The sequence below is a fragment of the Cheilinus undulatus genome, linkage group 12 (assembly GCF_018320785.1).
Source record: "Cheilinus undulatus linkage group 12, ASM1832078v1, whole genome shotgun sequence".
Taxonomy (NCBI): domain Eukaryota; kingdom Metazoa; phylum Chordata; class Actinopteri; order Labriformes; family Labridae; genus Cheilinus; species Cheilinus undulatus.
Genome location: NC_054876.1, coordinates 29,722,778 through 29,774,999, shown reverse-complemented (window position 1 = coordinate 29,774,999; position 52,222 = coordinate 29,722,778). Strand labels below are relative to the sequence as shown.

The following is a 52,222-nucleotide window of genomic DNA, read 5'->3' as shown; positions in this document are numbered from 1 at the left end:
TAAGCATAAAGAGAAAACGGGCCAGCAAAATTAACAGTGGATTCTAAGTAATACAGTTTTAACTTGAAACACAGTGTCTAGAAGTTTAAATACAAAAAAATGCAAGAGAGGGTAGAATTTGGATGTTTAGAGTGTGTTAAAGGGCAATGAAGAAAAATGCTATTTACATGAAGTTCAGAATAAGCTTTAAGGACTTTAAAGCAGAGCTGTCCTCAGGGAGGATAAAAGGGAGAGCTTTTGGGGGAAGTCAGGAAACTCATGGTTCATTGCAAAGCTATGTTGTAATAAACATATTTTATATTTGCCTTATTTAATAGCCACTCTTAATACAAAAACATTTGGAAAGTAATGTCAGACTATACGACTAAGCCATGGAATGCACAAACGTCAGGGTGCAAGGAACTGAAATAACTTTAATCAATGGGGAAATGATAAAATAATTGCAGAAAGGAAAAAAATGGCAAAATGGGTTAAATTGGCTGAAAAAACTGGTATGAAGTGGTCACAGAGAGGCAAAAATGAGCTAATAGCTGCAGAAATAATGGCAAAAATGTGTAGGAAAAATTGTGAACAGCATTAATGAAATGACAAAAATGTATTGAAAGAGGCAAAAACGGGTTAAAAGTGAACAAAAATTGTATAAATTGGCTGAAGATGTGACCAAAAGGAGTTAAAAAGGGCCACAAATAAGTAATTTGAACATCAGAACCCAATAACAGCTTCATACATTTTTCATCTTCAAAATGAAGTAACTGTTAGCATGGCCGTTAGCACCAGAGCTAATATTCCAACACACATGCACTGATATCATCAAAAAATAACAACTGGGGAGGACCCATTCACTGAGTTTGTCAGAAGCCCAGCCAATTCTGTGGGCAGGCCTGTTGACAAGTGCCATATCTGTTACCAGTTATAAGTCAAAGGGCAGAGTTAGAGACAGTCCAAGGGTTTGATGGTTGAAGCTGCAGCATGCCTAAATTACATCACCTAATCTGTAATTTCAACATCAATCTTCAACAGTAATCTAAAGGAAACCATCTTTTTGTACAGAAAAATAACTTTCTGTTATAACTTAGAGGCAAGAGTGTTTATGTTGTGTTTCAACAACAAGTCTTCTGTGTTGCAGTTATTTATATTCAGTGACTCTCAGTTCTGGAGCTATTCACTGCAGGCAGCTGCAAAGTTTTGAAACTATAATGTTCCTTCATTAGAATAACATAAACTTGGTAATACCACATACAGTAACAGTGACAGTTTGGGGTCACTAAGCTGTTTGGAGAGAATTAGGAAGCTGCACTTTCTTAATATACAGGTTGTACAGAATCAGCAATACAGTACATGTAAATGACCCCTGCATGAAGTTGGGCATGACAATGACTCAAAGAGGACACTACAATATTAGTATGAATAGTGAAAAGCACGTGACCCAGAATAGAACGCTATGGTCCACCTCTATAAATAAATACAGATTTGGTGTGACCTGACTTAAACCTTCAGGGTCAAAGGTCGGGGTGGCGAGATGTTATTATGTGCTATTTTTGTTGCCTAATAGCATGAAAGCAAAGCCACATTTTGCAATGCCTTCACTTTGTGTGATAAGTGTGATTTTTATGCTCTCTCTCCCAGCTTTTGTTTGATGTCACTTGGTCAATTAGAACAGGAAATATGATCATTTTAATCTGATATAAAACGTAATTTTACACATGGGGTACAGTGACATACTGTGCTATACAGGACTGGTGGAACTTTGGCATTATATGTCAATTTATAAAAAGGAAAAAATAATCTTGAATCTGCTGCTTCATCCTTACATGCTGTGCAGAGACTAAGCTTATTATTTACACTGTAAAAATGTAATTATATCTCCTCGTAACTGTGAACATTACATATTATACAGTGTGGGACAGTTAAAACAAGGACAAAACATCAAAGTGTATAATTGTATTGCTCTGCATTTAGCTTGTTTTTGCTCACTTATACATCTTTGTAAGTTTAATTTGCCCAGTGTCTGCCATATTATTATTTTAATCCTTATTTACTACATTTATTTTACACTTGGGCACTTACAGAGGAGAGGAGACATCTATTGAAAGATATGTCTTTTTTAAAATAGATTTATTTTTTATTTGATTTATATAATTTGAACAATTATGTGTAATCTTACAAGATTTTCTAAATTTATAATCCTTGAAATGACACCTGAATTATTTTTTGATATATTTTTAAAAATAAAACAGCAATTTTAAGAATTTGTTTTTTAGTCTTTTTGTGTTTTTTGGAGGTGCTATATCTTGTACAGTAAGTCAGAGTGAAAAAATAATTTCCGTTTCATGTAGTTGAGGTTGGACTGAATTTTTATTTTTACCAAACATGAGCAAGGTAAACCTTTTCTGAGCGGTTTATATGCAAGTTTTTACTAATAGTAGGCTATTCCTATTCATCTTTCATTATTATGCTTTATGACAGGCCTGCAGTGATACTAACAGATTTATTTTTTATTTTCAGCTCAAGTAAATTAATGCACTTACTATTGAAACGAAGAAAAGTAGCTTTTAAGAAAATGTTCTGACTTCAAGTTGATCCTCTTGCTTTAAGAGTGCATGTGAATATTGTTTTAATATGACTTCATCTTTGTTCAAGTCTTTTCAAATATAAACAGACCTACTATTTATCAGCTAGTGCTTTTATGAAACTAGGTTTATTGTCTGATGTGTTTGATTAAATCTGAATACTTGTTGTCCTGACATTTTCAGGTTAAATCAACACCGTTCTCAAGAAGCTGTCTCATGAGCACTGACAAACATGAGTCATCTGTACTTATTTTTCCCTTGATAACAAGTTGAACAACATGTTTCCTGAGACTACAATGATAGTTTTCTCAAGACAAAAGCATAACTACTTAGTTCTCGTAAGATAACAGTAAGACCTCATGAAAAAAAAAAAAAAGGAAACGGTCTGTTCCCTTGTGCCACTGACTTAAATTCTTCCTCATATCTGAGAGACTTGGTTGCTTTGTGTCAAAGATTAACCACTAAACAAAAAAATCATAAACAGGCTCAGATAAACTGATTCAGCCTGCAAAGGCTGTTTTTGAAGGGTGTTTTTCTGCTGCAGACTGGGTCACGAGTTTATACAATGATCTGTCAACCCAGAATGTGCCCATTTACATTGCCAAGGAAGAAAGAGCTGACATGTTTAGCTGTCCTCTGCATGGTGGGTTTTGTTTAAGGTCTTTGATGAAGAAGAGATATCCAGAGTAAGCAGGAAAGTGTTTTTGTGTGTGCCTAAATTCCTGCAGGCTGGTGGAGACTTACAAAAACAAGTGAGTCAGCAGTTTCCTGACCACAGAGTCTAAACATGGACATTTTGGTGGCAAAAATTAAAACCAGCAGCGTTTTTATGGTGAACCATGACTGTGAGTGTTCACATTTTGTGAGAAAAGTGAACTTTAAAGAAAGAAATGGTGTTGAACCGGCTTTAGTTTAGCTCTAAGGATGCAGAAAAGTGAAGCTGTTACCCATTTGAGTCACAGAGAGTGTTCAGGGTCATTTTGTATAAATTGTCCCATTTAAACTAGCTATAGGAAGTACACACATTCATCTAAAGAAAAGCAAATGCAGATTGTATCCCAAGAATTACTAAAAGTTTTCTAACATGGCTGATACAGCACATTAATCTCTGTCGTAACTCTCAGGCGACTTCTTACTCATAAATGGTTCCAGTGACTGTAGGTGTGGTTTGTTTTTCACCATCTGACTGTTTCTTAATAGCAGGAAAATGCTGCCTCATGAGGTGCCAAGAAAACCATCAATTGTGTATTAACTGTTTACCTTTGATAAGGCTATGTTGAAATATTTTGTTGACTTTTAGGCTTATGTGTTCCCTGAAGCTTAAGAGAACACATAAGCTGATTAGCTTTGAAGGAAATCACGCAGACAAAAAGTCCTCATAAGTATGTTTTGACAGTCCTAGAGATAAAGACACCTGCGTTTACCAGAGCATGACGTTACGTATTCCTTCAAAATAAAAGCACAGTCGTTCTTGGAGTAGTAGTAGATTTTATATGAGACAATAACACGTAGCAGCTACATTGTACACAGACACCTGAATGCAGGGCTATTCCATTAGTTTGGAGTGGGGGGCATTTCCTGTAGAAGTATCCAAAATGAAGGGCCTAAGAAACCACAACATTCGGTGTGTGTAATATTTTCCAAAGCTTTAATCAGTCAAGCTGTTTTGGATTTTCTGATATGTAACAACCCCCTAATTGACACAAGTGTACATACCTTGACAGTCTTTGCAGTTGTACACATCCTTTAATTTTTTTGACTGAAAATCCACACCACTAGTAGTGGTAAATAAAAATAGATCATTATAATAAAAATAAAATAAATAATAATAAAATAATAACCAATAATAATAAAAGGAAAGGTACATCTAAATTTTCTAAAGAAAATTTAAATTTTATTTATATCAATTTATTGATATATTTAATACAAATATACTTAAGTACAAGAAAAAAGTATTTCAAAAAACAATCTTCACATTTCAATGACCTGGAGGAAATGGTCTTAAAAGCGCCCCCTAAGTTAAGTAGTTTAATTTTATTTTGTTTTTATTTTATTTTACTTTATTCTATTTTATTTTTTATTGTCAAGCAACCCGGATGTTGTCATATATGACGTATGCTATCTTGACGTGTTGCACCACACTTAAACCGGCTGACTTGAGGTGGTGGACACACAGATGCAGTCACAGCTGCAGAGTACAAACGAAGTGATGGGGCGAGACGAAAGTCGTGAGACAGTGGCGAAAAACTCGCTTCTCCACGGCAGGTTTACTGTGACAGAGCTAGAAGAGTTCCTGAAAACCCCTCCGGCCGGTTTTTCCGTGGAGGCTTTCGGCTTGGACGGTGTCCGAGTCCTCAGTGATCCGGAGCAGAGCCTGGTGCTCATCGACGACTTCGACTCCTGCAGAGGGAGAATATGTTTTCACAAGTCGCTGGGGAGGTGAGTGAAACGTCTTATCCTCTCTTTTAATGAGATTAGGACACATTATTTTACATGCAAGCAAATCATAAACAAAGTCACATGAAACTGAATTTTATGTTTGTTTTCAATGACAGGGAAGTAAAAATGCAGAATCTATGGGAGTACACCAGCATGAGAAAAAGCCTGCTGTCCAAGAGGATCTATTTGCTCATGTCTGTCTGCGAAGGCAGCTTAACAGAGACCAACGAAAAAGCAGCAAATGATGCCAGAGGTAATTCAAAAATGTACATTATTTCTGCACCAGACTCCACATCCTAGTCACACACAGTTTAACCCACTTCTAGGAAGGAAACTAGAGAGGATTTTGAGATTGTAAATGACCCTACCTAGTAGTTAAAGTATTAAGTAAACTAAAAGCATTATAAAGCATTGCTTGCTTATAAAGATGATATCTATTGCAGTAAATCTAAACTTTTTGATGTGTTTAGTGCAAATTGTGTGATGCAATCATGATGAAGTTGTGATTTATTATGCTGCCGTCATTTGGACCCAAAGTGTCTAAGTAGGTCATACTTTTTGTCATTATGTTTGACTCATGTTGGCTGCTGAACTTTAGTAATTTGCCATGGGTGGAGTAGAGGGGTTTTAATGGCAGCACAGTGTTATGTCTTTTGCCTTTCTCCTCATGATTTGTCTCCTTGTATTAGTGCTGCAGCAGTACGTGGTGTCCATCAACGGCAGTGATCCTTACATCAAGTGGCAGATGGAGCGAGGCCTGGACTGGACCATATCATCCATAGCTGGGGAAAGTTACAGGGTGGATGTAAGCAGGATTTTACTCTTTATTCTACATTTCTGTTTATTCATTTATAATTTGGTGCTTATGTTTTATTATTTTTTTCTATTTCCAGATCGACTTGATGGAAGTTGTAGAAAGCTGGGGAGCTAAAAACATCCAAATAATATCTGATGAGGCAATAAAAGTCAAGCCTGTGTGGAGAGACGCCTGCTTCACCCTCAAGTACTATTCTGATGCTCTCTTTGACTTCCCACACTGGTTCGGCTTTAGCAAAAGAAAATTTAACGTAAGTGTTTTCTCTAAGTACACACCAACCCTCACACTATCAAGACAGCTGCATGTCTAACTTCCCTTTCTGACATTTTGTTTAAAGTTGAGACTGACATGAGCCAGCTGTGGATGAAGAGGAGAGAGGAAAAGTAGAGTTTATCTGCTTGGTTTTCGATCTGAGCCTGGGTCTGCTTCCTCCTGGAAGTTGAGGAAAGCTTGTGAGAGCAGCTTGCCTGGTGACGACCTGCTTGGATTTAAGGAACCGCTTCATTCAGGATTCCTTTTCTTCAGTGGATGGAGATCACTGATGAGAAATGAGTAGGGCTTCTGAATGCCCAGGTCCTGGTTGTTCAAAAGGTTTAATCCAGATATGATATATTTGTATTTGGTAGGCAACCTTTCCTAATGTAATCCAGCCCATTACCAAATTCAATCACCAATGCTTTAAAGGTGTAATATGCAACTTTGAGAGCAGATGTGCAGTAGATGCAACACTACTGTAAGAGTCTCTCAGAAATATCCTCATCCCTCCCCCATCAAGGATGCAACATCATTTTGAAGGTTTGGCATCAGCCTAAAAGTTGTACCTTCTGATAAAAAAGGGTTACCTATACCAATTATTAGTAAATGAAACTGATATTTGGAACCGATACATGTCAGTGGTACTTAGACTTCTGTGCTGATTGGCTTTTACACGTTTGATGTCTAGCCATTCAGCTAGTTTTGAGTGAAGGAAATGAGTTGTGACTGCAGAGTGAAAACAGTCAGAGGGGAAGAAATACCTCAAACTGAGAGCACTTTAAGCAGTCAGGGAAACAAAACCATAACAGATAATCAGCCTTATTCTGAATATTTGCCCCACTAATCAGCCAAGCTGATAATTGGTTAAACTCAAGTGTATTGCTTCATATACTGTTTAATCTCACAGCACTGATCAGGGTAACATACAGGCCTAGACACACTTAATCAATACTTAATGCAGGGCAATCTAATCTCAAAGAAATGTGGCACAGAAGGCAGCAGTTTATTGTTTTAATTCAACTGTTTCAATGTAAATTCATGGAGCTCCACGGTGAATTACTGTGCTGATCACAAGAACACAAATGGAATAAAAAGCCCCACTCAGTATAAATATTGCAGATCTGTATTTAGATGAAGAAATTTCAAATTAAGATAAAATCAACGAATTTATCAATCAGTAAAACCACTGACAAACACCAATGTAAAAAAACATGCAAGTGATTTTTTTTTCTGGTATGAGGCATTTTCAGACTGTTTCATACCATTTCCATGAGAGATAATTGAAAAGTTTTTAAAATTAAATGCATTAAAAATGAAGCATTTTCTGATCTTTCATACAGCAGGGATCAAGTTAAATTGGCTGAACAGCTCGTCAGGACTTTGAAATGCTCCCAAATTAAGGATTTCTGGTTTGTAAACTATCCTCTCCTGCCCATGTGCCTTTTCCTCACATCTCTCCCCTAACTCCTTACTAGGAGGGGCTAAGGTGAGTGAGGATGCAAGGAAACACAACAACCAGTTGAGAAAGACCTTATGAATTATAATCTTTTAACAAACTCCACAATTGCACCTGGATGATTACATTGCTGACTTTGATACAGGAGGTTGGTGGTTTGAATCCTGGTTAGGGAGCTGGCAGAATCCAGTTTGGGTGCATGGGTGAACATTAGTCCATCTCTTATGTATGTCTCTTTGGATAAAGGTGTCTGCTAAGTGACATTGTAACATTGTGCTTCTACATACATGGATATGCGAAGCTCTCAGTTTTCCTCCACATGTTGGCATGGCTGACTGTTGCAAAGGAAGTTCTCATTAAATACATGAATAAAACTTATTTAAACCTCTAAGCAAAGCATAAATTAACTGCAGGAAACAAGCGTTCAGTGTGAACACAAAGCTGAGAACAATAAACTTGGTGGAAGTTAACTTCACTCTTGAGAATTTATGTAGGGTATAGATTTCTTCTATGTTGATGTTGCATATTACACCTTTAAAGGTGACTTCATCCGACATACCTTGTCTACTTGGAGCGCCAAAATTCCTACAAACTAACTTTTCAAGTTATTCCAAACTGAGCTTAAATTACATTATCCCTTTTTCCTTTTGAACTGCCAAAGTGTAAAGTAGATCCAGTGTGGTAGTTTTAACCCTGGTAGGTGACTGAAACAACTGGGTCATTAAGATCTTGAGGCATTTATAGATATTGCATATACTTTAAAAGCTGTTGTATGAACATATACCCCATTTCATTTTGTACTGGTGTTGAAATGATCATTTTTGTTCCACAAAGTTTGACATTCTTGTATAATAATGCCCTAGAATCAGGTGAGAAGTGATTTTTATTTTGTACCAAACTCAATTGCAATAAAAGCTGTTTTACAAACAGGTATGTGTTTCTATTTTATTAAATACAGTTTTCACCAGTTAAAGAAGATCATTTTTCATGTGACACCTTCTGGGTTAAGGGATGAGGAGCAGAGCAGATGCAGCGCTGGTGATGGTCTCTACGTACTCCTTGTAGTCGCTGCCGTAATAACGCACCAGAAGGTAGTTAAAAATGCCCACAACACACATCAGGAGCAGGAAGAAGAGGACACGTTTGCCAAACAGGTAGCCTGGAGTGCTATGAAGACAAAACACTAGTTAGAAAAGGCTAGAATTGCACACTCATATTGTAAATAATAGTGATTAGTTACCTTTGAGAGGTTTGTCCCATGTATCCCACAAAGTACTTCTGTCTCACTACCAGATAGATGATCCCAGCAAAGGCGGCAGGAGCTTAAAAATGCAAGAAACAAACTTAATCCTGATATGGTGGCCAAAGTACTGAAGCCCAAGGCTGATGTGTAACAAGATCTGAGACCTGGGCGCGTGTTTTACAACATTTATAACATTAACATTTTTAATGTGACTTTTTCCTTATTTCCTCTTTGCTACAGCAGCACTTAAGTTTAAATTAAGACACATTTCGAAGGATGAAACTCCATAGGACAAAGAACAATAGTCATATGACTTCGCCACCACAGTGCATTTCTCTAAAACTCTTACATGGATTTCTAAATGCATCAGAAATAAAGGAAATATAAGTAAAATAATAATATTAAAAAATGAGTTTATGAAACTATCCCAATGTCTGAGTTTAGCTCATAAAAGTAAGCATTAGCATTTGTATTTGACAGTGATAAGAAATGCTGTCTAAAACCAAATTTCTGTGGACCAAGCAATAGGTAAAGAGGTGGAACTAAGGCGGGCCTTTAGTCTCCTGGCCAACAGCTACAAGTCCATGTGTCAGATAACTAAGTCATGCTTGAAATCATACATAGCTTTCAGTTTTAATTTGGTAAAGAGGTTGAATTATCTTCTGAAAATTTACCCCATACAGTCACCTTGCGAAGCAGATGAACAGGCCAGATTCCATGTCTATCATCAGGCAGATCCATCTTACAAAGCTCCAAACTGAAACGGTTGTGCCTGGTCTGTAGCTACAAGCGGGGTCTAGTATTACTACAAGGTCATAGTAATGGCTGTGGCTGGTGTAGCAATTAGCTCAGATTTATTTATAGGTTCTTTGTAGATGATGTCAGGCAGCAGGGAAGGGGAAAAGCCGTGTTTTAAGCTGTTTATGACTATGCCAAGCATTTAGTGTGGGAAAATAATTCTTTATTCTCCAGCTATGTTCGTGTCCTGAAAGTAGAGAAACATTCGGGCATTCAGGCTCACCGACCTCCAGCCTCTCTCGTTGTGACGGGAAATTTGTCTCTTGTAAGAGATCAAGATCATCTGGCTAAACTCAGTAGGGCTGGTTGTGTTGCTCCCAAATGGCTCTTCATGTGGTTCCAGTTTGGCTCTTTAAATGTGAATCAAATAACAACAAAGGATGAAGGAAAGGAAACTGGCACTGAAACGGGAGCTAGCTGCTGCAGCTCAAATTAAAGGCCTCTTCGTGGACGGCTTATCTTTACTCTGTCTCTGCCCAACGAGGTTTATTTAGTAGTGTATCATATATATGTTAAAGGGGCTCAGCTCGCCTCTCAGCTCAGTACAAGACTCCTCAAGACTCAGGCCTCCATTAATCTGGCTAGACAATGCTAGGAGGTCTGGAGGACTGAGAATTTGTGATATTGATGGCCTCCACGCCAGGTAAATCAGTTAAACTGGAAAAAAATCAATTTCTATCAAGTGAATGGATTGTACTCTATGTAGAAATTTTCTGATGATACTAGCTTTCCTCTATTCCCATTCATTCTTAAAGACTTTCCCCCACTTCCTGATCCCCAGCAGACATTTGGGATCATGTGATTGAAAACAACCTGCTGTATAGCAACAGTTTTTATCAAGTGTGGACATCATTTTTTATTACAAGAAGTGCAAAGAACCACACTGAAAGCTCTTTTTTGACAGAAAAGATGGTATTGCTCTTCTCTCAACTGCCTTCAGCATGATTTATATCCAACAACAAGTTCCCCCCTTCGTAAACTGTGGCAGCTCCCGCCTGTGGAGCTCGTGTTACTTACTGGAGCTGTGCATGCCTACTTTGTCCTGCCACTCCAACTGACTCAAAATGAGTAAATGTGACAGAAAGAATGTCTGTCCAATCACCTTACATGAACCTTTTGAAAAGTCCTGCCCTTCCCAAATGCTATATATGGGAGGTTTCCTGGGTAATTGTGAAAAATATCCATGCAATGGCTATAAAACAGTCTATCTGGCATGTCAGGTTACATGTGAGAAAGAAATGGGCTATTCAGACCAAATTTAATTTTTGCACCAGGCAGTAAGCACGTTCATTTGTTGTCAAAATGATTACTTCAATATGGCAATATGGGTGTTAAGGGATTGCTAAGCTTTAGCAACCAGCTTCATGGGGACACTAGAGGAACTTCTGCATTGGCTTTAGATTTTTTTAACACTGGATGTTTCTGTTTGAGACACCCTTGTTCTTTGGAGCGGTTGTCTCATGGTAAAGAAGTGGCCCCTTTTCCAGTCCAGGAATATTGCAGACAAACTGCTTCTCTATTACATTTGTTGTTTTTTGTCATCTAAAAGTAAAAGTGAAGTTAACCACAGTTTTGCCCACTTTGGCAGAGGACTAGCTTGCACATGGTGACTGACTTCCTGCATTCTTCACAGTGGAAATTCCCACTTTTCCTTAAAACAAACCAGGATCTGGTAGAGGTTTCCTGTAAGAATTTTACATGTAAAATATGCTACTTTACTTTGTTGATAAATGGGTCAATGAGGCTTACTGTACAAAGGTCAGTTTGCTTACACTTGTGAGGAGGAAAATATTTGAAAGGCAACATAAGTGAATCAAACAAGTGTCTACAAATGCTTTAAGAGCTCATGATGGGAAATGGAACTCTGTTCCTTGTCTAAATTGTATGGGAATGAATAAAACCCACAAAGAAACGCTTGTGAAGAATGCCTATAAAATTCCTTCTAATGGATGAAACAGTGCTACTTCAGCCAGGCATAATTTCTTTTTCCAGCTGTCTGAATCCGTTAATACAGCTGGAGTGAGTTTTGTGCAAAGTCATCATAAGAACGGCATGATTAATAATAAAACACCACATAGTTTTGTTAAGGTTAATATGTAAATATGTAATATGACAAAGCAGCTGTAGGTCTAAATTTACTGCTTCATAAACACAGAACTTAAGAGGTCACCCATAAGTAAAGTATGAAAACAATCAGCCTTAAATGTCTGCACGTGTGTCCTCAATTCAATGACCTTTATGCGGGTGTGCCTTGTTTACTTACGGCACACTCACATGAGTCTGTCTTTGTCCTGCCACCCATTAATGATTACCTTGATTGAGACACACTCCGGCACACCACATCACAGCCAGGAAAGTGGGATAAGCATCCATGCAGTTACGGCTGGAAGAAGCATCAAGAAGTGCCATTAAAATATTTCAATTAAAACATATCTGACACAACAAACATTTAGAGTTAAGGTAAGGTGTGTTGTGTACTGCTGCTGGGAAATGTTATGAAATCACAGAGAGGAAGAGGTTGTTTAAAAAGAGCATGAGCTGTAAAAGTTCACTATGGCCTACTGAGTGTTGGTGTCCAGGAAAAAGTGAGCCCTGTCCGAGAGTCAGACTGAGACGGCTGTTGCAATAGGATGCAATAATCAGAGCAATGTGTTGGACAAAGAAAATAGATATTGTAAGCCTTTTTGAGCTGTGTTAATATGATGCTGGACCTCACTGTCTTTTGAACTGTGTTACACTTATTATCAAGTCTATATTGATGTTTTTTGTGGTGAATACTCTCACAAGCCTTTTTAAGCTATATATTAGGATGAACAATTTGTTGTACTTTAAGAATCCTTTTTTTGTACTTTGTGACGTCTGCTGTTGTGATTTATGTGTAATGCTATTTCAAAATTGTGGTGACCTTTGTCAGGGCATTTTGTCACATGACACTTGTTGGCTTTCCAGTTTTGACCTCTATTTCTACAAGGGACTTTATTTGCAAGTAATGCCTGTCTTTTGTTATTTTTTTGCATTGTAAGCCCTTTTTTCCTTACAGGGGACATATTATGCAAAAATAACTTTTTCAGGCTTTTCTAACAAAAATATGTGCCCCTGGTCTGTCCACAATCCCTTCAAATTCCAGAAAAATCCATTCCCTTCAACCCTCTCTTTCTCCACCATTCAGAAAATGTGTGCTTAAACAAGCTGCTCTCCGATTTTCCCCTCATGACCTAATTTGGGGAGTAAGCACCGCCCCCAGGTTTGGTTGGCCCTCCCTGCTTGGAAGAAAGTTCCCTCCTCTCCTGATCTTCCTCTCAGCTGCCACCTGAGATGCTGGATAGCTCAGTGAGTTACACTGCTGACTTTGGTCTGAGAGATTAATGATTTGAATCCTAGTCAAGTCCTTAACTTTGGATAAAAGTGTCTGTAACATTGTAACATCAGGAGTACCACATCCATTTCCTAAGAGGGGTGTGGTCAGGGGTGGAGTCAGACAGCTCATTAGTATTTAAAGCCACAGAGACAGAAACGGCTCGTTCAGAGAAAGGTTGAAACAGAGGGCTTTTTAGACCTGCAAAAATCCTGTACTTAGAGTGTTTTTTCAACAACAAACTTCACAGGCATGTTTTTGACCACTGAGACCAATATAAACTTGTCTTTAAAGGGTAAAATATGTCCCCTTTAAGCTTGTAAAGCAGATGGATTTACCTGACTTTTGGGATTAGTTATACTAGCCAGTGTTGCCAACTTAGCAACTTTGTTGCTATATTTAGCAAGTTTTCAGACCCCCGCTCGTGACTCTTTTTCAAAAAAGCAACTAGCGACAAATCTGGCGACTTTTTCTGGAGTTACTGGAGACTTTCATAACTGTTATGGTTAAAAATGTTAATGTTTCACTTGGATTTGTTGTAGGCTTATAAGTGGACCATAAGGTTTAAAACTAAACCAAATGTAAGAAAAATAGAATAAAGAATAGAATAATAAACTAAAAATAAAAATTAAAGTAACTCTGCCAGAGGATCTCTCTTGAGTCATTTTAGCCAGTCCTAAGCCCAGGAAAAAGAGGAGGGTTGGAATTGTGACGTTATAAAAACAACAATCGACAGAAGCAAGTTCATATGTGGTTGTAGGGTCTTTTTACTCACTTTTTGTCCCTCTCATGATGTTTTTCCTTTCTCCTACAGCAGCCATTACAATTAAATACATACAGACAATTATGCAAATTCGGTGATGATGTAATTTAGTGACTTCTGGCAACTTTTAGTACAGCCAATAGCTACTTTCCATACTGAGGAGTTGGCAACACTGATACTAGCTGTTTGTAATGGCTGCCTCCAGTGAAGTGATTAGCTCTGATGTAGCTACAACCTAGCGGCAGTTTTATCAGAACTGGACCACGTTTCTGTATGAAATAAAGAGTGAAAAAAACACCAAGAGCTTTTGATGATGAAAAAGATGTTTTCGCTCTTCTCCTGACCTGCTTCAGCATGAGTTTCTGAAAGTTGCAGGGAAGGTTAGTTGTACTGTGAGTGGTTGTATACAATGGCTGCTAGTGGAATGACTAGCTTGGACTTAGCCTTGGTGGTGTTTTTTTTAGAACTGGAGAACATTCTTTATTTTAAACAACAGCAAAGAGCCACACTGAAAGCTTTTCACTACAGAACCTATGTTTAACTCCTCTCCTGGCCTGCCTTGGCATGAGTTTGTGATAGGTACAGGTGGGGTCTGCCAGTATAACCAATGGCTGCTGTGGTAGCTATTAGCTCAGATGCAGCTGTAGGAAAGTGGAACTTTAATTGGAATTGGACCACATTTTCTTTTATAAAAAGTACTAAGAGGGGTGCCCTGTCATTCACAACTATGGCAGCAGAAACCTGTCTGCTCAGGAGAAGTGCATGCGTTCAACCTTATTTTGTCTTGTCACTCTGATTGGCCTGCCATGAATGTAGCAGACAGAAGCTTTCCCAGATAAGCGTTATATCCATGCAGTAGATATTTGAAACAGTCTGACTGGCATGTCAGGTTGTCTTTTGCCCAGTGGAACGATAAGTCATTCTAAGTGGCACAAATGGCCCATAGTTGGGGGTCCAAATTCCAGATAGCCAGTCCATCACTGGTTTCATATCAATCCCTGCCTGACATTGCTCTGAGTTATTACCCTTAAAAGTATCCAGAACAAAGTAGATTAAGGATAGATGAGAGATGGGTCATTTTAGACTGTTTGTGTCCCATTTTAGAGGCTAATGTTACTACATTTAGAAATGTTCATGTGCTGTACAAGAGAGGATGTAGCTTAGAAATTTCCTTTTAAAAAGGGAAGTGAAGCATTGCTTTTGTTGTAACGGACAAACTAGACAGAAGATTTAACGGCAATGTTTGTTGCAAAATTTAAGATTCAAGGTTCCAGGTGTCAAAAACCCCTCAGTGAAGACTAATAATTCCCCATTAAAGATTAAATCAATGTTTAGTTTTGTGTTTGACTGATTCATTTCACATCTTCAAGAGATAACTATGAAAGCAGACAAATTGAAGTGAAAAATCACAGTAATTTACAGAAAACAAAGCAGAGAAAATCAGCAAATTTTAACATTGGAGAGAGCCAAAAGAAGGAAATAGTTTATAAAAAATAATGTTGCCAATCTACCAAACTGTTGAGCTATGATTGGTTGAATGTGGGATCAGGTAAATGTGTTCATGAGTGAAGTTTAGTTTGAGGCTTGGTTTATATGACCATGGTTAATGTGCAAATATGCAACTTCTGTTTTACTAAAGGACCTGCGTACTTTCATAAGTGAGATTCAGGATCAGGAAATATGTTTTCTAAAGCTTTATTGTTTTCCCATCACATTCAAATGATTCAGCTTTCCCCAGTCAAATGACGTCTGCTCTTCAATGGCGGTAATAAATGGAAAGCCAAATGGAAACTCTGTGGGTGTTTTGGTCGGAAACAGAAAAAAAAAAAAAAAAAAAATCCAATCCATTGGTTGTTTTACCAGAAACTGTTAGTTACAGAAGAAATGAGAATCAAAAAAGGTGGGCACTTACTTGGCACACGAAACTCGTTCAAAAGCAGACATTTTGACATTTTGACTGCTGCATTCCTTCTCCACCTTCAGAGCAAAGAAAGCTACAAATACACATTTTTCTCATTATTCAAAACATACATTTAAAAAAGCTGTTAATAATATGTCAGTTACTTTTCCTCACCGTTTTGAAGTACACTGATGAGAGTGACTATGACCAGGAGGTAGATGTTTTCCACCACGATGTTGGAGTCCATGATAACCGAGCGAACAAACTGCTATGTCTGATGGAGACAGGACTTTTCTCTCCAGCACATAAACCTGAATTGTATCACTACATCACAATCCCACCTTCATCCCTCAAACACGCATTTGTGGCTTCCTTTTTATGTAAATGATACTCTGGCTCAATACAGAGGTGTGCAAACAGGTTGTTTTTAACTTCCTCTATGTCCAGTTTGCACACAGATGTGTACTGGTACATGATATTTGCATGGCTGTTATTCTACATAGATTTGACTTTTAGGCTCTTTGAGGGGCTTCATGAAGTATTTTACAGTGCACTCAGACAGTATTCATACCCCCTTCACTTTTCAGTTTTTCTCAGATTGCAGCCTGATGCTACAGTTGAAAAATGTCATTTTTATTCTCACTATACATTTATCTTTTGGCAAGTGTTTCCTCTTTGTGTTAAACTCATGCTTATGTCTGTTCATGCATGTGTTTTTGTTTCTTTTGTGATTAAGTAATTATTGTTATAAACTGGTTTGTCATGATTTTAGACAGATTTTAAGACTAGCACTCTGACACCAGACAAGTTGTGAAAACAAGCCATGTGTCTATTCTGTGGATAAACACAATAAAGTTGATTTTAGCCCTGAAAACTCAGTCATAGTAACAATAATCATCAGTCCAACTTAAGATCATCTTCGCAGAGTATTATCTTTTAAATATCAAATATTTACACTGTAGTTAAACCTGACATATTTAAGCTCAACAAAACTTATATTAACTCACCTTTGTGGCTTGTTTATTAAGTACAAATACTGAAATTAAAATGGCATGACAGGCAAAATAGTTGTATTTTAACACCCTCCAGGAAGGAATAAGGAATAAGTGAATAATGTATCTATGTGTGCAGTTGCTCCCACCACTGGTCTCTGTGCAGCTAAATCAACTCTGCATCTGGTCTCTCACTCTCCCTTGGCTAACTGTTAGTCAAACAGCACCTGCGTGTGCTTTCCTCTGGTAATGCACCTTCTGGAAAGCACTTGGAATTACTTTGAATCTTAAATGCTAAATAAACTTAGCTTACCTTATCTATTGTACATGCATGTGGCAATCATTGTCAAATTAAACATTTTTTTAAAAAAAATCCATAATAACCATATATAGCAACTTTGCTGCTGATTTGCAAAGTTGTCTTTGAAATATATAAAAAAAAAAAAAATCAAAAAGCAAACATTTGATGTCTATCATAGGCTACCCTTTGATACCACCCCTCACTCTGCTTTGTCCCACCAGTTGTACCTTTCACTGTCATTTTCTCATCACTTGTTCCCTATATGGGTCTCATGTAAATTGCCCAGACAGGCCACAAATTCTCTGTTTATATTGAGTTTTTGTATACAGACGTACATATACTGTGTATATTAAAAAACTTAGACTTAGACTTCTGCTCATCTGAACTCAGGTGGATCCCACCTAAAGTCCACATGGGCAATCACAGGTGGGGCCATCCCACCAGGGACCCATATGCACAACTATGTATGGCACCAACATGGACATGTGGCCTGTAACACATATTTTTAGAGCAGATTAGAAAAATGTGGCATTGACACGTATAGACTCAGGGGCGTAGCTAGGGATTTAGGGCCCCCAGAAAGAATATTACACAGCAGCCCCCTTAACCAGCTAGCCATGCCACAAATGCTTTCACAAATATCTCTGCATTTTAATGTATTTTTGATATATAGTTTCGCCATTTATGAGCAGCATTTTATTATGGTTTAATTAAATTTACTTTCATTATTTCACAGCACTGGACTACACCATTTGGACATTTCTAAGGGGGGAGCAGGGGCCCCCAGTATTTTATTTTATTTCATACAAATTTCAATCTGTTTGCCAATTAATTTAGTCACTTCTGATTCAATAATTACATTAATTACTAAAAAAATAAATGAAAACACACTTTTCATTGCAGGATTTTCAAGGGTCTCTCCTTACTGTGGGCCTGGGTAATCAGTACTCTTTCACCCCGTGCTACACCCAAGTCTACACTACTGGTTCTCAAATAGTGTGACAAGGCATACTAGTGTTGCTTGAGGCAAGCCGTGGGAATTTGTACAACCATACATTAATACAACAACTAAACAACAACTTAAGTCTGTGTGATATGTCAAAAAAATGCTGTTTTCTGTGGCTATTGAGATTTTGGCAGAAAAGGATTAAAGACACTGATCTAGACACTTTTTCAGCACCCTAACTTTCCACTTCATGTATTTGTTGGCCTATTGATGGCCAATCCTACCTGAGGATTGTGGCCGTACTAGTTGAACTAAACTGGGCCAGTGTCTTAGGTGGCATTTTCATGAAAATAAAAAAAAACCCCTCTGAATTTTTCAAACAATCCGTACAATAATAACCGATAACTGATCATAACAATCTTGCGTTGTTGGTGAACACATACAAATAACACGTTTTTTTTTTTCATAAGTTGACAAATTAAGTTTTATATAAGCATTTATGTTGGACTATGCAAGGATTTCAAGAACGCTTCAAATTCATCCACTCACAGTCAGTTTAGGAGATGTATGTGAATTACAATTTGATAAACATTTCATCTATGATTTAGTTGTTGATGCATGTTCTAGCACCGCAGGCTAACAGGCAGGTATGCTAGCATCATCGACTATTTCTGCTATCGAGCAAACAGGAGACAATGACAGTGCAGTACGGTGTTGTAAATCCATTTGACCCGATGATACGCCAGTGTATCCTTGTTTCCACATTTATAGTACATCATATCATCCTGTCATGTAAATAGTTGTCAATTTATAAACTTGGAAAACAATGTGCAAATCAACGTCCCATATGGTCTAGCGGTTAGGATTCCTGGTTTTCACCCAGGCGGCCCGGGTTCGACTCCCGGTATGGGAACATCTGTTTTGTCTCCTGAAATAGTTATCACCCCCCAAAATACGTAAATATATATAATATGAAATACACAATATGAAGGTATGATTTAATTATCTCTCACTTCATATTTAGACAATCACAACACTCAGAACAAGCTTCCCTTGAGAACCGCTAGGTGGCTCCTTAACGTGGCTGTTTATGAGCTGATCTGTAGAGACTTCAGGAGTAGTGATGGGAAGTAAAATGGAAAGGTAATTAAGGTGTTAGTATGAAAACATTAAAGAGTAAATACATAAGCTTTAATGCAATTTTGTCAATATCTTTGGGTCAGTGATAAATATCTATTAAAAGGGCTGACAAGAAGCACCAAGATGCTAAGAACAGTATGTTTTCCAGTAATGACAGTAGGAATTGTAACACATTTCTCCAGTTCAGGTGTGCTGGGTCTTTTTTCCTGTGTGCACCAACTTGCTTCTTTTTTTTAGCTGCTTTAACAGTTTAACATTTAAATCAGTGTTCCTCAACCGTTTTACCATCACAACTACACACCCTTTGAAAAAAATATAAAATACAGGCAACCCTGGTTAAGTTCCTGCTGCTCCTTTACCATATATTTTTCCAGAGTTAAGCACACAAGACCAACCTATTCAAAGTTAAACCTGTAAAAATCTGTGTCCAACTGGCAACTCAAAGACAAGGATTCCTCTTAATTCTGTCTACTTAGAAACTCCGCAAGATCTAGCATTGATTATTAATGTGTCAAAATCAGTTAGAATTTAGCATGGGCTTTTGTTGACCCTAAGTTTCAGGCTGATAAGTATTTCCCTCTTCTTTTTAGAGTAAAAATTAACTTTGTTGTAACAATGCTTCTTGGCAATAAATGTTACACCATCAGAAAGCCTGTTCATTTCATTTTCCCTTAAATGGTGCCACGTTTGTAAGGAACATAAATTTGTGGGATGAGAAACAGAGCTGAGTAAGTGGGTCGCACCCTTGAAGAAGTTGCCAAAACTTTCTACCACTGCCAAACTTATTTTGCTGTTGTTACCGACTCTTGTTTAGAACTTCTGGTCTCCACAGGTGTTAATAATCAGGTGTCTGATTGTCAACATTGGAGGCAATCTCCCACAGCAGTGTGTGACCAGGCTGGTGACCAGAAGGAGGAGGTGTCCTAGGCTATTGTGGCTGTATATGGTTCTTCCACATGCTACTGAGGCTCCTGTTTGTTTTATGAAAAAATTGTTATATCTTCAGGAGGTGGCAGAGTAAGCGGTTTAGCACTGGCACAGAAAATCCATTTAAAACCATTTAAATAGAAATAAACAGGCTATAAACAGTGTAAGATTTATTCCCAATAAGCATTGTTACAAAAAAGAAATAATTTACCAAACAAATTATATTACTTTTTGTGGTAGGTTTATATTTTTGTGATTTTACTTTCATTTAGTCTAAAAAAGGAGTCAAAAAACGCATGTTTGAAATTCTAGAGTGATCTAGAGGATTTATTAAACACCACAAAATATTCATCATTGGAATTCAAGTAATTTGCCGAACATAAAACGGCCATTAAACAGCTTCAAATGTAAACATAAATTCATACAAACCACTTAAATACAGTTTCTATATTAACAACTAAGTGCCAAACTTGTAGGAAAGTTCAAATTCGTTTAACGAAATCATCTATGATTGAATATACAAGACCAGACACATACTGCTTTATTCAAACTATCCATATTTATATAAATATAGATGCCCTCTGATGTTTTACTACTCTTAACTGGCAAACTGTGGAAATTCAAGCTAAGCAGCAACCGGTGACTCAAGATAACATTGTTGAAGAAATAATTTTTCCTAATTTTTTCAGACATGCAGCTCACACAAAAAAATCCAGAGAGCTAAATGCCTCCATCTCATCACCTGTCGACCTCTGAGCCACTGCCTGTGATAGAAACTCTTCCAGAAAGTTATCTCTGTTTGGCTCATTCACAAATGAGTTTGACTGTAATGCTGCACCGTTTGCTACGACCCTGCAGTCCAGCTGCTCGGCTCCATCCTGCCCACTGGCGAGCATCTCGAGGAAGCCCGTGCTGTCTGGTGAGAGGTTGCTGGCCGTCGTCGCTGGTGAAAGCAAGTCGGAGAGGAAGTCGTCACAGATGGAGCCGTCGTAGGTGCTGGAGGTGACGGTGTTGGGAGAGCCCAAGTCAGTGCTGTCCGGTCGGAGGCCAGCTCCGCCCTGATGCCCCAACATTTCATTAAGCTTAGCAAGCTTTCTCTTCTTTGCCTTTAGTTTCTTGATCAGCCTGTACCTGAGGGCTTCAGTGGAGGTGAGACCTGGAGGAATCTTTGAAGAATGGCTGCTGTGTTTTCCAGAGGAGGACATTTCCTTTTCTCTAAGAATAGAAAGTGACGTACCAGATGTAACTGTAGTGTTTGAGAGTAAATTGAGGGGTTTTAAAAGGTTTGATTTGTCACAGGGAAGCACAGAGGGTGGAAGGTGACTTGGTGGGATTGAGCTCTTTGAGCCAAATGCTCCGTACATTTCTGCAGCTTTCAGCGGGAGTCCGTCACTCTTCTCTGTTTTTAGCTGCGGTTTGGGGAAGACTCCTCCAGAGATCTGTGGTTTTCTCACAGGGTTTGGTGTGGAGTAAGATTGAGGAGGGGATTTCTTCACTTGTGCTGCAGGGGTGGGTGGAATTTTAGATTTGTGCAGTGGGTGCTGACTGAGGAGGAAAGACCATCGGACGTTCTGATCTAGCGGTGACGGCACTGCAGGACTGTCCTTACCAGTGCACATGGGAGAGGCATCAGTAGAAGAAACAGGGGACACTTGCTGAGTATTTTCCACAGGAGCTGGAGCATCTTCAGGTTTGTTACTGATCACTTTGGGCAGCTCAGATGATGCAGAAACATTCAGGACAGTTTTGGATGAGGTTGACTTTTTTGTGTTTTGTCTTGAGACAGATTTTCCTCTGCCAGCTCCTCTTGTCTTTCTGGCAGGTGGCACAAACGTGGGATCGCTGGACGAGCTGTCTTCAGATGCAGAGGAATCTGGGGGGGCAGAAAGCTCCACATCATGGCTGTGAGAGTTTTCTATATGTACAACAGCAGAGGAACTGTCTGGTGTAGAGTCAAGTATTTCATTATCACTGGGAGTGACCATATTCTGACTTTGTGGTGGACTTTCTGAATCAGGTTTTAATTCCACAAGTGTGAGCGTGATGATGTCATTGTGGCTGAGGCCTTCAAAAGTGTCCAGTAGTGTTGTTGAACCTATCGATGCATCAAGACCTGCTGTGACTGTTGTGTTTTCAGATGCTGAGAGTGCACACACAATGTCCGAGTCCTCATGGGACATGAAAATTGACTGATCTGAAGCTAGAAGTTCATCTGCTTTTAAGTCTTTGTCACATACAGCAGAGTTTGTCTCGTGTTTAGATGGTGGAGATTCAGTAAACGTGCTTGAAGGAGAACAGATGCGAGGCTCCTCATCGTCCTCGGCCTCCCAGAGGACGATGTGCATCTCCCGAGCAGTTACCGGGAGCTTGTGATGAATGTTACAGTCTGGATATTTAAGGTCATCGTACTCCACCCAGGATCCTGCAAGATAAGAGACAAAACAATCAACCAGAAAGAAGCTTTAATTTTCGCATGGATGTATGTTACTTTAGATTCTGGTGCCTCACTACAAAGTTAACTTTGATGCAGCATCTTTAGACCAGTGCAATTAGGTAATAAGACAAAATATCCAAGTAATTACAGGCTTAATGATTAACTGAATGGAAGGATGACAGAATTTTGACGGCTGTCCGTCATTTTGACCGACCGGAATGATGACATGCACACAGACAGATGCATAAACCTTTACCATTTTGCACACATGGACCATCAATGATGTTATTTAATCTACTAGATAATCTTGTAGCCAGTGGGCTCTATCCTTGACTTCGACATCGTAGATTAGTGAAATTGCGTCGGTCTCTGTACTGACAGCACACTGAGAGTCTTCTGGAAGTGTCTTAGTACGTTACAGAGGCAAGTTTTAGATTTAATTTTATTCCGTTTTTAAAATTAATTTACAATAATTTACAAACTACTTTAATCTGATCAGACTAGCTCCCCTGAGACTAATTGATCACATACACCATTATTTTCACAGCCAAACTTTTTACCCATTATTATGAAATTATTCTAATCTGTATGCAACACAAAGCTTTGTTTCTGCAATGATCCTTCAAATAGACATAATCTAATCAAACTTCTGTCTGTGCCCTTCAGAAACCTTCCAATAACAGCTGTGAATGGTGTGAATTGTTTCTTCTATGCCCTGTGCAGTACTTTGCTCAACTGTAACTGTTTTCAACGTAATATATAGATAAATCTAGCTGACTGAATATGTTGGGTTTTATTTGCCTGTATCTAAAATACTTTGAGAGTGATCAATCAAATCAAGTTTAATGCCTTGAATGAATGTACAAACTTGGCCAGCAGAGCTTAATCTAATTGCAGCAGTATTTGACAAATGCAGAACTGTTTACTGTACTAAAACAAAAAAACCTAAATTACTAAAAAAATGCCCAACTTCAACCAAAGTTAAGGACATAAACATTGCTAAACTAAGATGAGTTTTAAATTGATAAAAATAAGAAATAATCCTCCAATGTAACTGAACCTAATTAAGTATTTTAAGAAAATCTAGAGTGTGTTCTAATGTGACACTCAAGTTGTCCAGCAAATTGTGCTGTTGGCAAACCCCGAAGTAGAGCAGCAGTTATATTTCATTTCATGTGACTCTGCAAAGAGCTGCAGAGATTGAAGTTTCACTATTTTGAATTAACTTATTTCCAAGAAATTGTTTTTCACATTTTCCTTTGTTCCTTCTAATTTTTTTTTTGTGCATCTCTCTTCTTCTGTTTCTTTTTATCTTAATGTCTTTTTGATTTTATTCTGATATTAAGTCAAATTATAATATGGTGAGGTTTAATTTTAAGCCTTTTGGGTTACTACTGGAAGATGTATTAATGTCACAACAAATTGTATATCTCATTTCCAAATACACACAAAAAAGAGCCCATCTCATAAACCTACCGTCAGGGTTTCGAGTCCAGGTGACAAAGTGCTTCAGTTGCTGTTCGTACTGTATGACGGTGGTGACTGAGTAGCGTTTGCCCTTAAAGGTGAAGGTGTAGACTCTGACATCGTTGTCAGGAAGGCCCTCTACAAAGTGCAGCAAGAATACTGGAGGCAAACTATACAAAAAACAGAGGTAGAGTACTGTTAGATGAAAGCAGTTGAAATGGTGTAGGTTTAATTTTAACTTAAATATCTCACTGCATCAGAAATTCTGCATTTTCTTGTTCAATCAAAGCTTATAGTGTGTATTAGTGTGGTCAATAAAATAGGGAAAAAACAACCATTTTCAATAGTTTCAGGGTAAATCTTCAATCTGCTGTAAGTGCTCAAAAAGACCTAAAGTGACTATTTCATAGCACAAGAGAATGAGAGTATCCTCAAACTAAAGAGGTTCAAAACATTAAACTTATATCATTTTGGTCTCATCATTCCATATCAGAAAACAATGACTTGATAAAGACATGTCTTAAGCAAGGTGCCATTCAAAATTCAAGACTTCTCACAAGTACAAGTAAGACTTTTAAGACTCTTCAACAATCCACAGGAACCCTGCAAGGAACTTTAGAGCTTCTTAAACCAACCTGGAGGTAAAATTGTGAATATAAACTGTTTTTTCAGCAGAGTTTTATTCTAAAGCTAAATTCTATTCTAAAACAATTATATGATTGAATAATATATCAGACAACTGTTTTGTCATGGATAATCTGCAAACTACAAGGAAGCCACTTTACTGTTATATAATCATTAATTATTCACCAGCTTGTATTGTTTGTTGAAAGGACTTCCTTTGTTGACAAAGTAATTAATTTACTCTCTGTGCCTCTAGAACTCAAGTATTAATAGTCCTAAGTTGAGTTCTAATTAGTTTGCAAATGTTTGTCCATTTATGAGCAAATACTGACAAACATTGAGTTTGGTTTATAAACTGGTCAATATGCTGCACCTACATGTTTATGAATCCTCTTCAGAAACACATGCAAAGTTCCATAACAACTAGTCATCATAATATGTCTGTCTGCTTGTATTTATAAATAAAATAAAAATAAACAGAGCTTTTGTTTTTATTCTCACCTCTCCATTAACATTGTCCTTCTCTGATCCTTCTTGCCACACACATTACACGGGGCGGAGTGGACGGCGTGAAGAGGATGCCAATCAGATAAGATTTTTGTGAAGGTAGGAAGAGTCTTCATGACTCTGGAAAGAAAGACATTTAGGATTCAAACATACAAATATGAGCATTTTCATTCAAAAACACATGCCTACCCACAGCCACACAGTAAATAAACTTATGCTGATATCCACACCAAACTACCAACCACCTTCTACTGTTGTTGCACCTCCAAATCCCCACCCCCACAAACTTTAACTGTAAAACAGGCTACTTACACCCATCCTCCAAAATAAATCAGCTGAGGTTACAAAAAATATGATACAACATAAACTAATTTAACACAGTCAAATACAAGACATATTTATTCCCCTCTATTATTGTCCATCTACACCATCAAACAACTCATTAAATCAAACTTCCCACAAAATACTGGAATAATGAATAATAATGAATATAAATAATGAATGAATATTTGAAATGAATAATGAAATAAACTCACTGTTTCTGTAGTCATTTTAATATGTTCTGTACAAGTTTAAAGAGTGCTATTGAATGACTGTGAGAAAGCTAAGCCAGAAAAGTTCAGATTTGAAAACTTCATCATCACATCTAAACTTTAACTATAAATAAATAAAAGACTAACAAAGGTATGCTGAAGTCTCACAATCATGAATGTTATGTATAACTTTATCAATTAACAAGCCATAAACCTTTATTTCTTTGGCTTCTTGGAGGAAATTCTTAAAATATTTTGTGTTAGCCAGATAGTTGACATTTGAACAACACCTGGCATGTTGTGAAGAAATGACTAAATCCACCTGTTATCTAGTAACTGTCGCTCCATGTTTGGTGTGAGATTCAGAGAGAGGCAACAAGCAGATAGCACGATGAGACGTTTCATTTCTGAAATTGCAGATTCTGGGTTCACATCAGTAATTGGTAGGCTGGAACTCTAAATCGAGTTAAAATCAAGTATTTTCAAGAAGAGGAGTTGAATTCTGGCGCGTTCCTTACTAACCTTCTGGCTTTTTTTCAACTTTGTATGCACAGTTTTTATGGTAAAAACTTTAATTAACAGTGTAAGAGCTTAACAGCAAGCAGCACTATCAATTCTCCCAGTATTATCATCATTTTTTAATGTTGGTAATGTCAATATTAAATTTGTGGTTAGAACTGGTTGGTTATCATTATTTTAATTTTCCTGCTCATGTTGGATTCTCACAATTTTTATTGAAGCTGTAAGCCAAACAGCTTGGTCTTAAAGATTTTGGACAGCGATACAATTTCTATAAAAAACATTTTGCTTCTATTTGCCACCACAATGGATTTGAAATAAAACAATCCAGATGTGACTGAAGTGTGGACTTTCAGCTTTAATACAAGGGGTGTTATAAAAATCTGGCATTTATCATGTAGACATTAGTGCAGCTGTTTCATTAAGACTACCTTAATTATCAGGGGCTAAAAAGTATTTGGACATTTGAGTTAAGTAAATCAGTTCTGAGTGGGTTCACTCTGAGTTCAGTGTTCGCAACACGACCATGAAAAGCCATCATCAACGGAGCCCTGATACAATAATTCACCATGGTAACAGGTGACAACAAAAGGTCCACATACTTAACCTTCTCAAACTATAAATCCTCTGTGCCATTTACTTATTTTTTTTTTAAAGATTTGAAAACACATCTAGTGTGTGGCCAGCCTAAATCAGCTGTTAAGTATACTAAATACAAGCATTTAAGTGTTAGGAGACAACAGATAAAAATTTGCCCCGACATCTGTTCATGCCACCTTTATTTGCAGATGGCTGATATTTGTCAAAAGGGATGATATTGGCTGTTACTAATGTTAAACACATGCATCTGTGGGTCCCTAGTTCTAACCTTTGATGTGAAAAAAGCTCATTTATCATGCTACTTCCAGTGATCAAAACAGCCAATCACTTCTGGTACTTCTGTGCTGGCTATATAACTCGACTTCTTTGCAAAAAAATCTGCTTACAATCCAAATTTAATGAACTGAAAGTTTTACACCATTACTACAACCACTCTCATGAGGTCAAATATCTTCAGGATTAAATTCATTTGTGTGTCTCCTTTTCTCCAGTTGCTGTAGTGCACCATGGATCTTGATTCAGTATCATGACTTTTAGCACATCTTTAGCTAATTCTGAAAAGAACAAACACTAAGGCGGATCTGGTAAAATGCTTGGTATCCTATCATATTTATATCATTACCTACCTTTCTGTCATGGCAACTTTGCATTCTTTACACTTGAACTCCCAGTGGAAGGTTGTCTGGAAGAGAGGCTCCGCCCATGAGTCTGTGGTAAGCAGAAGCGGCATGGCAAACACAGGCGTTTCCTCGACACCTGAGGAGCAAAACCAAACAAGTCAGAGAATCATCTCAACTAAATTGGAGCTGCACTCTATGAATCCAGATTATTTTCATTTAAATTATTCTTAAAAGGTTCAACCTGCAGATGAAGATGGCTTGAACTGACTGTGTCAGCTCGTTTCTCTATTCCTGCCTTCTTATTTTAAAGTTTTTTTTTTTATTTTTTTTATTTAACCTTTATTTAACCAGGATTTGTTCCCATTGAGATACAAAAATCTCTTTTACAAGGGAGTCCTGGCCAAGACAGCAGCAAAATAAATTTCACATATATGACATTAGAACAGGACATAGAACATAGGTTACATCAATCAACAAATCAGCAGCTTTCAGCAGAAAAACATGCACACAGTGGTCAAATGTTCCCTAATTCTAGTTTTGAAATCTCCTAAACTAACACAACGCTCAAGTTTAAGAAGACCCTGTAACTCTGACCAAGACGATGGAGCAAAAACATTAAAAGCTTTTTGACCAAACACAGAGCGAGTGCGAGGAATCTCATACATGATGAGTACACAAAGAGTTTCAACAACTGAACAAGTTTTTCCACCTCATCAAAATGTAAACATTATTTGATAAGTGCATGTCTAGACTTGTCACTTATCAGACTACAGTCTTTGCTTAAATATCAAGATTTACATCAGCTTGGCTTATAGACGAGCATTCATTACTGAGAACCACAGAGAGCCAAATATCTAAAGTCAGTCTATCAAAGTAAAAGAAAATATTCACAGTAATAGAGCACGTAAGCTGTTGGAAACTTGTGCATGGACATTTAAAGTTATGTCTAAATAATATGATTATTTTTTGCAAAAGCAATTTGCCAAAACAAACCTTTGTTTAGTCACAGGAATCTGTTTGTCAAAAACATGGCATTAGGCTATATTAAATTTAATATTCATGAAGAGAAGGCTTGAGGGGCCCTGTGAGCGCCGTGCTGTGCAGTTTGAAAAGCATTCAGTGAGACAACATTTGCTTGCTCACAGTTGCTTGGTAAGATTTGCAAATTGCATCTGATCTAACACCATTTTGTTATCAGTGTTGGTGGCCTCAGAATACCACTTAAAACATAGAAAGTCTGTCTCGATTGTGTGTGTGCACCTCAACTTGTACATCCTACATCTAGGTATGGAAAGTAGCAAATTACATCACTTTTCAAAACAGCAGTTGTACACAGCAAAACTGGAGTGTTTATACCTCAGATTTGAACATTTCAGCATTAATTTAACTCCCAAAGTGTCATTTCACCTCCATTCTGATGGAAATGCTCTCGAGTGTTGGAATTATTTGACAGTGATAATCAATCAGTGTTGGTTCAACTCTGTAAGGAGTCAAACAATCTAATCTCAACATTTCCCATCATACCCTTGGTCAGAGTGATTAGATTTGTTTTATGTGTGTTTACAGGTACATCTAAAAAAATTAGAATATCATGAAAAAGCTCAATACTTTTTGTCACTCATTTCGGAAAGTGAAACCCATATATTTTATAGACTCATTACACATGGAGTGAAATATTTCAAGCCTTCATTTCTTGAAATTTTGATTTTAGCATACATATAATTAAAACCCAAAATTCAGTGTCTCAGAAAATTAGAATATTACATAAGATCAATAAAAAAGGATATTTTAAACAGAAATTTCAGGCTTCTGAAAAGTATGTTCATTTCTATGCACGCAATACTTGGTTGGACCTCCTTTTGCATGAACTACTGCATCAATGCAGCGTGGCATGGAGGCAATCAGCCTGTGGCACTGCTCAGGTGCAATGGAAGCCCAGGTTGCTTTGATAGCGGCCTTCAGGCCATCTGCATTGTTGGGTCTGGTGTCTCATCTTCCTCTTGACAATACCCCATAGATTCTCTATGGGGTTCAGGTCAGGCCAGTTTGCTGGCCAATCAAGCACACTAACACCATGGTCATTTAACCAGCTTTTGGTACCTTTGGCAGTGCATGCAGGTGCCAAATCCTGCTGTAAAATGTAATCAGCATCTCCATAAAGATTGTCAGCAGATGGAATCATGAAATGCTCTAAAATGTCCTGGTAGATGGCTGTGTTGTCTGTGGACTTGAGAAAACACAGTGGACCAACACCAGCAGATGCCATGGCAGCCCAAATCATCACTGACTCTGGAAACTTCACACTGGACTTCAAGCAATGTGGTTTTTGTGACTCTCCACTCTTCCTCCAGACTCTGGGACCTTGATTTCCAAATGACATGCAAAATGTGCTCTGATATGAAAAGAGGAATTTAGACCACTGAGCAACAGTCCAGGCCCTTTTCTCCACAGCCCAGGTAAGATGCTTCTGACGTTGTCTCTGGTTCAGGGGTGGCTTGACACAAGGAATGCCACATTTGTAGCCCATGTCTAGGATTCGTCTGTGCGTAGTGGCTCTTGATACGCTGACTCCAAACTCTTGAATGGATTTTGCTTGACAGTCCTCTCAAGGCTGTGGTTATCCCTTATGCTGGTGCACCTTTTCCTACCATACTTTTTCCTTCCACTCAACTTTCTATGAATATGCTCGGATACAGCTCTCTGTGAACAACCAGCTTCTTTAGCAATGACCTTTTCTGTCTCACCCTCCTTGTGGAGGGTGTCAATGACTTTCTTCTGGACATCTGTCAAGTCTGCAGTCTTCCCCATGATTGTGTAGCCTACTGACCCAGACTGAGAGGCCGTCTAAAGGCTCAGGAAACCTTTGCAGGTGTTCTGAGTTAATTAGCTGATTAGGGTGTAACACCATGACTTTCCAATATTGAACTTTTTCACAATATTCTAATTTTCTGAGACACTGAATTTTATTTTTATTATCTGTAAGCCATAATCATCAACACTTCAAGAAATAAAGGCTTGAAATATTTCACTCATGAGTCTATATAATACATGGGTTTCACTTTCTAAAATGAGTGACACAATTTTGTCAGTTTTTAGAGATGTACCTGTAGTTGTGTTTGGATGCTGTGCAGTGATCCCTGCTGGGGTTCTTTTGCTCATATTTCTGATGAATTGTTTTTGTTTTTGATGTGGGGCACATTTGCACCATGAGTGAAGTTATCAACTCAGTGTTCCTGTCTGTGACTTATGGTGATCCAAAATGACACTTTAGTGTGAAATTTAACTCCATATAAGAGTTTAATTAACATTTTCAATTCTGTTGGGTATTTTACTTCAGGTAAAGTCACACCTCTGTAATGAACAACCTGGTTGGAGATCTATTCTCTTGTTGTTCTTACCAATAAGGAAAAATCCTATATTACTGTACGACTCCTTAGTACTTAAAACAATCTTTAAATCAAATATGTTTTACTTGAGTAGACATATAGACCATTACTTTTACTTATGTAAATGTTAACCAAAGTAACTGGGCTTTTGTTTAAGTACAATCGATGTGAACTTTTTCCATCTCTGCCTACATCAAGTAAACATAATTTAGACCCAAGGCTGCATGAAAAATACCTTGTAAAGTATTGTTTGAAAACAATTTCCCCCCAAAAAACAGAAGTTTTTATGAAAAAAGGTCTGTAGCAGACATTGGCATGAAAGCAAAAACATTTGAAAGGTCAAAGACTTTACTTCAACTGTAAATAACCATTGCTACTTTTTAAAATCACTGCTATCAAATTAAAATCATACCTCTCGTCCTCCTCTTTGAACATGTCCTTTATCCATGGGGCCTTAGCTGTGGCATGATATGGGCCATTGCCTAAACATTGTTGTTCTCGTCTGATTCATTATTGATATAGTCTGAAATACTGCTATTGTCAGCTTCAGTCACTCTTCGCTTAAGTTATCAGCAATTAACAAACTTTAAAAACTTTTCCTCTGTTGTCTCTTACATGTGGAGGCTAAAGAGGCTAAAACATAACATTTCTTATGCCACCAGTTCTTCAGTCACACGTCTTAAATCAGTTTATCCAAAATGTGCAGATGTTGCATCTGATCTTAAGGGTGTATACATGAAAATATTGCATCAGGTCTAAATGGTTTAAGGTGCACATCTGAGTAGAAGGCAAGGGATGAACAATTAACCCTGTGTTGCATCCATAAAATATAATCAAAATGTAGTTTAATAAGGACATTTTTGCATGGAAATGAACCGTAAGCTTAACATAAATCAATTTAAATCATGTGTAGAATACATTTGGGGTGAACGTTTCATCAAATAATACTATCAACACTTTTGTCTGCCTCTACGCTGAATCACTACAGTGTCTATTTGTTGTTCCAACACGTGAAAACACGCATCAAAAGTTTAAACTTTATTTACTACTAAGTACGGCTGGTTAATGGAAACCAACAGTAGCTAGGATTGCATAAATAATTTACAATTTTCACTTTCAGTTCCTATAAAGTAACAGGTGCAGGGTGTGTCCTCAGTGCCTGAGCTTACCCAGTTTGCATTGCAGCTTTGGCTGCAGAAGTTTGAAGATCGACATCCTGAGAGTTTGTAGGTCTTCCTCAGCTTTTTGCAGCACATGATGAGGAACCCTCACAATGCCATCTAGTCAGAGGTTAGAGTCAGATAAGTTTAGTGCACATGAAAACAATAGATTAAAATATGAAAATAAAATGATCATATATTGGTGGGGTAAAATAAATACTCTTCAGTTGCTGTGAATATTTATAATGACAGCACTGCACATACAGATGCACATAAGACATAACTCTAACATATGTTTATGTCATGGATAGACGAAAAGGATATTTATGTGAATTCAGTACAACTTTTTGACTGTTTCTTGTTTTGATTCAGCAGATCAGACTACCTTCATATTTTCAAGCACATTTTAAATGTTTTAAAATGTACTTAAAAGTGACTGGAGTGAATAAACTGCTTCAGAAGCTAGCAATTGTATTAACCACAAATCAGGGCTTTCTGTGATGCTGCATGTATAAATAACACTTTTTAGCGTCCAACAGACAACGGACTAATTAAATGTAACAACTGCTATCACAAACAGGCTATTAGGTAAATGCCAATTGAATGAGAGAATTATCTCCATTTTCTTAAGTAGGAAACGCTATTGTTTACATCTGGGTTCAAAAGAACCGTTTTGGTTATAATTCAGAAGTTTGAAACACTGAAAATGTCACATTATCTTAAAGATATGTCTCTTCTTTGGTTGCTTAGTCTTCTGTTAATTTTTGATAATTTTGTTCATGCGTTGCTTTTCATTTTCATTTAGAAGAACCTCTTTGCTTGAAAACGGGGTGAACAGCCTTATTCCTCACAGTGGAGCTGTTCTTCTGACAACTGCAGCAGAATTTGAATCAGAATTTTTACTGGAGAATACATACAGTACTTCAAAGTAAAACAGCTGAATAAAATCCAATTAATCAATTACAGCAAACAAAAGAGTGACAGGCACATAAAGATTATCGGTATGGTTGGCTTAGTTTTGATTTATGTGATTAATCAGTTCAAGATAAGTCAAGTGTTTTTTACAAAAAAACATATTTAATCAGGGACAAAATTTTATAGTACAAACTCCCTGCTGATTGGAGGCACAGTACTACCAAATTCAAAGGCATCACATGGTAAAAAAAAACAACAAAAACAAAACTTACCACCTGCTCCCTGGTTTATTGAGTAAATGACCTGTTTCACTCACCTTTGCAGGTTCTGTGATGAGCTTGGACAGAAGCACAAATGTCTTCATATTTTCGCAGCAGCCTGCAAACAGAAGATTCCTTGGGCCCATCTTTAGCTGTAAACTTTCTCAGGATCTTGCAGTTTACCAAAGCAACAAGCAGAGAGTCTAGCCAACACAGGTTATCGCTATTCTTCCAGAAAAGCTGACTGGGAGCAGCTACAAGCTCATCTGCCTCTGTTAGACCGATATCTGCCTCTGACTTAACGCCTTGTATGTCCTTACACGTGGTCTTGTCTGCAGTCTGTGATTTCTGTCTCGTCCTTTCTACCAGCTCACTGTGCTGAGGCGATGGAGTATTGATTTTGGTTGAATGAATGTCCTGATGTATGAAAAGGCACTCACTGGAGTCCAAAATGCAGCGCCTGTTTGGTGTCTCAGGAGGATTCTTCACCTGCCTAAAGTTGTCTTTCTCCTCTGTCTCACACTCGTCCACTTCATTGATAAACAAGGCATCTGATGAGCTCTGCAGCTGTCCAGCTGAGGTTGAGCATGGAGAAACAAAACCATTCGTATAAGTAGCATTCTCTGGCTCCTTATCTTTGACATCTTTTTCTTGTGATTCTTGTGATCCATTTGGTATTCCACTGTCCGTCTTTGGTGCTGCATGTTGGCCATTACAAACAGCGTTTACAGAAACAGGCTCCAATTGACTGGTAAGTGTGCCTGTAAGACTTTGTCTGTCCTGATCACTTGGTCGCAGACGTTTGTTTTCCGGTTTTTCTTCTTCCAGTGCCACAGCATTTCTTTTTTTGCTCCCAACAGGAGGCTTCACAGGAACCAAGCTGGCCAAAACATCCTCCAAAGACCGGCTGACCAAGGGGAAAAGGCACTGTGTGGAAATGGATAGAGAATAGTTAGCATGGCAAAACAGCACTGTTTTTGCCAGAACTGTGTTTATGCATGTGAAGGCCATAGTGGAGCTCACCTGTGGGTTTGTGCAGAGTGTGACTGACTCCTGTAAGTTGATGCGGTACGAGCGCAGAGCATAGTTCAAGCCCTTTGAGGTACACCAGGGACAAACCTCTAGAGAGGCAGCTCTTTCTTGAACCTTTAGAAAAAAACAATGAGGAAATAGGTGTAAAAAAGGACAAAGACCTTTACAAACTCAACATTAATTCAGCGTTTTAATTTTCATTTAAAGACATTACTCAGTTTCAGAAAAGATGCATAACTGGACAAAACCTGGATACATTTTAGAGATTCAAGATTTTAAAATTTAAGACCACCTCCATTCACTGATTTCTTTAACAACTCGCTACCACATCTGGTTAATAAATTATATTCTATATTAGTTACATTGTTTCTGTCGCATTTAAAACACGCTGTATTCATGCTTTATAAGAATGAAAAATGAAAAAATAAGATTGCACGAATTATTATACTAAGATGAAGGATCCTGAGGAACTGTGATAGTAATGGTCGAGGTATTTTTCCAAAGGTTTTTCTAAAAACAAAGTGAGGTTAAGTCAGGCCTAATGGCACGTGTTAATTGCAATCAGTAGGCATCAAGGACATGAACATGCTGTCTTTAGAACTGTTTTAACAAAAGCATATTTTATATGTGTGTTTAAGTGTAAAATCAAACAGTACAAGGAAAAAAAACCCAAAGACATCATTTTAAGTATCAACCATAAACTTTCGCCTTTTACCATCAAAGATTTCCGTTTTTGTTTTCTTGTTTAATTTAGATTGGTACTGCCAATTTACAGTATTTTTTTCAATTTCAATTCAGCTTTGCGCAAGTGACACTGCAAGAGGAAAACAAGAGCTCTACTGACTTTTCCCAAATACCCCGCCAGTGGTGAGGCAAAAGCCTCCAAACCAGTGTCTTCATCAGTCATGGGCAAACCACAGATGCTCCTCTGGTCCATTGCTGTCCGGAGCCATTCAGAAACTATTACCATGTCACTGCAACCCGGCTCACCTCTGAGGAAGCTGAAGGAAACAAATACAACACAGGATACGTTACTTAATGCAGGGGTGTTATGAAGGCAATAGTTGTGAACTCCTCTTTAGAGCTGACACTTATAGTAACATATATAAACACTACATTCTGGTAAGGAGGACAAATTTCAACCAAGACTTTTTGCATTACATACATCAATCTGTACGGTAGGGCTAGGACAAAATACTGATACAGCAATACATCATCATCCTGTCTCAAATGATACAATTATTTTGCCTACAGTGATGTGGTGCACTATGTGCAGGTCATGTGCCATATTGATGGAGGTGCAAACAAACTGCAGCACCTCTATTCACTTAGCTGAAAACATCTGGATCACACTGCAATGTCACGAAATTCTGGGCACATCCTGGGTGTGACGCAGGTAACTGGGACAATTACCACTTTGAAGACAGAACTTCCAGATATTCATTTTCCAATTTCCTGAGCCATGAAAAGGAAAATGTGACACAAACAATGAAGGCAAAGACTAGTTCACTGAAACGCTCTCGCCCAGAACAAGCCTTTAAGATGTCTTTCCATGACTCAGGGACTTTAAAAACAACTATTTGGGGTTCCTGACTTAATATTCCACATAGTAGTAGTTGTGGTGGGTCACTGTATAACACAGCTTCACCAAATTTGTGCAGAAACGGCTGTCTAATCCATATCCCTCAATCAAATTAAACCAGTCCTGGTTTATTTGCACCTCCAGCAAATGACCACGCCCCTAAATACCCACGTGTGAGTGGAAGAACTGTTTCACAGGAGCAAAATACCATTACTCTTTATTTCTTTTATTTGTTCATTTTAAGTAAGGCACTCTAAACAGATCTTGCTAGTAATTTGACTCACTGTGTCACTACCTCAGAACTCCTCACTGTGGCACCTATGAAATTAATGAACATAAGAAACAGTAGTAAATAAGCTGAAGACGTTAACAGCAAAATAAAAGAATATGACAATAGGACAGGGATGAAAAGGTGTTAAAGGATGACGCATGATGAGATGAGACTTTAACCAAATCGCATCAATCCTGCAACCTAACGTTTGGTTTTTCTGGTGTTTAGATACTGTGATGTATAATGGCATTATCTTGCAATTCAGCGGTTATTGCAGAAAACACTATCTCAAATGGGTCTTTCAATACTGGTCTTATAATGATCGGAGGACGCAAAATGTTACTCTTGTTTCTTAACCTCAACGCAGCTCATAAGCAAAACACATGTTAACAGGCACACGGTGGGACCCCTGGGCAAGCAGCAGCTTTAATAGCTCCCAGCCGGTCCAGGAAGGCTTAAACTCTGAGTTAGATCTGCCTGAGAAAACAGACTATTATTGAGACTTATCATCTTAAACAATCACACAAATTCAGAAAATGGCATGTATCACAAAGCGGCCTAACAGGGGCACATTGCCACATTTGCTCCATCACAGGGGTATAGTTTGCATTTAATTGAAGTTATAAACAGTATAATAAAATTCACAGTCCACAGTACCACGTTGTGCTACTCTACTGAAATTTACTTTGAGAAAACTGACAGGTAAGAGCAAAAGAAACAGTTTTAAGACACATCTTTGATAACAAATACTGTATGCATGCTAGCTATATTTGCCTTAAAATAAAAATTATCTGAGTTGAAAGTGATGAATAACACCATTCAGCATTAGCTGGACAACGTTATGGTATTATCTAAAAAAAATTACACCAAAATTATTGTTTTTTTTAACCCAATTCAAAGACGTACATGAACTGACTGTACTATCCACCGGTGCACCTGGCGACGAGCATGCTAACATATTAGCAAAAAATTGGCCATTCGTTTGGTCACTACTAAATCTTTTTTCAAAATTTTTTGATGAAAAAATATATACTTACCGTTAACAAATTCAATTCCATATATGAGCACAATGTTTTTAGGTTGAATCCATTCAAAAAGGTTGTATTTTTTAAGTCATGTCTGCGGCGAGAACATGTGCATCCCTTTGCCTGTTCGTGCTGGAAACGTTGGTTTTCCGCTCACCGGTCAGGGTGTAGCAGCCTCTGTCTTCCCCCATCTAAGACACGAAGGTTCCGCGTGCCCCCACATGGTAGCTCAAATGAACTGCAGAAGCTTGTGTATCTTGTGCTCGTGTCATTGTTCATGTTGCAACGTTACTGTGGGATTTCTATTGCTCTAGAAAAAAAATCCTCACCAATCTATAGTATTTGAAAATATTAAAGGAAAGGTTGCGATTTAAACGCGAGAAAACGAAAGAGAGATTAACATTTTAGGTTAAATCATTATATTTATGAAAAAATTTGTATATATCAAAAAATATATTATTATTATTATTATTATTATCATTATTATTGTTATTATTATTATTATTTCTAATTGCATCATCCTAATAATCGCCATCAGCATGATATGTTTTATCATTATTAGTAGGCTTATTGCCCATGGCCTGCCAGAAAATAACTAAATCAACAAATTGTATTTCTTATAACATATATTTTTTTAAATAATATTTATTAGTTTTGTAGACCAAGTGTTTTTGGCTTCTCAACAGAAGAATGATGGACTTGGCTGGATGGGGGTGGGTTTGGGGGTTTCATATGTCCCTCACTCTAGTTCCATAATACATCTCCTGCTCTTAAAGCCCCCCCCCCCTCACATACACACTGACAGACGTGCACATTCAGATCTCCCTCCACCCAATCCCGCCTCTTGCATGTGCCCTCCTCCATGAAGCCCCTCCTGTATCTGCTGCTCTCCTGTCCTCTATTTTCCTCTTGATGACAAAATGAATTTGCATATTTTTCCCAGGGAGTGCTCATTAGAATGCATAAACCGGCCGCCTCCTAGCCTCATGAGCAGGCTATAGCTTTCTGTCGTGGCATCTCCTGATACAAAATGAGACTCAGACAGGCAGCAGCATCACAGGCAGACATGTGGCCTGAGTCTGGGTTGTGATTGGCATTTGGAATCAGTTCACCCTTTCCTTTCTTAATTCATGGATAAGAATAAACTATGTGTCAGCCATTTTTTTCTTTGTTTCTATATAAGCTGCTAAGCACAGGCCTATTATGCACCAATTACATAATAAACTGCTTATTTAATGTATTAATAATTTTTCAAGCACATGATATTATCCTAAATGTGCATTTGGATGTTGGCTGGCATTAATTTTGCAAAATCATAATGAACATGTGCATTTCTCTTGTTTTAACGCCCCACCCTAACCCCCACATTCACATTTAAGCACACAAACAAAGCTCTAAAGTCAGACTGCATTACAACAAATTGGATAAATAAGGCCCCAACACAGACAGAAATCATTGCTTAAGATGTAACAGTCAGGCCTTCAAAAAGCATGGAGCTCCTGTTCACAACTTATACTATTTTTGCACAAGAAATCAGATCACCAGTCTAAAAAAGCCACCACTCATACTCTACATGTAAACAATACATTCTTCAGTAATGAACAGCTAGTGTTCCTATGTGACAGGTCCATAGATGTGACAAAAACAGAGTTTAATGGCATTAAACTTATTAAACTAATTTTAAAATATTCCAACTCATTACAGTTGCAATTATTTTCCAATATATGATATGCATAGGTAGGACCACATTTGAATTTTAAGATCTCATAAGACTGATAAACACATATTTATTCACATGACACCTTTGTATTTCCTAAACAGAGCTAATAATCTGAAAATAGTACAGAAAGTACATGGAAAATGGCTATTAAGTTGTTCATCTGTCAACATTTACATACTGTATAAGAGTGGAATATGTTATCTATATTAAATCAATGAGATATATTTTTTGGATAAACTAGTAAACAGAGGGACAAGACTTGTCATTTACTTTTTTTTAAATCCATGAACAGATTTAAACCCCCTTATTTAATTATACTACATGCCTAGTAATAATGGATTGCATTAAAATGAATGGACTTCTCTTTAGTCTCAGCTTCATTTAAAATATAATGTAAATAAGGACAGTGTCAGTGCAAATCACTTTGTATCTAGAGGTGGAAATGAAAAGCTACCTGCAAACAAGCCATACAGACCTATACATTTATTATATACTGATATATAGATATACTGGAAGTGCAGCTGGCAGAGATGGTTGAGTACACAATTGCATAAAGATAGGCTTTTCACTTTCAGGGGATTTTTCAAACAATAAGAAAGTCTCAGTTCTTATTTGACCAGTTATCACAAAATTCTATCAATAAACTGCCTCATCCACTTACAATGAGCTTGAACTAGAACTAGATACTATCATTGTGTTGTTAATGGAGATAATACTGGCATATCTAATCAGACTTATGAAAAACAAAATAAAGCAAAATTTGTATTCTGTGCTAGAAAAAGTTAAAAACCTCAATTACAGGGCATATCATGTCAATTTAGAGCACTGATCAAGTTTTGATCTCCTGTTTTTCTTCTCTGTCTTCATAGGGAATGCTGGCTCTTAAGTAAACAGTGCTATAGTTTGACATGAGCCCCTCTCAAAAAGGATGGTTGTGTGTGCTTGCAGAAATGACCAAGTAAAGGCTTTGTGATATAGTCAATAAAGTGATGTTTTCCCCACAAAGGACTTATTGGGGAAATTAAAGTTTAAACTGTAATTAAAAAAGACTATAAACAGTGTTGCTATTGTGTTTTGGCCCAAACTCCAATCCAAATTCTTTAAATTGTCCCAGCTAGAGCCTAATTATCCTGTATGGGTTGAGTAAGCGCGTCCTCTGTCATTTACATGTGATCGTGCGATTTTCTTTTGATGCGTTTTCAAAGTCATAATTTGCAAATAAGCTCACGTGTATTGGGGAGAATGGACAATGGAGCTGGTTGATGAAGAAGGGGACAGCCCATCCAACACGGTCACACAACAGTTTACAGCCGCCCGGTTCACTGACTACAGGCGCTCCACGTTGTCTCATTCATTTAACTTGCCTACTGTACACTGTGCTCAACGTAGTGAATTCAATACTATGGCAAACACACTACACTACTACCAGCTACAGCATGCTCAGACAGAAATATTTTTGTATCCACGCGCCTCGGAAAACTTCAGTGACGTTTCACAAAAGGCAGCCAATGGGTCTTCGTCTTCTATTAGGACAATGAAAAGCCTCCGTCCAATCAGAGGAGCGCCAGACTTGGCGCTGGCCAATGGCGTGCGAGCCCCGCCGAGAGTAATGTTAGAGAGCCGAAGACTGAAGACACTGCGTATCGCCTCTGTTCCCTCACACACAGCCATTGCAGAGCATTGAGATCCAGCGATAGTCCCTTGGTAAGTATCACACACGCATATATGAAGTGCTCATAATGATCAGAATGACGATAACAATTATAAATACCATAGTTATGTGATTGTCGTGACTGAGTGTGAAATATCTTATTGCTTTGAAATGATTTTCTTACGAAGAACCTTGGAAAAAACAACAAAAATAGCCGGTTCTGAGCAGGTAACGTTACATTGCCCTGCCTGGGAGTGTGGACCAGACGCGCTATAAAAAGGGAAGAAATAAAAATTAATCTCGACGAAATTCGACGAAAACTTTTGATTTTGTTGAATACAAATAATTTTGTATAATATTGTTGTGTCATTTTGACAAAATGGAGTCCAATCAAACGGTATTCATCGCGTTAAAATTCAGGAATGTCTAGCGGACAACACGGTTAGCGACAATGGTAGAAGACTTACCGTTAGCTAGCCATTGGCATTGCAGTGCACTGCGAAGCTGAATGCCTGTCATGTGAAGAAAGCGGGTTTCGATACAGACAGAAGAATTTGTAGAAACATAAGAAAAAGAACGACGGGTTAAAAACATACACGTACGTGTGTTTGTTTGTAAAAATTCATCCAACAAGACGATGAAAAAATTACCTCACGATCTGCGCTTTACTGTAATGGCTGACTGTATTCGCATAGGAGGCAAGGCAGTGAGGCAAATGGGAAGCCAGCGACAGAGGCGCAGTTCAGCTCAACTTTTTCTAACCGTGTTTTCTCGAAAAACAAACCGGTAACTATTAAATTTAACGACGGCAAAACAAAGTTCAATCTTTCGTCTTTCGTACGACACTATTGCGAGATTTTTCCGATGTTGATAAAGGGCTTAAATCAGGGCTTGAAATGAAGTGGTCGCCGCGGTCGCTCTGCCCTCTATTGCATGCAGTGCAATGGCTGTGCGCTGACACAAAGAGAAGGAGCCATATTCTCCATGTTAGTGGATGAAGACGAGCGGCCATTAGGAGCTCATAGAAACCAAGTCAGTAGCACAGCCCGCTCATAGACACAGTGCAGACCCAATGTATTACTATACAAACCGGCTAGTGCAATAGGATTCAATCGGGGAAATATTTTGTCAAGATCGCCGGCTTTCCAGACATATTTGTCGTGTTGAAAAGCGAACTGGGGGGCGGGAGGAGACATTTGAGGGGGACTTTCTTTCATGAAGAAGGCATTCTCACAAAATGGAAGAAGAAATATTGCCGTCGTTGTTGACCTCCTTTTCCTCAACGAAAGCCTATGCGCCATTACTACTTCGGTCGACGAAGCTTTACTGGGAGTTACATTGACTTTAATGGGGAAATACAACGACATTTTTATCCGTTTTAAACATTTTAGACGGACATTGAGAATTATTTACAGAATAAGACAAAGGGAAGGCAGACATGAGGGGTGTGTTTTATCGCATTTAAACGCAGTTTTTAGTGTTTTGTTTTCAATAAATACGACTTTATATATAATTTGTGTCTCTCTGTGTCAAAGTTATTTATTTGATTAAAACATGAGCATGAACGAAAAAGGGGCTTTCCTTGAGCTCTATTTTTATTGCAAATGAGGTCTGAGAGTGTTTTTTTCTCTGTCAAAAACACGAAGTCATAATGTGTTGAAGCTTTCGCGGTCCCACAGAGGACTAAGCTTTATGTTATGGAGCTGCATTCGGGGAAGTTTTGCAGCTTCACAACAAAGTGGTGCGCGAGTTCACCGCTGCACGAAAACATATTGATCAAGCCGTCTGTTTGATTCTGCATGTTTACAGAGACGCATAATGCAAGCACGCGCTGGATTAATTAAATTAATACAATAAATTAATTAATCTTTAATTCGTAGCAATGGAGTTTTCCCATTTTAAAACTACATAAAGGGGAATTTATCACGGAAAGTGCTATTTTTTCAAAATCAAAGTAGAGATATAATAAGGAAAGAAAATCACTGTTGGTATTAATGAGAGTTAACTTTGTGCAGTCTGATAGCAAAGATGGCTTATCAAGCAGCTCTAAACAAAACATATTTCAAGGTTAGATTAGAAAACATTCCAGTTTTACATTTTTATTTCTGGTTATGTTAGACTTTAATGGGCCAGATAAAAAGAGTTGCTTCTACCAAAACCCATGCAGATAATCCATACCTGAATATTTTTCCTTCGTTTTTAGATACTGCTGCCATAATGGGGAAAGATCCGACCAAGCCAAGGGGCAAGATGTCCTCTTATGCATATTTTGTTCAGACCTGTCGTGAGGAGCACAAGAAGAAACACCCTGAGGCTTCTGTGAACTTTGCTGAGTTCTCCAAGAAGTGCTCTGAGCGATGGAAGGTAAGAAAGCGATGACCACTAAAACTTAGTCTGTTGCTTAAACACAAAAAAAACCTTGAATTTAGCCCTATGGAAGGTGGTTTATCTCAGTCTTGACTCGTATCTATTTGGTAACTGAATGGCATACCCACTTGGTGTATATACCTGAATAAAATAGATAATTCAGATCTCACTTACTGTAGGGAACCTTTGAAAAGTGTTTATCTGTACAAGGTGAGGTCACAAATAGAACAACCACTACAGTACACTTTCCTCAATTTTCAGACGATGTCTGCCAAGGAGAAGGGCAAGTTTGAGGATTTGGCCAAGCAGGATAAGGCCCGCTATGAGAGAGAGATGATGAACTACGTCCCTGTCAAGGGAGGCAAGAAGAAGAAGTTCAAGGACCCCAATGCACCCAAGAGACCCCCGTAAGTAATCCACTTTAGCACCTTATGTTTTCAATGTGATGAGGATTACTAGAACAAATGTAAAGGCACAACTTAAAAGTTTTTACAACATGCTAATTTAAAATAAATCTATCTTTCCTCCACAGATCTGCATTCTTCATCTTCTGCTCAGAATTCCGCCCTAAGGTGAAAGGTGAGAGCCCCGGTTTGTCCATTGGAGATGTTGCCAAGAAGCTGGGCGAGATGTGGAACAGCACCTCTTCAGAGGACAAGCAGCCCTACGAGAAGAAGGCCGCTAAACTGAAGGAGAAGTACGAGAAGGTAAAGAAACTGAGCTTTTTTATTATACATTTTTAAGCCATGCATTCTTTTAATGGTATAGCTTGTGCCACAATATTAGATTCACAATGTAACTCCTCCATCACAGGATGTGGCAGCCTATCGTGCCAAGGGTAAAACCGGTGGTGCTGCACCAGCGAAAGCCCCAGCCAAGATGGAGAAGAGAGATGATGATGATGACGATGATGAGGAAGACGAGGAGGATGAGGAAGACGAGGAGGATGATGATGATGATGAGTAAATGGCCAGTGACACATATAGTGGTCATTTTTTTCTTGTTTATAAAGCATTTAACCCCCTTGTACACACTTCACTTACTGAAAGAAAATACGTTAGTATCCAAGGGGTAAAAAAAACAACAAAAAAGGCTGTGTATATCAGTTGTTTTTATGCTGTACAGTTTTTTTCTCCTTTTTGTATAGTTAACACTACACAAGTGTCGTATCTGTATCTTCCTGCCAGTCTTATTTTTTCCAGTGATAGTTCCTAGACCACTATCCTGCCTGGTACAGTGTAAAGGGGTGGGCCTACCGTAATTACCCTAGTTAGAGGTGCACAGCACATAAAAAATACGTTCTGAGTTAGATCCGAGTGTTTCTCCTTTTTTTCCTCCTTTTCCTGTGTGTTTTTATTTTAAAATGACATGTTATCAAAATTGACGTATCACGGTTGTTTTACTGATCTTTACGTACCACTGTAATAGCAAAAGTAAGAAAAAAACGCCTTGTTTATTGTTGAAATTTAAATTGCTTCTGATGTCAATAAACATTTTTTTAATAACTTGCTTTTTGTGTGTGGGTTTGGGGAAATACTCATGAAATGCCTTTTCATGAAGAAAGCAGTTGATATCAACTAAACTCTATCATTACTGTAATAATCATACCTTAATGTATTGATTTATGTGATAATTATTAACAAGTGTATAGTGCAAAATTGACTGATCATTCTCTGTATATATTTGAGGCAAAGCAAACATTTTCTCATGTCTCTTGAAAGTAATCTTTTCGTACTCAGTTTCAGTCTGCTACATAAAATCAAACAAGAGATGAGGTTATTCTGCAGGGAGACAATTAAAAACAAGGAAGAGCCAGGCCTCTATAAGCTGCTCCTGTGAAGTATGACTCATCACCCAAACTGTTTATATATGTCATTGTGTGTATTTGAGCCCGACTGTGGTTGAATGCAAACAAGCATGTGCTGTTGAAGCTCCTTGCCCCGGTGGAGATGCACTGAAAGTTGTGGTATCGTTATATGCTCTGCATGCCAACATGCATCGCTGCCTGTTCCTGTTTTATTTAGATCCAGCAGCTTCATCTCGCACGTACTCTCTAGGTCCTATCCAGGGTAAGAAAAAATTATATAAGAAGGATTATGTGCTTTGACAGACCCAGTGACATAAGAATATGGCTGGTGAGTACAAACCACTGCCATCAGAACCTAAAAGATACACAAGCATACAAAACATTCAGTACATTGAGGTGTGAGCAGCACAGCTTCCCCCTTGGGAGACAGCAGGGGGGTTCAGACTGACAGCCTAAGCAGACACAAGTATTTGTAGAGATGATCAGAGCAGCTCAGACATAAAAAAAACAAGGATGTGTCTTTTGTGCTGCATATTTCCTCCTCTATTGAAGGCAGCCTAGGCCCACTGAATGAGCCTTGCTATGGAGGACAGACAGGCAGGCAGATGCGGGGCAACAGCTGACCTCTGCACCGCTTTGTTAAAAAAAAAGACACCAGCCAGTCCCTGAAGGTGACGCAGCCTCCTGCTAACTCTCACATTTACCCATCATGCTTCCTCTTTCTATTCAATTTTGAATTTAGTGAAAGGTGACAGCCATGTTTAGAAAATCCTCCCCTCCAACCTTGGGTCATATCATGGATGTGTTGTCTACATCTGTGTAATAGGAAAGCAGCACAGGAAGCTAACTTGAGGCTCTCTCTCACCAAACATGTGACAGCTGCAAGCTGCTGTCACTGCTCATTATTATTTCCACTCTGCTTCTGTGTACAAAATGCAATATGGCCTGCTTACAGTCACAGCAGATTGAGGGAGGCAGTTAAAATGGAGACTGTTTACACTCAAGCGCTGAACGGGCCAACAGATTCATAATGCACAGCACAGAGAGTCTAAAGAGGTGAAGTGTGCTGAAACAGTTGCTGCGCCTCGTGGCTGCTCTCAGCTGTTGATCTGAGTCTGTATGGGTCTGTACAGGCCACAGTGCGCATACAGTATATAGAAGGCTTAGCTACACAGCGCCACTGCCGGCTCCCAAACCATATAATCCCAGCCACCTGGTGTCTAAATGTGCACACTGCGAACAAACAGCGGTCTCTGTGCGACATCAAGTGGTCAAATAATGTAACTGCATCAAAGATGGTGAGGAAATCCATCATTGAAGCAAAAGTATGTCCAACATGTGAACAGGTGCACCTGCACACCAGTTTGGTGTCTCTCATCTTCCTTTTGACAATGCCCCATGCACTGTAAACACTAACGTCAATTTTACTCAAAATGAGTTGAACAAACTCAGCTTTTTTGTTGACTGTTATAAACACTTATTTTAAAGAAGTTACTTGTTCCCATTGGCCATAAACTCAATTAGCTGAAGGTTACTTATTTTAAAGGTCACATATTTTACCCCTTTCATGTCAAGTTTATGTTGGTCTCAGAGGTCCCCAAACATGCCTGTGAAGCCTGTTGCTATCTGACCCCGCCCCTCTCCGGAAATGGATGTGGTTTAATAGATGAGGCTCTCCTGATCCTCCTCTCAGCACACATTTTCTGAAAGGTGGAGAAAGAGAGGGGGGTGAGGGAATGGATTCTTCTGATTTTGGGGAGTGTTGTGACAGGTCAGGGGCACATGTTTTTGTCAGAAGAGCCTGAAAAAGTGTATGTGACCTTAAACAAATTAAGTATTTAAAACTTGTAACTTTTTTCACTGCACCGTAAATCAGAACAGTAGAGGGCTGTTCAAAAATCTAAAACCGCTATTTCAACTTAATTTTTCTGAGTTGATCGAACTCATTTTTGTTTTAAGTTAACAGTACTTCAAAAATTCGAGTATTTTTTGTCATTGTACTCAAATTATTTGACTACTATCCCTTCATCTGCATAGTTATCCCAGAATATCTTTGGGGATTAAACCCCTTTGCACCATGAGCAAAGTTACTAACTCAGATCGGAGTCGTTGTTTCTGTACCAACCCGAGTCTGGACCTGTCCCCTATTAAGCCCTTTTTGAAACCCTTTGCAAAAGATCTAGGGGGTGATGATGGATACAGATTTTGAAATGGACCGGCAGATAAACTCAGATGGGAAAGCCTGCTTATTCCATTTTAAGATTAAGTCCTTTTTATCGTTTAATGAGAAGGTTATGCATGCTTCTATTGCTTTTTGTCTTGACTATTGTAATGCGCTTTATTTTGGTGCCAGCCATGCCTCTCTTAATCCTTTACAGCTTGTTCAGAACACTGCGGCTCTTCTTTAAACCAGTAAACAGAAATATGACCACATTATCCCCATTTAGCCTCTCTTCGCTGACTCTTTGTGCAATTCAGGATTCATTTTAATATTTTACTTTGGAAACCTCACACTGGACTTCAAGCACTTTAAATTCTGTGCCTCTCTGATCGTCCTCCAGACTCTGGAACCTTGATTTCCAAATGAAATGCAAAATGCACTTCCCATCAGAAAACATGTCTACCTTGACTTGAGGGTGATGTGATCACAATTTGGAGGTCAAAGGTCAATATCAGTAGGCCTTGTGTTCATCCCCTGCTTTTGAACATGATAGCCTAAGAATTCTTTGAAGTATTTCTCCAAACTTTAAACATTCATGACTCAAGAATGAATCAAGTAGATTTTGAAGGTCAAAGGTCAAAGTTCCATGTACCACACAACCATAGAAACCACCTAAGTCCTTGTTCTGGACCCACTACCAGCCCTGCCTTCAGAAGTGACTGGACTGGTAGAGGGGCCATGGATTGCTGAATGTAGTTACTGCTTTAATATTGTGGATGTTCTTTGGCAGTTAGGATGTATTTTACCCAACCCTAACCCACTAATCCATCCATCCATTTTCTATACCGCTTATACTGTTGGGAGTTGGGGTGGGGGTAGGGGGGCTGGAGCCTATCCCGGCTGTCATAGGGCGAGAGGCGGGGTACACCCTGGGCCGGTTGCCAGTCAATCGCAGGGCTGACATATAGAGACAGACAACCAGGCATGCTCACACTCACACCTACGGCCAATTTAGAGTCTACAATTAAGCTAACGAGCATGTTTTGGTAGTGGGAGGAAGCAGGAGAAAGGCCCAGCGCTAACCCCTGTGCCGCCATGCAGCCCCCCTTACCCTTACCCTAAAAATTACCTGAAAATTATTCAGGAAGGATTCACCTTAATTTAGAAGGCCAAAATAAAGAAGCTACCTAGGAATTATCATAGAATGTTATCAACTTATTTCTAAGAAATTCCATAATTACCAGGTAATTGCCACAATATTAGAAGGGGTAGGATGGGGGGGGGGGTAATATTACGAGATATTACATGATAATTAACACATTTTTACAAACTAAACACTTCCTTAATATGATCAACTTTTAATCCTGGAAAAAAAATCCAACTTGATTAGTGTTGAGTGAGAAAATAATGAAGTATTGGGTGCTCTTTTCATTATAACTAGTTGACACAACACATTATATTGAGTTTTTAAAATGAACCAACATTTTCTGGAGGCTCAGCTTAAATAGTTGGCACAGCGACTTTACTTGAGCCAACTAAAATGTATATTTCTATTCCTGCCAAATCATCATTTTCAGCTATACTGTACTGTCAACTAAATTTCGATATGAAGTATTTATTTGGGCCCTTCAACTCAAAAATCAGTGAAACTTGTTACTGAACTATTTAACATTGGGCCCTCATATTGTTTTTATAGAACATGATAAAATGCCAACATATTACTTTATAGTTACCAGCTTATTCTTTAGAAATTTCCAGATAATTACATTCATTACTATAAAATATTAAGCTATTAGGGCCCACTAAATCAAAGTGCTACCCAGATATGTATTTACCACTGTTGTTCCACTTAATCGGAGGAGGATTGCAGATAAAGACTTCTTTCTCAGCTTAATATCATAGTTTGTGTTGTTTACATTTCTTTGTTACTCATCTCTCTTGCAAAGCAAAATGACCTTTTTCATATGTTTTTTTCTTCGTCTTAAATGACTGATTTCCTCTTCTCTAATTCTGTGCATTAATATTTTGTGAGGGACATCATGATTCCTGAGACATATTTAAGTGCTACCTCTTTTTTTTCCTTTCTTGTAAAATGTTTATAGATAAATAAAATGAATTTGATTGAATTGGTGATTGCCACTGTATCAGCTCAACACTAAATGCAGCTAAGATGCTTTCTCTCAAACGTTCATTTTGCACAGTCATCACTGTGGAGGCTGGGAGAGGCTTGTCGTGAAGCTGTAACTCAGGCTTGTGTTCACTGAGGTGAGCATATCAACCCTCTACAGAGGATGGGCAGAATACTTTGATTAATTACAATTTTTCTCTTGATAAGGGAAAAAATTCCTTCAGGACTGGGATACATTGAGCGTTTTCATTCTTTTTATTTTTAACAAGTCTTTGTTATCAAATGTGTTTGGTTTCATAATGAGTGTGTGCATATGCATAGACCCAATCTGACAGAACTCCCCTTTTTCAGCCTTGGGGACTCCCTGAAGGACCTAGGAAAAAAAAATTAGATTTATTACATGTCCAGAAGAAGAAATATAGTAGATAATGTATATCAGTTTAATGTAGTTATACTGTATTGTTGAATATTTGACAAAATGGCCTAATTTGATGGCAAATCTCATAGTCAAACGTGTTTGTGAAACAAGGATCATTCCATTCCAGCTACACAGCGACGGTCAGTGTTTTACACAGATTTGCCTGTTTTCTCCAAATAAATCATGATGTAAACCAGTGATACTCAATGTGTGGCTCTTGAGCCACATGTGGCTCTTTTGTGATGACTTGTGGTTTTTAATGTCTTAATTTGAAATATTATTACCCAGAAAACCTTAAAAACTTCAACTTTGACCTCAGAAATTACCCATTAATCATCACATAAATCAGTTTGTGTCCCACACTTCCACAGTAGGTTTTAATGGTCAAACTTAATTGTCAATTTTTATTTTTTTCTCTGTCTATTTCTATTGCCCTAATTTGCAATTTTTTTGGTCCCTTTTTTACATCTTTTTTGCCACTTTTAATCAATTTCTGCTTTTTTTTTTGCCCATTTTTACCACTTTTTGTAGCAACTTTGACCACTATAGCCTCTTTTATCCCATTTTTGCCATTTTTCATCAGTTTTGGCTACTTTTATCCTGCTTCTTTGCAATTTCTCACAGATTTGAGCTGCCTTTTGCCATTAAATGCCAATTACCCCCTATTTTCCCAGCTTTTTACAGCTTTTTTTGCCCATTTTAGTCACCTTTCACTCATTTTTTACAGCTTTTTGATCACCTGTAACTCAATTTTTTTGTGACTTTGCACCTATTTTTGCCACTTTTCACCCAGTTTTCTCCATTGTATTCCTATTTTGCCCCTTTTCCCCTCATTTTTTTTGCCACTTTTTGACAATTTTTGCTACCTTTCATTTATTTTCATTGCCACTTTAACCCATTTTCGCCATTTTTCACCATCTAGATTGTGGCTCTTGCCACAGCACTTTTTCAACAACTTGGCTCTTTGGTTGAGCAGGGTTGAGTAACGCTGATGTAAACCATAGAATAAAAATCAATAGTGGCTTGGATGAAGTGGGGCAAAGAAGATGGATGGACTGAGTTATAGCAAAGCACAACCAATGGATCGTCTTTTATCAAAAAATGAATGGAACATATTCTGAAGGTCTGGACAGCAGTTTAAAAAGCTTAGAGGACCAAAGTCCAGTGCCAGGTCTATTGTAGGTGATAAAGAGGAATATATGGAAATAACTCTACCATTTTCTTTTATTTTGAAGGATAAACACTTTAACAAATAATCTGGCCACTTTTGTCAGTTTTATGTGTTTCAATTACACATCCATACACCCCAAAGACGGGAGAGGTAGCTAATTGTTGATGTGTCTCACCTAAGGACACGTCATGTGACTGCGGTAGCTGGGGACTGAACCCATGATCTTTTGATTATGAGACAACTTATACCAACTGAGCCACAGCCCCCATGGCTCTGTGGTGGTGGTGGGTGGCAAATTAGCATCAATATGGTCACTGGTAGAACTTCTGCCACAGGGTAGGTTTTTGCAGCTCTGTCATCACCACTGGTGTAGCAAAGTGATACGTGACAGTCAGCAGCTAAGTCTAAATCCAGTCATCAGCATGTTTTGCTGTTATTATGACTAACTGGGTGACTACCTGAAAACCACCCCGATTGTACCATTGCAATTCAGCACAGGTAAAATATGGGATCTCTCCCCTCCTAGTTAAATATCTGTAATAACAACAACATATATCAAACCAGTTTGTCCAGAGCCCATCACTGCAGAAATTCATCTTACAACGGCTTGAACAGCTGCCTGTTTAAAGGTGTGTTTTACTCCTGTGTTGCTTGTTTAAAGTCAATGACAACTCAAGAGAATAAAGGCTGCAGTTTTAAATGAGGTCAAAGAAAGAGGACAAAGTGTGCAAGTGCTATGTTTTAGCGTAAATGCTCTTCTTCTTTTGTTACCTGCTGACCACAAAAGTTACAGAGACATGCTGCCCCCTACTGACAGAACCTCTATGAAACCTCGTCTCATTTGTCGTGTTCCATTTATATTCACTCTAAAGTAGAATAATCACGTTGATTTTTTTTATGAGAAAAGGTTGAAAAAATGTTTGCATAAAATTTGTGTAAAATCAAGTGAATCTGTTCTTCACCTGCCACCAGGGACTGCACCCTGCATGCTGCCAGGGTGCAGTGCACCCTGGCAGCATGCAGGGGGTGAGTCAACAGGGATGACTCCATGTTGTAATTTCAGGTTGAAGCCTTCTGGCCTTCTGGACTGAGAGAAGCCCAGCCACGCCTGCGGGCCAAGTCCCCCCCTTAGGCCTGGCTTCAGGGGTGTGCCCCGGTATTTGGTTTGCAAGTTCATGGTGGGCTAAGCCAGATAAGGTGAGGAGTTCAGACATCCAGAGGGAATTAAGAGTAGAGTCACTGCTCATTCACATTGAAAGGAGCCAGCTGAGGTAGTTCAAGCATCTGCCCAGGATGCTTCCAGGGTGCCTCCCTGTGGAGGACTTCCAGACATGTCCAGCTGGGAGGAGACCTTGGGGAAGACCTAGAAGGGATCCTGTCTGGTCTGGCCTCGGGATCCCCCAGAAGGAGTTGGAAAATGTAGCTGGGAAGAGAGATGTCTGGGTTGACTTGCTTGGCCTGCTACCACCATGACCTCTCCCTAGATAAACAGAAGCAAATGGATGGATGGATGGTTTTGACTGAAAATGTTTAGACATTTGGGTTGCGATTCATTTTTATGGGGAGGTGGTGATGGGTCTGGATGCCTGTCCAGTAGAGAACCTCTGCTATAGAGTTTCCTCCTTCCATGTGGGCTGATAAAGGTCTGGGGACAATTAACCAACTATTTGAAGGAACAGACATCAAACCTTTTTTCAATGCCAGAGGCAATTCTTGCCACTGTCAAATAATCTGTAAGTAATCTGTATGTTCAAAAAAGACATTACATCAAAAATCACAGCGAGAAAGAGACACTCAGCAAAAACCCAAGCAAAATATACGTTTTTAGTACTGCAGAAAAGGGTCTTGTAATCGAAGCTGTTTTAATGCTTTTTGTTCTCTGCACTTTGCTGCAGGAACTTGTGGATTCCAACTCAATGGCCTGCTCAGTTGGTTTTGATAAATGAAAATAATAATTATTGT

The 52,222-nt window shown here is 38.4% G+C and overlaps 4 protein-coding genes and 1 non-coding gene across 6 annotated transcripts; 3 read left to right on the top strand and 2 right to left on the bottom strand.

The window, feature by feature from the left end:
* The first annotated feature begins 4,714 nt into the window (after nucleotides 1–4,714).
* On the top strand, nucleotides 4,715–8,467 carry LOC121519109 (mesenteric estrogen-dependent adipogenesis protein-like). Its single transcript, XM_041801900.1, has 5 exons — nucleotides 4,715–5,009; nucleotides 5,126–5,262; nucleotides 5,699–5,814; nucleotides 5,903–6,076; nucleotides 6,164–8,467. Exons 1-5 carry the CDS (start codon nucleotides 4,747–4,749, stop codon nucleotides 6,176–6,178), a joined length of 705 nt encoding a protein of 234 aa, XP_041657834.1. The 5' UTR covers nucleotides 4,715–4,746; the 3' UTR covers nucleotides 6,179–8,467.
* On the bottom strand, nucleotides 8,403–15,931 carry LOC121519110 (arachidonate 5-lipoxygenase-activating protein). The gene is made up of 5 exons (XM_041801901.1): nucleotides 15,771–15,931; nucleotides 15,609–15,690; nucleotides 11,891–11,961; nucleotides 8,778–8,859; nucleotides 8,403–8,704 (listed from the first exon to the last, which is right to left on the bottom strand). The coding sequence occupies exons 1-5, from the start codon at nucleotides 15,841–15,843 to the stop codon at nucleotides 8,542–8,544; spliced, it is 471 nt and encodes a 156-aa protein (XP_041657835.1). The 5' UTR covers nucleotides 15,844–15,931; the 3' UTR covers nucleotides 8,403–8,541.
* A 2,745-nt stretch (nucleotides 15,932–18,676) lies between these two features.
* trnae-uuc lies at nucleotides 18,677–18,748 on the top strand. The gene has a single exon. It is a non-coding gene; the product is annotated as a tRNA-Glu (tRNA).
* Nucleotides 18,749–20,197: 1,449 nt separating this feature from the next.
* uspl1 (ubiquitin specific peptidase like 1) lies at nucleotides 20,198–37,008 on the bottom strand. 2 transcript variants are annotated; one of them, XM_041801170.1, is made up of 10 exons: nucleotides 36,850–37,007; nucleotides 35,826–35,859; nucleotides 34,804–34,960; nucleotides 33,951–34,073; nucleotides 32,984–33,854; nucleotides 31,762–31,872; nucleotides 27,213–27,342; nucleotides 24,929–25,054; nucleotides 23,813–23,973; nucleotides 20,198–22,324 (listed from the first exon to the last, which is right to left on the bottom strand). In XM_041801170.1, exons 3-10 carry the CDS (start codon nucleotides 34,927–34,929, stop codon nucleotides 20,601–20,603), a joined length of 3,372 nt encoding a protein of 1,123 aa, XP_041657104.1. In that variant the 5' UTR covers nucleotides 34,930–34,960; nucleotides 35,826–35,859; nucleotides 36,850–37,007; the 3' UTR covers nucleotides 20,198–20,600. The 2 variants fall into 2 exon arrangements, with proteins under 2 accessions (XP_041657104.1, XP_041657105.1); XM_041801171.1 differs by lacking the exon at nucleotides 35,826–35,859 and having other exon boundaries at nucleotides 36,850–37,008.
* A 3,109-nt stretch (nucleotides 37,009–40,117) lies between these two features.
* hmgb1a (high mobility group box 1a) lies at nucleotides 40,118–44,080 on the top strand. Its single transcript, XM_041801817.1, has 5 exons — nucleotides 40,118–40,261; nucleotides 42,412–42,572; nucleotides 42,837–42,982; nucleotides 43,108–43,282; nucleotides 43,389–44,080. Exons 2-5 carry the CDS (start codon nucleotides 42,426–42,428, stop codon nucleotides 43,539–43,541), a joined length of 621 nt encoding a protein of 206 aa, XP_041657751.1. The 5' UTR covers nucleotides 40,118–40,261; nucleotides 42,412–42,425; the 3' UTR covers nucleotides 43,542–44,080.
* Nucleotides 44,081–52,222: the final 8,142 nt, after the last annotated feature.

Coding starts and splice junctions, on each gene's coding strand:
- LOC121519109 (XM_041801900.1), top strand. CDS start 4,747: ATGCAGTCACAGCTGCAGAGTACAAACGAAGTGATGGGGCGAGACGAA. Junction 5,263..5,698: donor AGCAGCAAATGATGCCAGAG/GTAATTCAAAAA, acceptor TCCTTGTATTAG/TGCTGCAGCAGTACGTGGTG. Junction 5,815..5,902: donor GGGAAAGTTACAGGGTGGAT/GTAAGCAGGATT, acceptor TTCTATTTCCAG/ATCGACTTGATGGAAGTTGT.
- LOC121519110 (XM_041801901.1), bottom strand. CDS start 15,843: ATGGACTCCAACATCGTGGTGGAAAACATCTACCTCCTGGTCATAGTC. Junction 15,691..15,770: donor CATCAGTGTACTTCAAAACG/GTGAGGAAAAGT, acceptor GTGTATTTGTAG/CTTTCTTTGCTCTGAAGGTG. Junction 8,860..11,890: donor CGGAGTGTGTCTCAATCAAG/GTAATCATTAAT, acceptor TGCATTTTTAAG/CTCCTGCCGCCTTTGCTGGG.
- uspl1 (XM_041801171.1), bottom strand. CDS start 34,929: ATGGTAATAGTTTCTGAATGGCTCCGGACAGCAATGGACCAGAGGAGC. Junction 27,343..31,761: donor AAAGCTGCAATGCAAACTGG/GTAAGCTCAGGC, acceptor TTTGCTCCTCAG/GTGTCGAGGAAACGCCTGTG. Junction 22,325..23,812: donor CTGGACTCGAAACCCTGACG/GTAGGTTTATGA, acceptor CTTATCTTGCAG/GATCCTGGGTGGAGTACGAT.
- hmgb1a (XM_041801817.1), top strand. CDS start 42,426: ATGGGGAAAGATCCGACCAAGCCAAGGGGCAAGATGTCCTCTTATGCA. Junction 42,983..43,107: donor AATGCACCCAAGAGACCCCC/GTAAGTAATCCA, acceptor TTTCCTCCACAG/ATCTGCATTCTTCATCTTCT. Junction 43,283..43,388: donor TGAAGGAGAAGTACGAGAAG/GTAAAGAAACTG, acceptor CCTCCATCACAG/GATGTGGCAGCCTATCGTGC.